This window comes from Ostrea edulis, chromosome 7 (genome assembly GCF_947568905.1).
Source record: "Ostrea edulis chromosome 7, xbOstEdul1.1, whole genome shotgun sequence".
Classification (NCBI taxonomy): Eukaryota; Metazoa; Mollusca; class Bivalvia; order Ostreida; family Ostreidae; genus Ostrea; species Ostrea edulis.
Window position 1 is genome coordinate 73,968,274 of NC_079170.1, and position 72,089 is coordinate 74,040,362.

At 35.2% G+C, this 72,089-nt stretch overlaps 3 protein-coding genes and 2 long non-coding RNA genes across 6 annotated transcripts in view; 1 reads left to right on the top strand and 4 right to left on the bottom strand.

Annotated features, from left to right (window-relative positions):
* Positions 1 to 500: 500 nt before the first annotated feature.
* LOC125653618 (succinate-semialdehyde dehydrogenase, mitochondrial-like) lies at positions 501 to 35,486 on the bottom strand. Of its 2 annotated transcripts, none has more exons than XM_048883189.2 (12): positions 35,459 to 35,486; positions 31,136 to 31,331; positions 28,125 to 28,246; positions 27,792 to 27,875; positions 27,323 to 27,493; positions 26,538 to 26,654; positions 24,973 to 25,116; positions 12,444 to 12,587; positions 6,566 to 6,724; positions 6,252 to 6,415; positions 4,581 to 4,639; positions 501 to 1,769 (listed from the first exon to the last, which is right to left on the bottom strand). In XM_048883189.2, exons 2-12 carry the CDS (start codon positions 31,248 to 31,250, stop codon positions 1,564 to 1,566), a joined length of 1,485 nt encoding a protein of 494 aa, XP_048739146.1. In that variant the 5' UTR covers positions 31,251 to 31,331; positions 35,459 to 35,486; the 3' UTR covers positions 501 to 1,563. The 2 variants fall into 2 exon arrangements, with proteins under 2 accessions (XP_048739146.1, XP_048739145.2); XM_048883188.2 differs by lacking the exon at positions 35,459 to 35,486 and adding an exon at positions 34,968 to 35,087.
* Positions 35,487 to 41,127: 5,641 nt separating this feature from the next.
* LOC125656294 (uncharacterized) lies at positions 41,128 to 45,993 on the bottom strand. Its single transcript, XM_056145338.1, has 2 exons — positions 45,824 to 45,993; positions 41,128 to 43,791 (listed from the first exon to the last, which is right to left on the bottom strand). The coding sequence occupies exon 2, from the start codon at positions 43,787 to 43,789 to the stop codon at positions 41,342 to 41,344; it is 2,448 nt and encodes an 815-aa protein (XP_056001313.1). The 5' UTR covers positions 43,790 to 43,791; positions 45,824 to 45,993; the 3' UTR covers positions 41,128 to 41,341.
* A 109-nt stretch (positions 45,994 to 46,102) lies between these two features.
* LOC125653621 (tripartite motif-containing protein 45-like) lies at positions 46,103 to 47,528 on the top strand. Its single transcript, XM_048883195.2, has one exon. It carries the CDS (start codon positions 46,120 to 46,122, stop codon positions 47,254 to 47,256), a length of 1,137 nt encoding a protein of 378 aa, XP_048739152.2. The 5' UTR covers positions 46,103 to 46,119; the 3' UTR covers positions 47,257 to 47,528.
* A 5,604-nt stretch (positions 47,529 to 53,132) lies between these two features.
* LOC130048495 (uncharacterized) lies at positions 53,133 to 54,219 on the bottom strand. The gene is made up of 2 exons (XR_008797288.1): positions 53,712 to 54,219; positions 53,133 to 53,360 (listed from the first exon to the last, which is right to left on the bottom strand). It is a non-coding gene; the product is annotated as an uncharacterized LOC130048495 (long non-coding RNA).
* A 17,246-nt stretch (positions 54,220 to 71,465) lies between these two features.
* LOC125653638 (uncharacterized) overlaps positions 71,466 to 72,089 on the bottom strand; it is a 3,300-nt gene continuing 2,676 nt past the window's right edge. Inside the window, exon 2 of the long non-coding RNA XR_007361994.2 lies at positions 71,466 to 72,089. This exon is cut by the window's right edge and continues 908 nt beyond it. This is a non-coding gene — a long non-coding RNA (uncharacterized LOC125653638).

The following is a 72,089-nucleotide window of genomic DNA, read 5'->3' on the forward strand; positions in this document are numbered from 1 at the left end:
ATATTACTCTAAATTTAGACTTCTTGTTTGCTCAAAAATGATTCATACGATTCTTGGTAAGAACCTACATGTAATTTACAGCGATTTTCGGACGGGGTAGTGTCTCAAATTATCCCTAGTGCCTGTATTATGTATAGCTGACGCACTTTACAAAGTATTTTCTTTAGTTAGATAAAGGGGTGACTTTATTGTAAGTTTGGGAAGGAAAGGCTTATTCACGTCTCATCCCTTTCTTACCCAAGATCATTCAGCTTATCAACAGTGACAGGAATTAACTGACAAATTCACCATTATACATTTAATTCAAAACAATGCATTTCTCGTGTCCCCTGCACTCTGTGAAATGTCCTGGGGGCTAACATACATTTTCTACCCTAATCCGATGATGATCTCTGTGAGATAAGGTAGTTTCTATCTTTATGCAACTGATTCGAAATTGATAATTAATTCCCAGGTTTTTTAATGTCTTTTACACTGTCAGTTAATAATAAACAAGAAAATGTTATATTTTCTTTATTTTTATATATACATGAATTTATAAAATATACATGTAGATCTTGGATATGTTACAATTTTTATTTGAAATTCACACAAAATCCAACAAGGACTGCATTTCAATCACACGATCTGACTCGGACCAAGCACCAAATTAGTATAATTACATGATAGCAGCATATAAACATATTTCAATTAGTTTACTGCCGTAAAATGGCTGAAATATTGCCTAAAAGACATAAAGCCCCAATCAATCAATCACACTCCAATTAAACCTGGAATCAGACATAGCGTAAAGCAATGGAGTGTAAACTATAGATATCATCCCATGACTTCGCAGATAAAAAGAAAACTGCAAAGATGGCTAAAATGCAGATATCATATGGAGAACAATAATCACACATGAATTTCGTCAACATTATCAAAGATAAAATTCTAATATCTTCTCAAAATATCACATCAAGCCTAAATTCAATGCTATTAAAACACTGTGTATCATCATGGGTATATCATGGTTTCGAAAAACGTGGCAGAATTTGAATCACTACTCGTCAAAATGTACAGTATTTTGTCCTTTAGTTTTCAAACAAAAAATATTCATTTAAATGCCTTTCAGAGGACTGATAAACATTTTGACAGTCTACATGTTTTATGTTTTCTATAAATCATTTTGTATAATAATATCAAATGCTTATATTCATAGGGAGAGAGCTGAAATAGGCTATGCCTGCTGCCGAATCCAATTCATGAATTAATGAATAACATATCCTTTAAATTAATCCAACACTTATACATCTAAACACTTTAAATAGGATCAATAAAAACAAAAAATACTAATATTCCAACAAAAATGTGGTAAAAAATGCAATTCTTTTCTTTATAACTTAATAATTAGGCAATATCATGCTTGAATTCTTAAAGATAAAAACAAATCCTTTCAATCAATTCTCTTTAGGACGAAAATAATCAATACTAGGTATTTCACCAGCAAAATTTATTCTTACACAAAAACCCTAATTTATAAACACCGACCAATCACGATTCAGATTGTTGTCGATCTTTACTTCACTAAAGACCTCCCATACAAACGTATTTTATCTCCAGATACTCCTCAATACCATAGCGACCACCCTCACGCCCCAAGCCCGACTCCTTCCATCCGCCGAATGGTACCTCTGGCATGGAGATCACCCCCTCATTTACACCCACGAGTCCCGACTCCAGACGTTCTGCCACCCTCCAAATCTGGCTGATGTCACGGGAGTAAAAGTACCCTAAATATTTAAAAGCAGTGCACAGAATATAAATGTTGATAGGGATATACAAAATAACTTACAATAGTCTGTATTGTGACCTTGGTAGATCCCTACTTTACATCAGAAGAAAATTGAGAATTTTTTAAATTCTGGCTGAAAATTAAAACCACGAATAACTGTACTTTAAAAGAATGTTACGAAAATATGATTGCACACAATGACAGCTGGATTGTTAATGTAATACATGACCTGTCTAGCATTGGTTTGGAATGTTTGTTTGAGGAATTGTGTATGAGTCAACTTATAGGTAGTAAGATAATTGAATTCAGAACAAAAACTTATGTCATCTCTTTCAAGTTCACCAAAGAGTGTTCTTTATCCATATCTAATAGATGACTTTTGTTTACAATCATATCTTAAAAGACCAATCAACTTAAATGGGGAAAAAGTATCACAAAATTCAGAACATCTGCACATTCCTTGAATATTGATAAAGGCAGACATAACAAAGTTATTGCAAAGTTAAAGGGTGTGAGGCTTTGGAAATCATGTGACCATAACGATATAGAAGATTTGTTTCATTTTATCCTGAAATGTCCCTTTCATATTGATTTGAGAAAAAAAATATATATTAGGGGTTTCTATTACAACAAGAGGCCCATGGGCCACATCGCTCACCTGAGTCACCTTGGCCCATATCTGAAGACTTTCCATATATATTTGCATGTAAAACCTTAGTCCCTATTATGGCCCAAACTAACCTTTGCAAACTTGAATCTACACTATGTCAGAAAGCTTTCATGTAAATGTCAACTTCTTTGGCCCAATGGTTCTTGAGAAGAAGATTTTTAAAGCTTTTTCCTATATTTGTATGTAAAACTTTGACCCCCCCCCCCCCCCCCCACCCACTTGTGGTCCCATCCTACCCCCCGGGGGCCATGGTTTGAACAAACTTGAATCTGCACTATGTCAGAAAGTTTTCTTGTAAATATCAGCTTTTCTGACTCAGTGGTTATTGAGAAAAAGATTTTAACTATATATTTGTATGTAAAACTTTGATCCCCCTTGTGGCCCCATCCTAACCCCGGGGGCCATGATTTGAACAAACTTGAATCTGCACTATGTCAGAAAGTTTTCATGTAAAAATCAGCTTTTCTCGCTCAGTGGTTCTTGAGAAGAATTTTCCTATATATTTGTATGTAAAACTTTGATCCCCTATTGTGGCCCCATCCAACCCCCGGAGTCCATGATTTGAACAAACTTGAATCTGCATTATGTCAGGAAGCTTTCATGTAAATCTCAGCTTTTCTGGCTTAGTGGTTCTTGAGAAGAAGATTTTTAAAGTTTTTCCCTATATATTTGTATGTAAAACTTTGATCCCCCCTTGTGGCCCCATCCTACCCCCAGGGGCCATGATTTGAACAAACTTGAATCTGCACTATGTCAGAAAGTTTTCATGTAAAACTCAGCTTTTCTGGCTCAGTGGTTCTTGAGAAGAAGATTTTAAAAGATTTTTCCTATATATTTGTATGTAAAACTTTGATCCCCTATTGTGGCCCCATCCAACCCCCGGGGCCCATGATTTGAACAAACTTGAATCTGCATTATGTCAGAAAGCTTTCATGTAAATCTCAGCTTTTCTGGCTCAGTGGTTCTTGAGAAGAAGATTTTTATAGTTTTTCCCTATATATTTGTGTGTAAAACTTTGATCCCCCCTTGGGGCCCCATCTTATCCCCGGGGGCCATGATTTGAACATACTTGAATCTGCACTATGTCAGAAAGTTTTCATGTAAACATCAGCTTTTCTGGCTCAGTGGTTCTTGAGAAGAAGATTTTTAAAGATTTTTCCTATATATTTGTATGTAAAACTTTGATCCCCTATTGTGGCCCCATCCAATCCTAGGGGCCCATGATTTGAACAAACTTGAATCTGCATTATGTCAGGAAGCTTTCGTGTAAATCTCAGCTTTCTGGCTTAGTGGTTCTTGAGAAGAAGATTTTTAAAGTTTTTCCCTATATATTTGTATGTAAAACTTTGATCCCCCTTTGTGGCCCCATCCTACCACCGGGGGCCATGATTTGAACAAACTTGAATCTGCAATATGTCAGGAAGCTTTCAGGTAAATTTCAGCTCTTCTGGCCCAGTGGTTCTTGAGAAGAAGATTTTTAAATGACCCCACCCTATTTTTGCATTTTTGTGATTATCTCCCCTTTGAAAGGGACATGGCCCTTCATTTGAACAAACTTTAAAGCCCTTCACCCAAGGATGCTTTTGGTCATGTTTGGTTGAAATTGGCCCAGTGGTTCTGGAGAAGAAGTCGAAAATGTGAAAAGTTTAACAGACAGACGGACAGACAGACAGACAGATAGACAGACGACGGACAAAAAGCGATCAGAAAAGCTCACTTGAGCTTTCAGGTCAGGTGAGCTAAAAAACTATGTGTTTTTAAACCAGTTAAGCTTCTTAGTGTAGACAATACTAAAGAACTCAATAAATTGGGAAAATTCTTAATAAAAATTAAGTAAAAATAATAAGTTTAGCATTGTAAGTCAAGATAGTAATTATAATAACTTCCTAATAACATGTGTATAAACCCATTATGTGATTATGAGTTGTGTAACTCAAGGACAATAAAGGTCAGAGGTAACTACCACACTTAAAATATCTAATTCTCGTGCATTCAGTTAGTAGCTGTTTGTCAATTATCATTTCATTTTTACAAAAATCATGCATTTAAAACAAAATTATTTCATTTTTACAAAAATCATGCATTTAAAACAGAATTATTTGAATGATATCATTGAAATTTCCTTTAATAAATTCTCACCTGATAATCCTGAAGTTGTAGCATTAGCTAAACCAACAACTTCATCCTCAGTCTTAAATCTGGAAACATAAGTTTCATATATATACATGTACACATGGTAAAAACAACTCTACTAAGGTTATTACAGGGAGCATAGAAACGGTGGGGCCATTATTCTGCAATATAGCAATTTCATCATCATAAGATTATCAGAACAATTTAATGAATCCGACACATATCAAACTTCCACAGGAAAAAAAATACATGAGTTTAAAATGTATTACTTATTGAGAGAGATCATGTCAGTTTTACATCTTTGACGTGATTAAACATTGCACTTGGCCTTATAAACAGCTGCTAAATATCTATTTTATGGCTGTTTTGCAATCCTACCTATTCTTTTTTTTTTTAAATATATATTTCTGTGCCTAGCTAATAAAACAGTAAATCAATAACTGAAAATTTTAGTTTATAATCATAAAAATCAATCAATAAAAGTTTCAGACAAAAACAAATTTATAAATGACTGAAGGATATTGGACATTCAACAAAAAATCAGCTGTAAGCATCCCAAGATCGATCCATGTAAACAAATGCACACACAAGTTGACCGTCTCCCAATTGGAAAGCGGTTCTTCAAAAGATCAGAGCAGGTCCAAATCATTAATAATCATCAGTCTGATCTACTGTTCACTCCGCATTATGTGATAGCTTTATCTATGACAGTGGAAATCCACCGTAGCCCTACCATGTTAAAAAAAATTTTCATCAGAAAACAATATGTATTACATTTTGGGACTGCTATGACAGTTCTTCCTCAGCACAATAATTGGGAAGCGACATAGAATAGAACCTCGGCCAATCAGAAGCAGCACGTCACAAAGTGACCTAATTTGTAGCTGTGAGGGGACACAATTATCTGCGTATTTCTCAACCATAGTAAAATAGATATAAAGTTCATGTTTTCGCTGATGGTGCAGGATATCTCCTCGATCTCAAAATATTCTTTGAAATATAAAACCTTGGCTAATGCCTCAGCTTTTATATTTCATAAAACATCTCCAAAGCTAGGAGGTTATCCTGCAACATTCATCAAAACATGAACTTTATTTCTTAAATAGATTGTATGCATTCCCCGAGAATCTGCAAATTTTAACACTTTTATTTATATTGGCACTTCACATTAATGAATTTATGTTATAAACAATCAAACATATTACAGTAAATAACATATTATTTGTCAGTTTGGATCTTTCCCAAGTCATAAACTCTTGGTGACTTTACATGAAACATAAAATTTTCTACTAATGGCAACCAGTTGCGGTAGCTCATTGGTAGAGCGTTCACTTCAAAACCAGGAGGTTGTGAGTTCAAGCCTCGCTCGTGCCATGGCTGCATCAAACCTAAGATGTTAACATAGGTAGTGATTACTCTTTTGCCAATATTACTCGGCATTCAGAAGTGAGAATCACTATTCTTTCAGATATGACCCTAAAGACCCTAAAAACGGGGGTCCCATGTTGCGGCAGGCATTGGAACGTTAAAGAACCCTCACTGCTATTGGCCTGAGCACTAAGCATAAGGTCTAAATTTGTGGTACTTCACCTACAGCTGGCGACACCTCAATATGTGTAAAAATTCTTAATGATACGTAAAACAAACAACCAATCAATCAATCTACTGATGGCCTACTTGATAATGCCAGCTATTGGCCCGAATATCTCCTCCTTGGCACATCTCATGTCGCCGGTGACTCCTGTCAGAATGGTGGGCTCGTAGAAGTTTCCTCCCATGCTCTTTCCACCGCACACAACCTTTGCCCCCTTACTGACGGCATCTTGTACATGGGCATCAATCTGCAAAAGAAAAATAATAATAATTCAGGTATGTGTGTTCTATTATTACTAAGTGTTAGATGCTGAGCTTTCTGGAGGTTTGAAAATGTGGAAATATTTACAAGCTTATCGCTGAGCATCCTATAACTGGTGTTCAGTAACCAGCTTTACCTTTTCCACGGCCTTTTTGTTGATGAGTGGGCCTTGCGTAGTCCCGGGAAGGATTCCGTCACCCACTTTTAAATCTTTCTCGACTACTGCTGCAAACTTGCGTACATATTCATCAAAAATGCTCTCGTGGACGTAAATTCTGTTGGCACACACACAGGTCTAAAATTCAAATATGATGCAAAACACTAGCATATTTAAATCTACAAAAATAATTTTAAAAAATTCCTAGATTATAAATCTTAAAAAATACTAAAAACTACAAAGCAAGGCCAAAAAAGAATAATATATAGTTTCTCAGGCCAAAAATGTCAAATTTTGATGAGGCAGGCAGGCAGGCATTTTGTTTGCTGTAGCATGAGTTATCTTTCCTCTTTATGCTTACTGTAGAATATGAGTTACCTTTTCTTTTTCATATACAGAATAAGCAATGGAATTTTTATTTGTATAAAACACATCTTCACATTATCTACCCAATACTAAATTACACTACTATTTTTAAACACTTGCACATACACTGTAAATGATACTTAACAATGTTATTAAAACCTTCTGAGATTCTTACATACATGTATGTATAACACACAAAGTTACAGATGTGGCGGGGCCTGAAAAACTATCAAATATTTTTTTTTTGCCTAATGAAGTTAATGTGGGCTCCATAGCTATGTCATTTGTTTCACTATAAATCTTATTGAGACATTGATCTCTGATGATCGCCCTTGGCTTGTCTTCGACGAGGATGACAAAACAATATCGTCTGTTCATTTTTTCATACTCGTAGTTTTCCTGTGATGCCAGACAATTCTAATGCTATGGCGAGACAAACCACTAATCTCAGAATAGACCCAATCAAGATTCATGAATGCATCCCTGAACATTTTCCCTGTCATCGGTAAAATTTAAAACTTACTTTTGAAAACAATAGTAAAACTCAAGGAAATAGAAATAATAACAATCACATATTCTAATTTCAGTAATAAAATTATATATTGCATGATATTCAAATCCTCTTGAGGACTTCCATATTGGAAACTGGAAAATGTGTTAAGTACTGGTTTGATAACTCTATTGGCCCACCTCGTTCTTGTGTTCACAAATCAAAAGAAAGATATGATGATGAATTTGATATGTTGTAAGTGTCAAATAAAAGTTTTCAACCCCTGCACCTTGGCCCTACTGTTCTTTTTAAAAGATTCTTACACCCCCACCCCCAAATCAAATTTCAAATTTTTACCCCATATTATGTTCCTAACCAAGTTCCAAGGGGTTAACATTTTATCAAACATGAATCCAGACAACATTGGGATATTTCAATATCAATATGACTAACATATAGCATTGGTGTTCTGGAGAAGGATTTTACAAAAAGATTTCAAGATTTTGCCCCTTACCTTCCAGTTTTATGTAAAATCTGATCCCTGATTTAAGCTTCAACTTAACAACATGCTGGGTCCATGATAAAAAGTTGAATTTACACAATATGGGTAAGTTTGCATATTGACAAGATCTAGAGTTTACTTTTGAAAAGATTTTTTTTTTATTTCCATAGAGAAGACTATTTTTAGCTCACCTGAACCGAAGGTTCAAGTGAGCTTTTCTGATCAAAATTTGCCCGTTGTCTGTTGTCGTTGTAAACTTTTCACAATTTTATCTTCCTCTTCAGAACTACTGGGCCAATTTCAACCAAACTTGGCCAAAAGCATCCTTGGGTGAAGGGCTTTTAAGTTTGTTCAAATGAAGGGCCATGTCCCTTTCAAAGGGGAGATAATCACAAAAATGCAAAAATAGGACAGGGTCATTTAAAAATCTTCTTCTCAGGGCTGTTCCATTAAAACATATGAGGTACCCGGGGACGGCAATTAAAAAAAAATCTATGGGTGCTTGTCATTGGTAGAAAATTGCATCTATGGTGGGTACCTACTGCCAGAAAACTGCATCTGTGGGTGGTTGTTTTGATAAAATCTTTATTTTTTTTTACCGAAACTGAGAGGAATGCAACAAGAGAAGGGAAGGGTTGAAAGTAGAATGTGAAACAAATGCCGTTTTCTGTCTTCATTTTATCTCGGTCGATGAGGTTCCGCGATCTGGTTATCGTTTCCGGTTTGACTCTAAAATTATAGCGACCGGAAATTAGGATTATCTCCCTTGTCCAAAATGGAAAACGAAACGTGCTCGTGGTCTATTGAAACGGGTTTTTTTTTTTTAAATTCTGCCGATTCTACCCAACATGTCAAATCGAAAATAAAAATAAAATGCATTTTCAATTTTACGAATAGAAAATCGTGAAACGCAAACGTATTGATTTGTATTTGGTAATCATTATTCGTTTTGTGAAATATCTTTATTCCGTATTTTTAAAAACCATGTAAACAGATATGGCCACACACGATGACAGTACCGATACCTATTCAAGGTATCACACCGGTAATTATTTTCACTATATATTACTATAGAGGGGAAAAAATCATTAAAAATCAGTTTACAAAATTGATGCCGAATAACGCAGTCAGACACGTTCGATGTTACATATTCGTCTGCCGACACCAGAAAAACAACACCCTACGCGACATTTTCGAAAAAAAATTGCCCGCAAACAAGACTACCCTCAAATCCACGTGTTTTTCACATGTGTGCAAACAGCCGGAGTGCACCTCAAGAAGTAGCCTCAGCTACCAACAGCGAATAGTTCCTTTGTATACACTTGATTATTTCTACAAATTACACAAAATTTCCTAATCAGGGGTACAAAAATTAAGAGAAAAGAAGAAGAGGAAATGAGAAAAATAGCGCAAGGAAAAAAAATATTTCTTTAAATATATGGAACTACAATTGACTAAGTTCATTTTGATTGGACAATTACCGGTGTGATACCTATATCATTCTTGGCGACGAAACAGATGCTGAGATGACATTTCATCACGAAAAAAAGGAATTGATAGAAATAAATATTTCTCATACAATTGGCGGTATTCTTGCTGCTAACATAACACAAATTAAATGCAGTGCTATTTGGGTGTTTAAAGATGAGAGGAAGGTACAGTTGTTAGCGACTTTACTTGATTGGATGTTCTATCGTTAGTGATAATGTCCTACGGACCCGGTTTGAGTGTGGTGAGGACCTGTACCGAGACACATTTAGATTATTCTAACTAGTGACTGTCATAATAAATGTATTTGAATACATGTACGTGCATCTCTGCCGTCAAAAATCCTAACAGGGAATAGTTCTAACAGTGTGAGAAATTGTTAGATGCTTTTGAAATTAATATGATGAACGCCTGTAAAAAATATGACCAGATAAAACTCAGAAAGGTATGCATATTTCTCGTAAATTAGTATACCTTGTGTAGCGGTGGAAAGAATTTTAGTATCAAATAAAAATGAAAAACAAGAAACTTTTCTTTCAAAAAGATGGTAAATAATTCCATGGGCATGTCTATGTGGGGAAAATGGGGTAAAAAATTATTTCATGGGGGTATAAACATTCTGAAACTAAAAGTGGAATTACTACATACAATTGTAATTTAGTGCTTATATTAATTTTTTTTTCTTTATGTTTACAATTTGTTAATGTAAAATCTTTATTGAGCATAATACAGCAAAATTACTGAACAACATTATATAAATACTGGATACATCAAAGAGATATGACCTTACACATTCTCGGCTTATGTTCTACCAAAGTGTAAATAGATACATGTATATAGTTATACACTGAATTTGAATTGCATTTTTTTCCCAAAATTCATATTAATGTACTAGTCACTCTAAAGAATTTTTTATCTAATATTTTTAAAATACATGTTTTGTTTATTTGTACTCACGAAATAATGTTAATGATTTATTGAAAATGAAACGATAGATATTAAAAATGCTTATTTTATTTTAATTTTTTTTTCTCCCAACCGACCCTAAATTTTATTTTTAAAATCCGTAAACCAATAAATTAAAAAACTGTGGCCTAATAGTTGTTTTTGAACATTTACAATACTAGGCTTTTTATGAACAGGTAGACTTATAAAATTGATTTAGTTCATCGTGTTTAAGAAAGACAGTCTTGATAAAATAAATTGATGGTTCTATGATCAAGCTTCATTGATGGCCAGTTATTTGAATGGTGATGAGACCCAAGATACTCTTCTCTTTACTATCATGCTTGGGAACATCTGAAAATAGACCTCTATTCAGAGGTTATAAATAGTCATTCATACATATTGAATTTAAAGAAAAAGTGTATTTCACATTTATTTCACTTCTATGGGTGGTGCCGCACTATCTCAAATTGCTTCTGTCAGTGGTCCCTCATTTTTATGCTTCTATGGGTGGTTACCCAAATTTTAAAGTGCCTTCCCCAGGTACCTCATATGTTTTAATGGAACAGCCCTCAAGAACAACTGGGCTAGAAGAGCTGAAATTTACCTGAAAGCTTCCTGACATATTGTAGATTCAAGTTTGTTCAAATCATGGCCCCCGGGGGTAGGATGGGGCCACAAGAGGGGATTAAAGTTTCAAATACAAATACATAGGGAAAAACTTTTAAAATCTTCTTCTCAAGAACCACTAAGCCAGAAAAGCTGAGATTTACATGAAAGCTTCCTGACATAATGCAGATTCAAGTTTGTTCAAATCATGGGCCCCAGGGGTTGGATGGGGTCACAATAGAGGATCAAAGTTTCACATACAAATATATAGGGAAAATCTTCTTCTCAAGAACCACTGAGCCAGAAAAGCTGATATTTACAAGAAAACTTTCTGACATAGTGCAGATTCAAGTTTGTTCAAATCATGGCCCCCGGGGGTAGGATGGGGGGCCACAAGGGGGATGAAAGTTTTACATATAAATATATAGTTAAAATCTTCTTCTCAATAACCACTGACTCAGAAAAGCTGATATTTACAAGAAAACTTTGACATAGTGCAGATTCAAGTTTGTTCAAATCATGGCCCCCCGGGGAGTGGATGGGTGGGGGTGGGGGTGGGGGGTAGGATGGGGCCACAAGTTGGGGGGGGGGGGGGGGGTCAAAGTTTTGCATACAAATATAGGGAAAATCTTTAAAAATCTTCTTTTCAAGAACCATTGGGCCAAAGAAGTTGACATTTACATGACGTAGTGTAGATTCAAGTTTGCAAAAATCATGGCTTCCAGGGGTAGTTGGGGCCATAATAGGGACTAAGGTTTTACATGCAAATATATATGGAAAAGTCTTCAGATATGGGCCAAGGTGACTCAGGTGAGTGATGTGGTCCATGGGCCTCTTGTTCATATACCTCTCCATTGATTCCCTACCTTAAGTCTGGGGACCATATGATTTGAACAAATTTGAATCGCCACTCATTAAAGTAAGGAAACTTTCACATAAGTTTTGTTTTTTGCGGGTCCATGTAGAGGTTCTTCAGAACATTTTCAAAAGATGCCACCATATCTAAAATATTTCTTGATTTAAATTATCTCCCCTTTGTGACCCTTCATTTGAATTATTTTAAAATCCCCTTTCTCGAAGGAAGCTTTATGGCAAGTTTCGATGAAATTAGCCCTGTAGTTCTTACGAAAATGGAACTGCTAAAAGTTTACGGATGGATTGACAGAGAGACATCATACAAAACGTGACCACAAAAGTTCAATTGCGTCTTCAGCTCAGAATAGCTTAAAAATAAAAGTATATATTCTACCTCTTACAGTTTCAAAGTTCTAGGAAGTTTCAGACCGACAGAAAAGTTATACCATTTCTCTGCTTCACAGGCAACATAAAAAGTATTAGATGTACATACAATGTATATATAAATGGACATACAGATTGATGGAAAAAGTGATTCACTGATTTTCCCTATAGGGACCTGAAATGTGATGTGTACATGTATTGCATGAAATAGGATGTACCTGTCCGGAACACCTGAACTTGGCTCCCATTGTGCCTTGGACGGCAGCATCAACATCTGCACTCTCAAACACGATGAATGGGGCATTTCCTCCTAGCTCCAGAGACACTTTCTTAACTGTGGAGGCACACTGCTGCAGTAATAGCTAGAAAAAGGAACACAGTTATACAAAACAGTCTGAAAATGTGAAAAATTAAAGACATCCATGTGTTGTGCATGCAGTACTCCAAATAGGGCAGTCAATCTGATTAATAATTGGATCCTTTGATTAGCTCACCTTCTACCCTAGTGTAGCGAACTACTACATGTATGTGAGCGGATCAAAGGATTTGGTGATTTTAATCAGATTGAGAGGTTAGCATGATTATTTCTATAAGGGCACATCTAGCATCTCATACATACTGGATACAAGAAAAGGGCATGTTTCAGCTTACTATATAGCCACACAAGTCATCGTGGTATAAAGTTTTAGAAAATGAAATACATATTGTACATTTAAAGGGGCATGGATGCGATTTCAGCTGAAAAAGGTCAATTTTTTTATTTTTCCATTTTTATTGTTCACAATGTTTAACTAAAGTATTTCTAATGGTCAACCAAAATTTGAATATCAGTTGTTGAGTTACAAGTGAGATACAACACTCACAATTCTTTGTTATGTAAACAAGGCTCATACCATGTTTTTGTTCATACATATAGATTGCTTAATAGGAAAAAAAAGCATGTTTAAAACAAAATGAGATGTGCCAAACACTAGAAACTATCTAAATGTGTTAAGAATTAACTTGTAAATTGAAACATCTGCTTAAAACAAACTTTTACTAGTATATTTAACCTATGTAAACAAAAACATGACACGAGCCTTGTTTACATAACAAAGAATTGTCAGCTCTATACCTTCCATGCACCTCAACAACTGAAATTCAACTTTTCGCTGACCATTAAAAATACCTTAATTAAGCATTGCAAACATTAAAAAATGGAAAAATAAAATTTAACAAGAGGCCCATGGGCCACATCGCTCACCTGAGTCACCTTGGCCCATATCTGAAGACTATCCATATATATTTGTATGTAAAACTTTAGTCCCAATTATGACCACAATCTACTCCTGGATGCCATGGTTTTTGAAAACTTGAATCTACACTACGTCAGAAAGCTTTCATGTAAATGTCAACTTCTTTGGCCCAATGGTTCTTGAGAAGAAGATTTTTAAAGTTTTTCCCTGTATATTTGTATGTAAAACTTTGATCCTCCCTTGCGGCCCCATCCTACCCCCGGGGGCCATAATTTGAATAAACTTGAATCTGTACTATGTCAAAAAGCTTTCATGTAAATATCAGCTTTTCTGGCTCAGTGGTTCTTGAGAAGACGATTTTTACAAGATTTTCCCTATATATTTGTATGTAAAACTTTGATCCCCCCTTGTGGACCCATCCTACCCCCGGGGGCCATGATTTGAACAAACTTGAATCTGCACTATGTCAAAAAGCTTTCATGTAAAAATCAGCTTTTCTTGTTCAATGGTTCTTGAGAAGAAGATTTTTAAAGATTTTCCCTATATATTTGTATGTAAAACTTTGATCCCCCTTGTGGCCCCATCCTACCCCCGGGGGCCAAGATTTGAACACACTTAAATCTGCACTATGTTAGGAAGCTTTCATGTAGATATCAGCTTTTCTGGCTCAGTGGTTTTTGAGATTTTTAAAGATTTCCCTATATATTTGTATGTAAAACTTTGATTCCCCCTTTTAGCCCCATCCTACCCTCCGGGGCCATGATTTGAACAAACTTGAATCTACACTATGTCAGAAAGCTTTCATGTAAATATCAGCTTTTCTGGCTTAGTGGTTCTTGAGAAGAAGATTTTTAAAGACTTTCCCTATATATTTATATGTAAAACTTTTATCCCCCCTTGTGGCCCCATCCAACACCCAGGGGCCATGTTTTTAACAAATTTGAATCTGCATTATGTCAGGAAACCTTCATGTAAATATCAGCTTTTCTGGCTCAGTGATTCCTTTTTTCTTTTCTTTTTTCAGTTTTAACAACATTTATTCAGGTATATAGTCAGGCTTTTACAAAACCCTTACAACCCAAGCTGACCAGGTGGTACAGGGTTTTAAGAATTCTAACTCTTTCGCTCACACATTCACATGGACAGACATTCATACTAAACGAAGGCTAGAAGTAAAGAAAGTAGAAAAAATTGACAATCTACTCTGGCTGAGTTCATAAATATCATACTATAATAATTAACAATCAGATATATGATGTAATACCAAGGTTGTTATTTAAACAAGAGGTCCATGGGCCACATCGCTAACCTGAGTCACCTTGGCCCATATCTGAAGACTTTCCATATATATTTGCATGTAAAACCTTTATAGTCCCTATTATGGCCCAAACTACCCTTTGCAAACTTGAATCTACACTATGTCAGAAAGTTTTCATGTAAATGTCAACTTCTTTGGCCCAATGGTTCTTGAGAAGAAGATTTTTAAAGCTTTTTCCTATATTTGTATGTAAAACTTTGACCCCTCCCCCCCCCAACTTGTGGCCCCATCCTACCCCCCACCTCCCCACCCCCCACCCACCCACCGGGGGGCCATGATTTGAACAAACTTGAATCTGCACTATGTCAGAAAGTTTTCTTGTAAATATCAGCTTTTCTGAGTCAGTGGTTATTGAGAAAAAGATTTTAACTATATATTTGTATGTAAAACTTTGATCCCCCTTGTGGCCCCCCATCCTACCCCCAGGGGCCATGATTTGAACAAACTTGAATCTGCACTATGTCAGAAAGTTTTCATGTAAAACTCAGCTTTTCTGGCTCAGTGGTTCTTGAGAAGAAGATTTTTCCTATATATTTGTATGTAAAACTTTGATCCCCTATTGTGGCCCCATCCAACCTCCGGGGCCCATGATTTGAACAAACTTGAATCTGCATTATGTCAGGAAGCTTTCATGTAAATCTCAGCTTTTCTGGCTTAGTGGTTCTTGAGAAGAAGATTTTTAAAGTTTTTCCCTATATATTTGTGTGCAAAACTTTGATCCCCCCTTGATGCCCCATCCTATCCCCGGGGGCCATGATTTGAACAAACTTGAACCTGCACTGTGTCAGAAAGTTTTCATGTAAAAATCAGCTTTTCTGACTCAGTGGTTCTTGAGAAGAAGATTTTTAAAGTTTTTCCCTATACATTGTATATTTGTGTGTAAAACTTTGATCCCCCCTTGGGGCCCCATCTTATCCCGGGGGCCATGATTTGAGCAAACTTGAATCTGCACTATGTCAGAAAGTTTTCTTGTAAAAATCAGCTTTTCTGGCTCAGTGGTTCTTGAGAAGAAGATTTTTAAGATTTTTCCTATATATTTATATGTAAAACTTTGATCCCCTATTGTGGCCCCATCCAACCCCCGGGGCCCATGATTTGAACAAACTTGAATCTGCATTATGTCAGGAAGCTTTCATGTAAATCTCAGCTTTTCTGGCTTAGTGGTTCTTGAGAAGAAGATTTTAAAAGTTTTTCCCTATGTATTTGTATGTAAAACTTTGACCCCCCCCCCCTTGTGGCCCCATCCTACCACCGGGGGCCATGATTTGAACAAACTTGAATCTGCAATATGTCAGGAAGCTTTCAGGTAAATTTCAGCTCTTCTGGCCCAGTGGTTCTTGAGAAGATTTTTAAATTACCCCACCCTATTTTTGCATTTTTGTGATTATCTCCTCTTTGAAAGGGACATGGCCCTTCATTTGAACAAACTTGAAAGCCCTTCACCCAAGGATGCTTTTGGCCATGTTTGGTTGAAATTGGCCCAGTGGTTCTGGAGAAGAAGTCGAAAATGTGAAAAGTTTAACAGACAGACAGACAGACAGACAGACAGACGACGGACAAAAAGCGATCAGAAAAGCTCACTTGAGCTTTCAGCTGAGGTGAGCTAAAAATACTACTTTAAACACACTTATTGATTGAATATACATTTACTTCACCTCGTACATGTACGAAGAAAAAGAAAAATGATAACAAATGTATACAAGAGGCCCAGGGTCCTTATAGGTCACCTGAGTATCATGTAACAACCTTCCAATGTTTGAATTAGGTTTGTGTTTAAATATAAGAATTTTACTTTTGGATGGAAGAAACATTGAATAGCTATGTCGTCAGCCCTGCCTTTACACCAGAACCCCTGACCCAGGGGCCATAAATTTCAGTTTTGAAAGAAGCATCCTTGATCATCATTATCATACTATTAGTTTGTCTACTTAATACCCAGCAGCAGAGGAGAAGATTTTCAAAGAAATAAAATGCATTTTCACTATATGATCAATAGGGTCCCACCCTAATACCAGAACCCCTGACCCAGGGGCCATGAATTTCACAATTTTTAACAAGAGGTACTGTGAGCAATGCTCACTAAGAATACCCCCCACTTACCCCAATCTCCCAAAAGGTGTTGGTAATAGGTATAAACTACCTCTTTTCTGAGTGTTGCTACTTCGATGTCCAGTGCGCATGACCTTTGACCTTTTGACCCCAAAATTGATAGGGAACATCTTCATCCCATGGGTAGTCCATATGTATGATATGGTGACTGTAGGTGGAAAGGATAACGCTTTAGAGCCCGGAAACCATATTGCTACTTCAATGTCCAGTGCGCTTGACCTTTGACCTTTTGACCCCAAAATCGATAGGGAACATCTTCATCCTATGGGTAGTCCATATGTATGATATGGTGACTGTAGGTGGAAAGGATAACACTTTAGAGCCCGGAAACCATATTGCTACTTCGATGACCAGTGTGCTTGACCTTTGAACCCCAAAATCGATAGGGAACATCTTCATCCCATGGGTAGTCCATATATATGATATGGTGACGGTAGGTGGAAAGGATAATGCTTTAGAGCCCGGAAACCATTGCATCTACAGACGGACAACCCGATTCCAGTATACCCCCCCCCCCCCCCCCCCCCCCCCCCCCACAACTTGTTGCGGGGGGTATAAAGAGGCATCCTTGCTCATCATTACCATGCTATTAGTTTGTCTACTTCATACCAAGAGACAGAGAAGAAGATTTTCAAAGAATTTCTACACTTTCACTATATGACCAATAGAGCCCCACCCTAACACAAGAACCCCTGCCCCAGGGGCCATGAATTTCACAATTTTGGTAGAGGGCTCAACACTCATTATAATTATGCCCACAGTTTGGCTTCTTGATGTCCAGGAGTAAAGAAGAAGATTTTTTAAAATTACACTCATTTTGATGGTTTTTGCCCTACCCCTCAGGCCCCAGGGGGGCAGGGACCACGAATTTCACAATTTTTGTTCCCCTCCACCCGCAGATGCTATATGCCAAAATTGGTTGAAATTGGTTCAGGGGTTTCAGAGAAGAAGCTGAAAATGTTCAAATGTTAACGCACGACGCACGTCGCACGACGACGGACAAAAACAGATAGCAATAGGTCACCTGAATGAATTCAGGTGACCTAATAATATTAAAAATGAAGCATTTTAGGATATTTTGGTTTTAACATAGTTTCCGTTATACTTGAGCTAATGTTTCAAATAATTTCCATTTCTTATCAAACTGATCTGTACAATTATATTTACTTGCAATTTGTTTTTCCACTCTGTATACATTAGTCCAAGTGGCTTTAAATTTACTCAATGACAAATAATCTCCTGTACATTTGGAACAGTATATATAATGTTTCAAATGGTAATTTACAAAGTTTACCATTTTAATTTTCGAACATCCAAGGATAAAAGTCTTCTTATCAGTTATAATATTGAATGAAAAGGTTTCAGTAAACCAACATTGCACATTTCTTAAAAAAAATACTGACTTTTTCACAATCATACATAATGTGTTCCAATGATTCTCTCTCCTCTAAACAAAAAGTACATAAATCGTTGTCTGATTTCCCAATCATTTTCAAACAAGAGGCCCAAGGGCCTAGAATCGCTCTTCTGATAAATTGTACAACCCCACCATTTCTATTCTTAGCCTCTTAGTATTCTAATTCTTTAGTTAAATCCTAAGAATTCAAAAAAAGTAGGTCAATGTGACCTACTTTTTGGTTTACACATTTTGAGAACCCAAGAAATATCAACTGACAAAGTTTGATGATTTTAAGCCAATTAGTATCTGAATATTGAAATATAGCTGTCAAATTCCAATCGTAGGTCATGGTGACCTACTTTTTGGTCATCGAACTCCGAACATGCAAGACCCATCAACTGACAAAGTTTGATGACTGTAGGTCAAATAGTATCTGAAATATATAAATATAGCCGTCAAATTCCAAAAGTAGGTCAAGGTGACCTACTTTTTGGTCAACACTCTTTGAACATGCAAGACGCATCAACTGACAAAGTTTGATGACTGTAGGTCAAATAGTATCTGAAATATATAAATATAGGTGTCCAATTCCAAAAGTAGGTCAAGTTGACCTACTTTTTGGTCGAAACCCTTCGAACATGCAAGACCCATCAACTGACAAAGTTTGATGACTGTAGGTCAAATAGTATCTGAATATATAAATATAGCCGTCAAATTCCAAAAGTAGGTCAAGGTGACCTACTTTTTGGTCGACACACTCCGTTGACTCAAGATGCATCAACTGTCAAAGTTTGATGATTGTAGGTCAAATAGTGTCTGAAATATAGTAATTTAGCTGTCAAATACCAAAAGTAGGTCACGGTGACCTACTTTTTGGTCGACACAAACCGAAGACGAAGACGCATCAACTGACAAAGTTTGATGATCCTAGGTTTTACAGTGCCCAAAATATGCATCTAAAATTGAAAATGTGAAATTTGAATATCTGCAAAATTCAAAAAGTAGGTCACTGTGACCTACTTTTTTATAAATATGTTTCAAGGCCTCAAGATGCATCAATTTACAAGATTTGATGATTCTAAACTTCTCGGTATTTGAAATAACAACTTAAAATATATCTATAAATGATAAGCCATAAAATTCAGAAAGTAGGTCACGGTGACCTATTTTTCAGTTGACGCATTTCAAGGTCCCATGATCCACCAACTGACAAGTTTTGATGATCATAGGCTTCAAAGTGTCCAAGATATGCATCAAAATTAATTTTAAAATAAATACCTGCAAAATTCAAAAAGTAGGTCACCGTGACCTACTTTTGAGACAACTTGACACAAGGTCCTAAGATGCATCAACTGTCAAAATTTGATGATCCTAGTCCTTATAATGGCTAAAATATCTAAGATTTAAGGAATTTAAAAAAATTTTAAATTTAGGTCAACTTTGAAGTGACCTTGAGACCACGTCCTTTGCCCCAGGGTAATGCCTTGAACAATTTTTAATCTACAACATATCCTCATCCTTATGTGTAAGTTTGGTGATAATCTGCCCTGTGGTTCTTGAGAAGAAGATGTTTTAGCAACCACTACTTTTGTTTGTATTTTCCTGATTATCTCCCCTTGTTAAAGGGTCACATCCCTTTATTTAGTATGTATGAAAGCCCTTGGGCCAATGATACCCTGTACCAAATTTGAAAGAAATTGGCCAAGGGGTTCTTGAGTTATAGCCCTTTTTCTAAAAAGTTTACGCACACCGCACAAATGGCCATAGCATTAGCTCTGAGCCTTTGGCTCAGAAGAGCTAAAGTGTTTGTAGTTAAAATTCTATGATTTACTCGATACTGTAGCCATTGTAATTTACTATCTTTTGTGTTCATAAAAACATCCTTATGAATTCCTCTCCATTCTTCACTAGATATTTCAAATTGTTTAACCCATATTTTTTGTCCAGTTGGTTTTTCTTTTCTAGAATTCAATATTTTGAAAAAATTTCTATTGTTGGTTTTATTATCTAGTAAAGGTAAAATGTGTAAGGGAATAGTTGGTTCTTGTTCTTAATCAGATGATCAATATTAAAATCTTTCATCATTTTCTTTACTGCTTGTGCTACTCCAAAAAATTCCAAAAAAATTAAGTTTTAATATCAAATATTGTTTTGAATTGAGCATAAGTCATTATATTCCCCTCCTCATCCAGCAACAAATTTATTAGGTAAATATTGTTTTTACTCCATTCCTTCAAAGACATTAATTTTTTATCTACCTTAAGTTTTTCATTGTACCAGAGAACAGTTTTACCCATTTTTTCTGGTGTCAATTCATTTTCAAAACAATTCTCCAGTTTTTTCCAAGAATTAAAAACATCTTGCCAAAATTTGTTTTTTGATTTTTCAATATTCTTTAATGCATATGTTGGGCCATATCTAATGACCTGACTAATATTGATATCTTCTCCTATGACAAATTGCCATTTTGCTGAACTCTGCAGCAATTTTTTAACCCAAGATATTTTCTCAGTGATTCTTGAAGATTTTTAAAGATTTTCCCAGTATATTTGTATGTAAAACTTTGATCCCCCATTGTGGCCTCATCCTACTCCCGGGGGCCATGATTTGAACAAACTTGAATCTACACTATGTTAGGAAGCTTTCATGTAAATATCAAATTTTCTGGCTTAGTGGTTCTTGAGAAGAAGATTTTTAAAGATTTTTCCTATATATTTGTATGTAAAACTTTGATCCCCTATTCTGGCCCCATCCAACCGCCGGGGGCCATGAATTGAACAAACTTGAATCTGCACTATGTCAGGAAGCTTTCATGTAAATTTCAGCTCTTCTGGCCCAGTGATTCTTGAGAAGAAGATTTCTAAATGACCCCACCCTATTTTTGCATTTTTGTGATTATCTCCTCTTTGAAAGGGACATGGCCCTTTATTTGAACAAACTTGAAAGCCCTTCACCCAAGGATGCTTTTGGCCAACTTTGGTTGAAATTGGCCCAGTGGTTCTGGAGAAGAAGTCAAAAATGTAAAAAGTTTACAGGACCCAGTTGCTCAAAACCTTGGTTAAATTTAACCACTGGTTAAGCTAACCACTGGTTAAATTTACTATCCACTGAGTAACTAACCACTGGTCAAAATTCTGTTGCTCAAAGTGAGTTTAGCCCTAGGGCTTAATAGCCATGCAACAGTTAAGTACATTTAACCATGGTTAGTATCCCATAATTCAACAATGGTCGTCTGGACATGTAAACAATAATGGCTGCTGCAAATTTTAATGAAGCGGACAGAGAACTGTTCACCTAATGAGACGATATTCTTAGTTGCACAAGTTATATTATGAAGTAAACCGTGGCCATTAACTCGAAAAGGAAAAAAAGGGGGGGGGGTAAACATTTGTGAATGTGAAAGACATGTACAGGACGACTTGTTCAAAAGCAAAAGAAGAAGAAACTGTATGTAGAAAACTCACTAAATATAGACTGGAGGGGATCCACCTCCTTTGTCACTCAACCCTGTCTCATAGAAAATTATTTAGATCCACCGGGAATCATTGAATTTAATTCATCGGAATTTCAGGAGGACTTGAGGATGGAGGCCTTGATATTCATGGTAAGCCTACATTATTGTATTATTTAAATTAAAACTGCACTTTTCCTAATACAAATACTGAGAATTGAAATACGTTTTAGTCAAAGGAAATACACAAGTTGAGTAGTTCGTTTGCAAACTGGCTTCTATTTTTTTCCCCTTTGTGTACACCTAACACGAAGTTGTAACTTAATTCAACGATATAATTTTTCAGTGAAGGCATCACATAAAGTAGGCATAATTAAAATAATCTGCACACATACATGATGATGTTGGAATATAGGCCTAGCTAAAAACAAGTTGAACTATTCTTAGACTTGTAAACTCACAATGTGAAGGTCACTGTAATCTATGAATTCGCTCCTGTAGAATTTGGGTCCTCATACAATTGATTCAATCTCAATTGATTGATTGTATTTTGTTTTAAGTCTCTCCATAGAATTTTTCACTCATATGGAGACGTCACCAAGACCGGTGAAGGGCTTCAAATATAGATCTTTACTCGGCGCTTACGACCATTGAGCAGTGAGGGTTCTTTAGCGTGCCACAACTACTGTGACACGGGACATCCGTTTTTGAGGTCATCTCCGAGGACCCTTGACATTCACACCTGATGCCGAGCGTTTGGCGATGGAACTGGCACATGTTTTAACGACTTATAGGTCTGTCACGGTCGGAATTCGAACCACTGCCTTCCGCATGCAGGGCGAACTTTCTAAACTCTAGGCAGTGATTCAATGTCGACAGTAGAAAAATAATTTGCTTGAATGTTAATAGACTGAATTCGATGTTTTAAAACTTCAATCCCATATAATCATTTCAACTTGACATATAACATAGATGCAGTAAATATTCTTCAAAGAAACTATTGCCCCAACCATTTAAAATTGACCCCATAGATAATTTTATCCACAAAATATATATGATAAACTAAAAATACTGTTGTACTGTATCCCCACCTCTTTGATCATCATTTAAAGAAATAACTACATGCACATGTATTTATCTAATATGTGTGTTATTTTATAACAAGTAGTTGGTTTGTTTTTTTATTTTTTGGGAGGGGGGGGGGGGGGGGGGGGGGGCCTTAATATGGGGTGGGGGGTTAATTTCAATTTATTTATTTATTGATTCACCAAGAAGTAAAAATTATCCCTGAGAATTGTGACAGGATTACATTCTTTCTCGTATTATTTCTTTAAGGTTTACTTTAACTGAGACAACGACTTGAAATTCTCAATTCCACCTATCAACATCGTGGTTTGTTTTTTTTTACACCTAATTAAGTGATCACAAGACTAGTGTATAACCTGTTTTTAATCTACTAAGACTACTTGTTTGCTTTCATTTAATTTTAACGTATAAATAAAGTCCGAATATCAATATTCAATTTTTTAAATACTAATGATAAATAAATGGAATAGATAAAATAATTAAATTTTATATTTATACACAACACAAAATATGTGTGTACATGATTGATAACTCAATTTAGCTTAAATTAATTTAATTATCAATTTATCAAAAATTGTGTAGTTTTTAAAGTTGTATTTGTTTTTTGAAAATAAATAAATAATAATATGATTTGAATAGTTTAATAAGATGAAAGAAATTGGTATATAAATAAGCAGGTGACTTTAGCGGGGGTGGTTGGGGGGGTTACAAACATATTGGCATGGTAGGAATTGGTGCACTGTGGTAGTAAACTTAGGGATAAAGAGACACAGTTTACCCCCCCCCCCCCTCCCTGTACCCCGTGACCCCCCTCCCCTACCTCGGTGACTTCACCTATTTTCCAGTTTATGAATTTGTTAAATCTTTAAATTTAAGAAAGAGATGGATTGAATTACATGATAATTATAAATTTTCTTAATGTTGTAGGAAACCAAACAATATCTTACAATGAAAACATGGTGAGACGGCACAGCAGGGGCTCTACGAGATCTGGGATGTACCTGCCTGATTCTTTAGAAAATTTTCAACTTCCTTTTTACTCTATTTCAGTGAAATCATGATTAAAATGTCTCCAAACTCTTGTGTTATGTGCTCATGTTTACATCAAAAAGCAAGCAAGCAATCATGTTTAACCACTGGTTAAATGACTTAACCCACCTCTGCAGTTTGGTTAACTTTGGTCAATATTTAACCATTGGCTAGGCAATTTAACCACTGGTTAACTTTTGAGCAACAGAATTTAACCATTGGCTACAAGTTAACTGGTGGACAAGGGATTTAACCACTGGTTAAGCTTAACCAAGGTTTTGAGCAACCCAGTCCAGACGGACGGACAGACAGACGGACAGACGACGGACAACAGGCGATCAGAATAGCTCACCTGAGCTGAAAGCTCAAGTGAGCTAAAAATGCTCAGCTCAAATCGTGTCCATGCCCCTTTAAAGTGAAGGCTGAAAATTTTAGGTTTTTTCACCAGCGATGCAAATGATTCTATATACTAAATGTAAATCATGATCACCAACATACAAAACCTCTCTTCATCAGACACTCTTACTGCTAGTATACTTACTGTATATAACAATACAAGTAGATTGAAAAGTGGGGGGTATCTGTACAAGTTGTAGTGACAGCCATTTCCTCATGAACACACGTGCAATGAATATTTTTTTTTTTTATGAATCTTGATAGACATAGGTATGTATATTTTAACAGCTGGGAATTCTGAAAGTCCATGTAGATTGTAAACATAAGAAATAATTTTCACTTTCGAAAAATAGATTGGGGTATGAACTGTGAAGCTTCACACCGACATACTTTTCATTGAGTGTTAATGCACTTTTTGAAGTATGCCTTCATGAATTTTCACTGGTTATAACCTCAGGTATTTTCAAATATGAAAATCATTCCTTGGGTACAAATAAATTTCAATATAAGTGGAGTAAGCTTTATTTAAATACACCCCTAGGCTATTTCCTGGCAGCATCCACAGATGTAATGGGGAACAGTTAATGTATCCAATGAATGTCGCATTGCATACCTACCTGCACCAATATTTTCCAGAATTTAATCATTTTGATAGCTGTGACGAGTTTCAGAGAAGAGTATTTTTAAATGCATCTGATTTACTACCCAAAGCAAAGACTGTTACCTTTCCCACAAACGTTGATCCAGTAAATGACATTTTCGTCACCAGAGGGCTCTCACATATCATCTTTCCAACTTGACTAGCATTGTCCCGGGAAGATGTCACCACATTTAGGACGCCGGCTGGTATTCCTGCTTCTTTTGCCAACTTATTAAAAACAATTAATCTGACAATGAAATTAGCACCAACATTATGATACTTGTATCTACATCCATGTGAGGGGAAGGAAAATATGACCCACTCTGATAGTTCCTTCACAACAAGAAACCAAGAGGCCCACAGGCCTTATCAGTCACCTGAGTACTAGTTCAAAGCACATGTATCACTATAGCCCTAAAGGCAATCTATTTATAATAATATTCCTATTCTTCAAATCTAACTAAAGCTAAATTATAATATTCAGCTGCAGTATAAAACAAGTTTTCTTAAAACACAAATGCCCCCTAAAGTACCTGTACTAATGAATCACTTTACATAATATAATATGTTATATTAACACAATATGACTATATTGGACCTGCCCTAGAATCAGAACCTTACCCCAAAGATCTTGAAATTTACTTTTTTAGTGGAGGCCTTCACGCTCTTCCTAAATATACATTCAGGTCTTATTTAACGTCAGTACAGGTAAAATACTCAAACATTAGGTACAGGACATACGATACATATTACACGATTATGGCCATTTAGGGCTTGCCCAAGAGTGAGAGCACTTGCCATAGGGTCAGGAAATTTTAAATTTTGGTAGAGACCTTTCACGTTTTGTTTATAAATGCATCCAGTATATATGCATTATCAGCACAAATATCAATATTACACTTTAAAACATTATATACAGTAAACTATCTGTATCTCGAAGTCCAAGTATCAACAAAACTTCAAGATAACCAGGAGTTTCAGATATCCGTGTTTGTTTTCTAATTTCATTTAAGTGACTTCCCCATGTTTGTTTGATCAATGCATATAACACCCTGATAATAAAACCCCTACTCCTGAGATCTTGAAATTTATAATTGTCCTAGAGGGCTACCTGCTCCTTCTAAATACCCATTTAATTTCAATTTATTATTATAGCATTAGCATGATTAAAGAAGATTTATTTAAATGTTTTACATATAAACACCACATATGCCAAGTTTGGCCACACCCTGAAATCAGAACCTCTACCCTGGGGATCACGAAATTCACAATTTTTGTCAAGGCCTTTCTGCTATGCATTTAATTTTTCAGAAATAAAAATTCTTAAGATTTTAAAATTTTTAAAGATTTCTATGTGGTTGTAGAGAACATTTTTTAAAATTGGTAAAAAAAAATTTTTTTTTTTTTTTACAGTTTTTGTCCTGCCCCCAAGACCCCGTGGGGTGCAGGAGTCCTGAAATTTAAAATTTATATCCCCCTTGTCCAAAAGATACTCAGTTCATGATAAACTTGAAAAGAATTGGATGTGTAGTTATCAAAAAGAAGTAAAAAATGTTCAGCTGTTAACATATGATGACGGATGCAGACGAATGGCAATAGCAATAAGTCACCATAGTGACCTAAACCTATTATATCTGCTATCCACTTACCTCACAGAGTGCAAGAGCGGAGTATGGTGTGTCCTCCGCAGGTTTAAGGACAACTGTACATCCAGCAGCAATGGCTGCTCCCGCCTTCCTTGTGATCATAGCATTAGGAAAATTCCACTGCAATGGAGACATGTTTTAGCTGTACATTGGTGAGAGTCTGAGTTAACTAAAGCATATTAAAATAATGTTGATAATTGGCTGTCCTGAAAGGAGTGGAATTGACAAACACACATGTATACATATCAATTTTAAAAATCATATTGTCACTATATCAAATACATATCCTACTTGAAAACCTTAATGCTCTGTCACTAAAGGCAAGATAAGGCCAACACATGTGTTTCCTATTTCACTCTCCCAAAAATCAGGTAAGATAGGGTATACAGGTAAGACATTTTATCTTATTGACACATTCTATTTGAAATTATCCTTGTTTTTTTTTTTTACACATTGAATACATGTCTATATACATTACAATTACTTTTCAAACATTTTGAAAATCAATAGTAGTCAAAATGTTAATTATGAGAAACTCGGACATGCAAAGAAATAAATCCCAGTTTGAACATTGCAGATTTTTATTTTATTTATATATATAATGTCAATAAAATCTTTAGGATTGCCAGCAAAAAAGTAAGTAAGGTCGGAAAACCGGAAAACACACTACATTATCTATATATTCTATTTTGGCCCAACATTGTAAGTGTTCATTTTAAAAAAACAAAACCGACTTAGAATACAACTATATAATCCTTGCGTTTAATAATAAGTAAATTGTTTATTACTGGAGTTATCATTCCTGACACTCCAATAGGCTGTTTCAAGACGAGGATTCTACGCGACTTCATGGGAGTCTGAATTATGTCCCCTTCCACACGTTTAGCCTCTTCAGCAAACAAATCCAAAAACCCTGCTCCATACATGATCTCGCCAGCAGATTCTGCCACAGGTTTCCCCTGCAGAGAGACAGTGCAACATGCAACTAACATCAGCAAGATAAATACAGCTAAACCTTGTTATCTCAAACTCGATGATGCAAAGAAATTTAAACTCCAAGATATCTGAGGGTTTGAGATATTGAGGTTAAAATACATAGAGAATAATGATAGATGGGTTTTCCATTTCACTTCAACATATCCATGGCATTCGAGATAGTGATATTTAAAATAACGAAGTTAACTGTTACCATAGTAACACCTTCGAATCTTCCCTACTTTTGCTTTATACATTTATTTTACATAATTCTAACAATACCATCTCCGATGTGAGAAGCTTGGCTAGCTCTTCCCTGTTCTGATTGACCAAATCTGCCCACTTTTTCAGCAAAACGCTTCGTTCCTATAGGACATAAAATATATTTAAAAATGCAAAAGCTGTAATAATTCATAAAATACTATTAATGTTCACTAAAATATCAGCTATGTTTGAAATGCTGGACACTGGAAATATGGTCAAATTTCTCATTAAAAAAAAATCATATTGTCCGTTAATCAGAATCTAAACATGTCAAGTACTCTATTAGAAATTTAATTTTGTTACAATGAGGACATTTCTACTTTTTTAATTCGTATTTAAATTCGGGATCACCTTTGCAGTGGTTTCTTTCCAACTCTGGAATGCCTTGTAGGCGACCTTAATGGCCATCTCCGTGTCCGATGCATCCATGTCCGGCACTGACCCGATGACCTTACCATTGGCAGGGTTCACGACTGAAAGGAAAAGTTCCTAATGCTTACAAAAATGAAAATATGAAGTACATAACTAATACTGTACATCCTACTGCAGAGAAAAATCTAGGCATTTCAGATACAACGAAATGTCACATATAACGAAACAACCTATAAGTCCTGGCTAAAATGCCTTTGATACAATGAAATCTGGTACAGTGTATCAGCACAGTTAATCACACATCGTAGATGATAAAGATAAGCCTCGAGTGACAGTGATTTAAAACCATTCAAACTGCACCAATCAAAATCTAATAGAGCTGTATCATTACAATGCATTTGTTTTTAACAATGTCCTTTTTCTTCATCATGTTCGTTCTGAGCTTTGGTTATGAAAAAGAGAAGGCCATTTTCTTGAACAAAAATGAAAATCATCAAATTGATCAACAATATTGATGAACAAATTCAATAATCAAAAATAGCAGTAGGGGACATAATGTGGTCTGTTAAATAGTGCCTAATATTCAAGAATTTGTAAAGGATATCAAATTAAACTGTCTACCTCAAATTCATATTCGGTACATATACAGTATTGAAATATACATATCCAGTCTTCACAAAAACTCAGTGATCCGAAGACCGAGGCCAGTGAATTTTACGGTTGGGTCAGTGAAAATAAAAAATTGGGAAGTCCGATAGACTTGTAGACTTTTTGTAAATCACATTAAATATGTAAGACTTCAAAGTGTGATGGGACTTCAAAGTGTGATGGTCATGCCAAACTCTGATGGTCTACACCAAACCTCGATGGTGTGACATGCCAAAGTGCGATGGTCCACACTCATGCGCCAAAGTGCGATGGTCTGACACACCAAAGTGCATTGGTTTGTAAACGACACAGTGTTGTGGTACAGACTGTACCAACCGTGTGTTGTTTCACTAAAATATCAGTGCAAAATCTATTCATAAACAAATAAGAAGTTCAACTTATTTCATTACCATCTAGTTGTCGTGTTATTAAACACAAAATTTTCAAACGCAAAATTGTATAGAATGTTTTGCATTATAGCATACCCCAGGATTTTATTACGTGTACAACAAAAGTAATAAATGATCATGAATTAAAGAATGTTTGGGCGAAGTAGATAGTTCGACAACAAATGTGCTTTGGCGTTCTCACTATCCTCAACCATGTATACCTTGCCATTGCTGTCGTCCGTGTTGCATTTCTTCGGTTTTATTTTGAATGACGTTAAGAATGACGGCACAATAACGTGACGTCACAAACGTTACTGAACTCCGCACCATCGGACATTGGCGTGACCATCGCACTTTGGCGTCCGTAACGTTAACAAACCATCGCACTTTGGCGTGAACATCGCACTTTGGAGCGACCACCGCACTTTAGAGTCTTACAAATATAATGTTGGATTTAGATATTCTAAACGTCTTATTTGCTTAAATTTACCATCAAAAAATAATAAATCAATAAACGAACAATTTGTTGAAACAATAAAAATCAATATATGCACCCAGGGGTGCATAAGCCAAGTTGCATGGGATACATTGTAAAGTCAGGAATGATGTGGCATATTTATAATTGTGAAGAACTAATTTCAGTTTTAAACTTTTCAAGTTACTGTCCAGAAACCATATTTGTCTGAAGTTTTCAATCTATCTTTGGTCACTGTGACCTTGACCTTTGACCTTTCTTCTCCAAAATCAATAGAAGCCCTGCTTTGCTGGTATCCAACAATATAACCAAGTTTCATTTGATTCAAATTAAAAATTTTCAAGTTATTCTCTGGAAACTAATTTTTTTAAAAATTTTAAATCTATTTTCGGTCACTGTGACCTTGACCTTTGACCCATTTTCTCCAAAATCAATAGGGGTCTTCCTTACCTGGTACATAACAATATCTTTAAGTATCATTTGATTTGGATTTAAACTTTCTGAGTTATCATCCGGAAACCAAATATTTCTGAAATTTTCATTCTATATTCGGTCACTGTGACCTTGACTTTTTTCTCCAAAATCAATAGGGGTCTTGCTTACCTGGTACCCAACAATATATCAAAGTTTCATTTGATTCGGATTTAAACTTTCTGAGTTATCATCCGGAAACCAAATTTTTCTGAAATTTTCATTTATTTTCGGTCACTGTGACCTTGACCTTTGACAATTTTTCTCCAAAATCAATAGGGGTCTTCCTTACCTGGTACCCAACAATATATCAAAGTTTCATTTGATTAGATTGTAAACTTTTCGAGTTATCATTTGGAAACCAATTGTTGACGCCCAACTGCCCGCATCACCAAACCAATAGCCGAGTTCAATTTCGTTGCAACTCGGCTAAAAATTGCCACGTTCTGTGTCGCACTACACACCAGTAGCAGTAATTGCTGCTTCATTGCATTGTCTGATTAAAATGAACTTCGTCAATTGCAGTTATCTCGATTTTTATGCAATTTCTATAGTTTATAGAATTAATCAATCGTTTACATTTGATGTTGGTAGAGAAGGCTACTTCCTAAAGTGCACTCGGGTTGTTTTCATGTTTGTGGAAAAAACGTGAATTTGTAGTCTTGTTGTTTGCGGGCGAAGAGAGAGAGGGGGGAAATACTATACGGTGTTGTTTTTCTGGTATCGACAGAAAGGATGTTTTAGGGTGGATATGAATAAACATGTTTGATAAAGTTTCAGTATATTAATTGTACAATATTTTTACAATGCATTCCATAATGCATGTGATAAACATGTACTATGAAAATTGGGGGGGGGGGGGGGGGGGGGGCAGTAAATTTCACTGTGGGCCATTAAATTCAGACTGTTCACTGGTCCGACTGGCCAGTAAGTTTTAAATGTTTTCATGAAGACTGCATATCAAGTCAAAAAGTGATTATAAATTCATACCCAACATTGTAACTTACCATCAAAGGTTTTGCCACTGCTGGCTGGTACCCATTCCCCATTAACAAAAGCCTTATCGTGTACAAACGAGCTGGCTGCTCTGGCTCCGGGCTTTGGTGGAGTCACGTTGTCCATTATAACTTTGTGAAGTGATGAAAATATTCGATGTCTTGGTGTTGAAAATGCTGAGATAATCCTTACTGTTGCCAGGGTTGGCTGAAAATAATTCAAGAATACAATCTTAAGGTAGTACTCTACATTGTCATAATGGCTGACTTCCTTTAAAAACATGGATGAAAAAATCAATATCAGCAATATTTGACTTTTCCTTTTACATTTAAATACCTAGCCGAGTAGCTCAGTAGGTTAAAATATCGACTGCTGAACTGTAGGTCGCAGGTTCGAGTCCAGCAGGGTTTTTTAATTTTTTCCAGATAAAACTGTATTTTTTGACAAAATAAAGTAAATTTGAAAATTTTCAACTTCAAAATATTGTTGTACATATCCTCCACTTTTCATCTACGTCAAATTTCTCTGGTGTAACATATACCTCCTTAAATATGACAATTAGCACTCTAAATAAAATTTATTGAGCTATTAAGTTGCAGCATCGAAGTTTTGTTTTTGTTTTTGTTCATTTCTTTCACAAGATTATGTGCTTGTGTTAAGACCTCACCAGCTGTAGGTAAAGTACCACATTTAATAAGTTCAAACATTTTTTTTATGTGATGGGCCATATCAGTGAGGGTTCTTTAACATACCACTCACAGTGCCTGCTGGGACACAGGATCTCGATCTGTTTTGAAGACTTGTGATTCTCACTTCAGCCATTCTCACATCTAAATGCTCAGCATTTGGTGAATGAGAAATAAGTATACCATTTTTTCAATGACTTAAGTTTGACGGTCCTATGGGGATCCGGGTTAAAATAGGTCCTCAGTACCCCTTAATTGCTTGTTGTTAGAGGCGACTAAATGGGGCGGTCCTTGGGATGACACCACAAAATCCGGGGTCCAATGTCACAGCAGGAGTGGCACAACAATGGCCGTAAACGTCGAGTATAGGCCTAAATTTTGCAGCCCTTCACCGGCAATGATGGCGTAAAATTACACACGTCAGGATGATAAACATATCCCAGCAGAATGTTTTACATACTTGTAATCAAACAACTTAAGTTTGACGCTGCCATAGCACAAATGGTTCTCAAACTGAAAAATTCCCAGTCAGGAAATGAGCAATCTTTGATCTAAAGTAACTCTGCACTGTTCATGCATGCAGAAATAGGAAAGATCTAAAATTTGTACACATCCACACCCCCCCCCCCCCCCCCAAAAAAAAACCCATTGTATTAGCTCTTAATGCTGAAAAAAAACAAAAAAACGTTTTACATGCAATCCTAAGGAATGAGGGACGTTTCGACCCAAAGGATATTTCGACTTAGGACGTTTTGACCTCAAGGACGTTTTGACCTAAGACGTTTCGACCGAAGATGTTTCGACTCTAGAATATATTGGGTCGAAACGTCTCACCTAATTTTTCATTGATAACTGGTATGTTTCGACCCAAAGTTTAATCTTAGACCTTCTCTCTCTATAAGGCATACCGTGTAAAATCCAGTGCAGAAAAGAGAAAGAAAAGTTGGTTTGTACATTATATAATGCTTAAGGCCGATCTATACAACATAAGGATTTATAAACATTGTACTTGATCACAAGAGTTCTAAATTTTATCAATAAGGCCACTGATAAAATGTGTTGTGTTTCCGCTAACCCGACCGACCCTAAATTATAGCCCCGACCCTAGAATTTTTTTTCGATATTTAAAACAAAAATCATCATTTTTCCGGAAAAATATATTCCCGGTTCTTGGTTTTCGTTTTAGTTAGACATTGAGATGAAGTCATTCAAATGCTTTAATGATATACAAAATTGCATGGTATTGTGTCAAGCGTTTAAACAACATTGATAATGTTTCTAACTAACAGCATGGATGATGGTTGACCCAGTGTCTAGTACCTCCATGCGTGCTCACGCAACGGTGATTTAACAATTGAAGTTAACAGACGGTCGAGAGACTCTGCCAAGTGTCATGTTTTCATAGAAGACTTTCTTTTGTTAGAATTGCCAACTCTTATGGTGTTTTTAGACGGTGGCTATTTATAGCCATGCACTGTCTTATGTTATCGCTTCAGTGGGCATTACTATATACACACGGGGACCCTAGTTTTATATGGAGGTCATGATGCAGAGTGACAGACATGAATGTCCAGTCTGTCAAATTTGTATGCACATCCTTGGTTTCTGCTGCAGTTTTAACTGAAAACACTATGAAAAAGGCCGCAAATAAAGCAGTGAGCGCATCCGAGTTGTTAATGGCTGGTGAGAGCCGAGAGGAAAAACAGATGTGCAGATTGTTTTTAAAATAAAAATTTATGTCTGGTAAAAAGTTTTAGCTGGAAGAGAGTTGGATCCCATTAGGATAAGTGGGATCTGCCCAGACTGTCTTCCTACCCTTGTTCCATTTAGATTGTGAAAATACATTCAGAAATGTATTAATAAACTTAAAATATGTTAATGATGTTGATATTTTGGTGATGATTTAATATATTTTTTCAAAACCATCACATTATTTTCCTGTCAAACATATCCAATAGAAGTATTCCTATGACAACCAATCTAAATTTAGAAACAATATATCTGGTACTTGTAGAGCATAGTGGCATAGAGGAGTTAACTTTTGTGTTTTATGCTAGATACGTTTCATCGAAAAATATAGTTTCTTATAAAACATCTGGAAATAATCCTCAGCCAATAACGGGTGAAATGTTATGATTGAAAGTTTACTTGCAATGCAATTTAAGCAAAATTTTATTTTGAAAGTATAAAATTCAATAGAACATTTAACTTGTGCAGTAATTAGGGCTATACGGACCGTGGATATCGGCCTGGATAGCTCAGTGGTTAGAGCACCTGACTAGAAATGCAGGGGTCCAGCCAAAGATTTTCTCCTTCCCATACTACATTTGGTGCCGTTGACCACACCTGGTGGTGCAGGTTGACCTGTCAGGGGCGAAAAGAACCTGGGTTGATATTGAAAGACAATTATAAAATTATAATTGATCTTACGGAGGGAGGAATGTAGTAATTAGGGCTTTACGGACTGGATATCGGCCGGGATAGCTCAGTGGTTAGAGCACCTGCCTAGTAATGCAGGGGTCCGGGTTCGATTCCCGGTCCAGCCAAAGATTTTCTCCTCCTTCCTATACTACACTTGTTAGAGTTTACAATGTTTTTGAAAAAATAAAATTTAAAAAAAAAAATAAAATTTATTTCCTACCTACCTACCCTATTTTTTTCTGGAACGTTAGCGGAAACTCAACAATTTTTATTGTTGGCCTAAGGCCAATAAAATCCACTTGATAGAAATGCAGTCATGAAATATGCATTCTGGTCAATCAAATGAATTAGCATAGGTCGTGGCTTGGCCGAATGGAGTGAATTTATTGGCTTTAATCATCACTGCCTAGTTGCCAAGACCAACAACAGCCACAATGGGTATGGGGGTGTTATTTAAAAAAAAAACAATAAGTGCAAAAAATAAAACAATGTGTAGGTAAACATATCGTTATGTCTTTATATCCATCCCAGGACAAGGTCAGCTTACAAGTACAATGTAATCTACAAAACTGCTATCATTTTGAAGTTTTGCAAGTCTGCTCTATAATAATCAGTTTTAATTGACTTGTTTCTTGATACAATTTCGAACTCCTTTGACATAATCAACTAGCAGCAATACGATATTCTGAAAGCAAACAAAAGACGTTCTATATAACATGTATAATCTATTTCGTACCATTTTCTTCAGATGGTCGTGGACATAGGCAAGATGTATAAACAAATGCCCATCCGGCTAACGGAACCAATTTTACCGTTATGTCCTCCGTATCTACTTTCACTTTGTGAGATCAAGAACGATAATCGGTAACTAGTGATTTTAACCCCTATATTTTTCATTGATTAACACCAATAATTAAAAAAAAAAATCATCGAAATTTCGGTAATTTGTTTTTCTAACATTTATTTGTGTTTTTTTTTTTTTTTTTTGAAGCGCTTTAAAAAGTTATATATTTGAAATGACCCCGTGTTACGCGTGTAGGCCTATTTTATAAACGTTTGAGGCCTGATTCATTTCGCATGCAAGTTAACTCACAAAACTCATCAAAACTTAAATTCAACGCTAATCCCTGCACCTTACCTTCCACGTGCCAGATGTACAGTGTAGGTAATTTGCTTTAGACAAGTATTTAGATAAGGTGACAGAGCTAGCAAAGTGGGTCAATTTACCTGACGTGTATCCTCGATAGTCAAGACTTATTTGAATTCACTGTCGGAGAGACTACATACATATATACCGTATGTTCTATATCTTACATAATTATGATGACTATTCAATTGTACGAAAGCCCATTGAGCTCATTTTCGCAGCTAAAAAAAATTTTTTTTTTCCGCGTTATATACATGTAGGCCTAACACGAAACAATCTGACTAAAGTACAGACCTATATTATTATATATATATACAATCTGACTAAAGTACATACCTATATTATTATATATATATATACTATTATAGGTCTGTACTTTAGTCAGATTATGAACGCGAAACATTCGCGAACAAACTCGTAACTTTCGTGTTATACGCGATACTTTAGCGAATAAAAGCTAGTTGTTTTCGCATTATATGATACGTAACTTTTTAAAAGATTTTGTCATTTATTTCTCCGAGAGTGGAATAAATTATTGCTTTTTTTTTTTTTATTGGTTACATTTTTTTTATACAAGAGTCGAAGAGACCACAATTTTACTTTAAAATTTGAAAATGTTAGGGGGGGGGGGGGGGCATTAAATCCGCCACTGATTACAATACTTTGTAATTTTGTATATGCATATTTCTTGATATAATTTGACTGCTTTATTTAAGAATATCATCTTATTAGCCTTTGATTCCTACGGAAGCCGATAGGTGCCAGAGTATAGAATTAATATTTGTTTAACTGGCGGCCGCCAGTTAATTTATATGGCGGGTGGCCGCCAGTTAATTTATGTGGCGGCCACCAGTTAATTTATATGGCGGCCGCCAGTTAATTTAACTGGCGGCCGCCATATAAATTAACTGACGGCCGCCAAATAAATTAACTGGCAGTTAATTTATATGGCGGCCGCCAGTTAATTTAACTGGCGGCAATTTATATGGCGGCCGCCTCTCAATTTAAATCATTTATATGGCTGTCACCAGTTATTCAACTCCTCTCTCTTTCTCTATCTCAAAATGAAAGGGGTGCAATCCCTCCCCAACGCTTAGTAATATGTATGTGATATATATATATATATGTGTGTGTGTGTGTATATATATATATATATATATATATAAGATAAGTAAGATAAGATATATATAATATATATATATATATATATATATATATATATATATACACACACACAATTAAGAGCATTCAATGATTGTTTTTCGATTGTACTGTTAAATACGTACAACCACGGGGCTGACCCTCCATTTTTTGACAACGTTCAATTTCTGCTATTTTCACATGCAAACTAAATCATGTTCACATGTAAAATAAGATTAATTGGCGGATTGGCCCCCACCCCACTCTTTTTGGTGGTATTAATGAATGGTAAAAATGTAATAATGAATGAACTGATGAATTGAAGGATGAACGGAGCCCTCTCCCTCCAATTTTGAAGTACGAAGTTTGGACAAAAGAGACATTTTAGGTTCCTTTTCTGCTTGTCAACAATTGTAGAAGACAATTCCCAACTGCCCCTATACACTTTGAAAAACGATGCTGCGTGTTTGCGTACTATTCAAATCTTTCCAAAATAATCACTCAACAATACGAATTACATTGTTTTTGCAATTGGCAGCCGCCATATATAAATTAAGTGGCGTCCGCCAGATAAAATAACTGGCGACCGCCAGTTAATTTATATGGTGGCCGCCAGATAATAAATGGCCGCCGCCATTTAATAACTGGCGGCCGCCAGATAGTAAGTGGCGGCCGCCAGTTAAATTAAGTGGTGGCCGCCACATAAATTAAGTGGCGGCCGCTAGTTAAATAAATATTAACTCTATACCTTGGCACCTATCGGCTTCCGTAGATTCCCTAGCTTGTACTTAAATTTTGAATATTTTTTGTTTTATTAATTGTCACCGTGGCATAAAAAAGGTATTTCTTGACAATAAAAAATGTATGTTCAAACCAAACCAAAAATACATTAAATGACTAAAGTTACAAAGGTCGCTGTGATAATTTCATTGGTTTTTCCCAAAGATGGCACCCAATGGACATAGCCTTTAATCTAGAGACATTCTCACAGGTTTTTCAGATTATCAAAATGAATCAAAAGAAAAAGGAATTAAGCATTGTTTGCTCATGCAATAGCATAACATAAATTTAGAGATTTAGTGGTTGATAATATATAGTTCTTATATATATATATATATATATATATATATATATATATATATATAAGCACTAAAGTTCCAACAACACCCGATACCTCAAAGTGTCGGATCCACAACATGGATACAAGGTCAAATACAAAAAATTATACAAAGCACTAAAATGACCAACGACACGAACAACGAGATTGTCAATCTCGTTGTTCGTGTCGTTGGTCATTTTAGTGCTTTGTATATATATATATATATATATATATATATATATATATATATATATATATATATTGCACGTAAAATGACTTTCAAGGTGGCTACATGTCTGCCTTAAGCCCACATGTAACCCCAATCCTCTCCCCGTGTTACAGATCACAGTATTTTGTCTTCTTGATTGTGATTCTGGATATCTTCTAGATCTGCTCGGAGATAAAACAGCAGCTTTGGGAATTGCTCATTATGGGAAAATCAGATAGTCAAGGATAACTTCATGTAATAGCTCGATGTAATGCACAGTAATTAGATATGGTCCTATGAACCCACGATTACAAATAAATATTATATTTTTAAGCTTTTAAAAAAATACACAGAATATATACTGAACAAAAAAGAAAAAAAAAAAAGAAACGCATATTCAGATTATACATGATAATTTAATTCTTCAGTTTACATCTTATTTTTATTTTTTTAAAGTTTAAATGCTGTAAACCGCCCTGTGATAAAAATCAAACATGTCTCATGTTGCTGTGTTGAACAGTTAAGAATAATATCACAGCTTCTCTCGGTCCATACAAGGTAACAATTTAATGACTGGATTACAGTGAGTTTTAATATCGCGTATGTCCTCCGTTTGCATCAATTCCAGCCTGAAAACGTCTTGCCATAGAGTTAATAAGCTTGTTGATGGTAACCTGAGGGATATTGTTCCATTCCTGCAACAAGGCCTGCTCTAAATCCTGGATGGTGGTTGGTGGATTGAGACGGCGTCTAACTCGTTTATCCAGCTCATCCCATAGATGTTCAATTGGATCAAGGTCTGGTGAGAACGCTGGCCATGGAAGAACATCCACATTGTTCGTCTGCAGAAAATCCGAGCACACCCTTGCCACATGCGGCCTTGCGTTGTCCTGTTGCAGAGTCAGATTGTGCTGATGGACAAATGGAACAGCCAAAGGAGCAAGGATTTCATCACGATATTTTAGTTTATTCATATTGCCATGAATTACGTGGAGTGATGTTCACCTTCCGTAAGCAATACCTCCCCACACCATAACGTTTCCACCACCAAAGCGATCTCTTTCAATTACACAACAGTCTGCAAAACGCTCATTCTTCCGGCGATACACACGTGGACGACCATCAGCTCTATACAAGTTGAATTTCGACTCATCTGTTAAGAGAGCTTGATGCCATTGTCGTCGCCTCCAAATTCTAGGGTCATGCTGTCTTAACCAGTCCATTCATCCCTGGCGACGTCTCGGCGTTAGTGGATTTCCAATGTATGGACGTCGTGCACGAATTCCAGCTCCTCGCAGTCTGTTACGAACAGTTTGAGCACTTATACGCTGATTTCCTCGTCCAGCAATTGTAGCAGTAGTCTCTACAGCAGTTTTGAATCGACTGTGCAGGTGCTGAAGGCGGATCTGACGGTCCTGCCTGGGAGTGGTAACCCGCAGACGGCCAGTTCTTTGTCTGTCATCTGTGCTTCCCAGCTGGTGGAGACGAACATTTAACCGCTGCACAGTCGATTGATGTACTCCAAATGCAGTTGCAACATCCTGTTGCGTAGCTCCGGCTAGTAGCATCGTTACAGCCCGGTTGCGTTCATCTTTGTTTAGGCGTGGCATTGCGGCATCAAACATGCCATAAAATCTTAAATATGGGTTTGATAGGAGTGTTTGTTGTTTCCCTAAATCCAAAATATTAATGACAATAGACCCCTGATTTACAAGAAATCGTGCAAAACACTTTTTATAAACATGATTAACCAAGCGAAACATTTCGACACTGTGGTTTGAAAGGGCCATGCTGTGTTTTGAATAGGCCACATGTATCCATTGATAGACGTGATAGTTACTCCTTGTACTGTTTCAAAATTTCTTTAATGAGTAAAAAATATGGGTTTCTTTTTTTCTTGAGTATATGTGTATATGATTTTATCGTGCGTAGGAAAACACGGGGGTGGGGTGCAATTCTTTGTTATTTCTTATATGGCTTGATCTGAAACCGAGAAATTCTTAGATTTTTTTTTCTTTATAGCTTTCTCCCAAAATATCGTCATTGAAATAAATGTGATACATTTTTTGACGACCAAGATTGAATTTAAATAGAACAATCGGTCACCTGCATATTAATTATAGATCGATGTAAGTATCTCTAGTCCCAAGGCCTATGGAATCTAGAGAAAAGAAATCCTGTTTTGAATACTCTATTCAACAAAAGTACATTTATACGTTTTAAGATGCCATCTTTCTTTCGATATACCTTCGAAAGTGGCTGTAGTGATGAAAAGCCTTGCATGATATAATGTACGTAATGATAACAACACAATATGACTAATTTAGACCATCCTAGAGTCAGTAACCTGGGGTTGTGAAATTCACAAGTTTGATACTTCTAAATATGCATTTAGTTTTACACTGTACCAATATAGCAGGAAACTTCAAGAAGAAAATATTTCGCTATAATAATTTTGGCTCTACCCTGGAATCAAACCCTCACCCCTAAGGATCATGCCATCATTTACAATTTTGGTAAAGGACTGCCAATACTCCTTATATTTAGTTTCAATTTAGTATCAATAGCGTTAATTACTATCTAAATGTTTAACACATATACACTGTATATACCAAGTTTGGCCCCGCGCTGACAAGTGTCAAAACCTCTACCCCGGGGATTACGAAATTTACATTTGGGTAGAAGCCTTCCTGATCTACATCACAATGCATTTAGGTTTTCTTACAAAAAAGAGAAAAGAAATGTTTTGAAAATCGGAAAACTTTTGCCCCGCCCCTAAGACCCAAGGGGTGCAGGGATTCATAAATTTACATTTGAGCTCCCTTGTACAGATGATGCTTCACACAAAATTTGATAAGAATTTGAATAGTAGCTATTATAAGAAGTTAAAACGTTCTATTGTTCGCATATTTGATAAATGACAATTTTGGCCCCATCTGATACTAAAACCCCTACCCCTAGGGTCATCAAGTTTACAATTTTGTTCAAGGACTACCCGCTCTTTCTAAATAAATATCCATTTAGCTTTTATTTAGTATCGATAGCACTAAATAAGATGTTATTGAAATATTTTACTCATAAACACTATGTGCCAAGTTTGGCCCCGCCTTGGGGTCAGAATCTCGACCCCGTGTACGTGGATCATGAAATTTACATTTTGATAAAAGTCTTCCTGCTCTATTTTACTATGCATTTAGTTATTATTACACATGTACGTAATAATTGATAATTACTTCAAACAATATTTAAGTTTACGTGAATTTTATTTTAAAAATGCTAATAGTAAAAAATAAGAATAATTGTTGATAATTTTGTGACTTCCAGTTTTATTTTTGAGGTGAGGCCAAACGTGGCTTTTTACAAACCTAGTCATTCGTTTCATACATGTAGTTATTTATACAATACACATACATGTATAGCTCAAGAACAGATCAAAATATCCCGATTTTTGTTCATATCAACATGTCACAAACGACTACCTCCTGACATTGTGCTGTTAGTTCCGCTACTCGCAAATTATGTACATATACCAGTCATTTTTGTATAAATATCTGCCACGTTTGCTGAATTTCTCCCACCTCTTATCACGCAAATCTTATTTCCTTCCTTTGAAAGTGATATCACTGTTGGAATTTCTCCAATATCAATTTTTTGAATGAAATTGCATTTTTTATCCAAAACCCATAAATAATTGGAACCTTTTTCACATACATATATGTCTTTATTTCCATCCATGATAAGTCCGGCTGCACCTTTCATATCATCATCATGGTACTGAAATAGATTGTCTCCATTCCCATGAATTCGATAGATATTGCATTCTTGTAATTCACTGTAAAATATGAGGTTAATGTTGCCCGCACAAACGTATCTGATATTTTCTCCATCCACAGTCCAATCTTTCTTTAATACAAAGTCACTGTCAAAAATGGCAATGTTTTCATCGCCTGCAGTAATGATCATTCCATTATCCATACCATAGACCCCATGGCAATGGAAATCAACATCTATATCATCAACCTCAGAGAAGTCGTTTACATCATACACTAGTATCTTCTCTTCTTGGGGAAAGCTTATGACGCATTCATTATCAGCAGTAACAGTTACGTCAAAAGGTTTGTGTTTCAAGCGAATCTTCTTGATAATTTTTTTGGTTAGTACATTACAAATGAAGGCCGTGTACCTTCGTTTCAAGTTTGCATCAACCACGAGAATTTCATTTTCAGATACCCAACTGCATCCAGTTATATGGGAGTTTCCTCGTTCGATATCTATCGTCGTTAACAGTGAGAACGTGTCTCCTCCGAATTCAAAAGACCTAGGATGGTCTTCAGAAAATCGTTGTCTTGAACTTAGATCCATTTCGCTCACCCATAACCTCGACTGTGCTGAAAAACTGTTAATTTTATATTTTTTACCGGATGTATCTGTAGTGGAGCTTTCCAACATCACATTATTCCAACTGCTACACGCAGCAGTAGAGCGAGTTACATGAGACGTTTCATTTTGTGTTCTACGGACTTCTGCTAAATCTTTGTCTGCAGTGCCATCCAACAATTGCACAACATTGTCTTTAGTTTCACCAACAGCAGCAATTTCACCGATGCTATTAATGTTTGGCTTTGCTGATTTTCCATGGTTTTCCTGTTTCGTTTCATTTGCATCGTCTGAGCTAGCGGAAGGTTCTGTTTTGCCTAATACACTCAGTCCATCTAAACCATCCAGGGCCTTGGATTTATCTGTGACACATGGAAACTCCTTTACATGTTTGACTTCATAAATGGAGCCGAAAGTTTCAACTGAACAAAGGTTTCTGAGAATGGCTAAAGCTTGAAAAGATATTGAAATATCTTTCTTGTTTTCTAGTAGCAGAGTTGGGATGGACTTTTGAACATTCAGAACGATGGTCTTCACCTTCTGTTTTTCAAGAAAAAATCGAATTTCTGATCCGTTTAGAGAGGCGGACAAAATATCAAGAGCATTTGTCAAAGACATTCTCTTCTGTTGTAGCAACGGCAAAATCGATTCAATATCTTGCAAATTAAAGTAGGCCATTTTGTATGATTCTGCGACCAGAATATCACATTTTTCTAATATTTTTCTTTTGAAGATTTGTTCCGTTTCCATGATAAGTTTGTGCTTCCGTTGAAAAAAGCAATCAATTTCGGACTCAAATGAGTCGGTGACATTCATGAATGTACATATTTCATCATTTAAGGTCCTTACGGATAATAGAAGCTTTGAGATGGCTGCATCAGCTACACTTGCGGCAACGTCATCAACATTATCATGTTTTCCAGAACAAGTGTCGATATGATCAACAGAAATGCATCTTTCACAACATACATTATTTTCGGCTCTACAGAAATGGGTCAAACGTAAACCATGTTTGGCACACACTTCTCTTGCCTTGGCTACTAAAGACATCTTTCCAGCTATTTCTTCTTTGGGGAAAACCTTGTGTTCGGCAAGACATGATAAAGAGTTGTGGAAAAGAAAGCATTCTTCACATAGGTAAGCAATGCAATCAAAACACCAATATGTTGCGTCAGTGTTTTTTTGGCGGTTTCTGCAGGGCTCACAATTCAGATTTGTTCCCGTTGAAATATCTGTAAGAGTTAATATAATACTGTTTTGTAGAAGAGATACGGCAGGTTCAATTTCGATATCTTTTTCTGAACTATCTTTCAGCGGAGTTATATATTGACATGATGGGCACTTTAGAAATTTTCTCCCACTGTCATTATCATCTTTGTCTTGAAGATGCGTTTTCTGGCGAAGTAAGCATTCTTTACAGAAAGAATGTAAGCAATTCAATGTCACCGGAGTGCAAAGGTTTTGTTTACATAGTGGGCATCTCAGGACAGTATTTGTGATTCGACTATCATTGCCCCCGTCATCTTCTTCGTCATTTGTCTGTGGGGTTGTTACTGGTGTCGTCGATGAGGTTTTGTTAGTTAACATATCTGTAGGAAAATGATAAAAACAAATCAGTTATGCTCGTATACACTTGTCATATAGTTCATGTTCTATCCATATATCCTATCCTCTTCGAAATTGAAAGTGAGAAATAAATTTGAATATGACAAATGTTCAACTGCAGACATCTAATGCAAAAATTTATATATATATATATATATATATATATATATATATATATATATATAGTTTGTAAATAAAGAATTCGGTATTTGATACAGTAAATACATCCAATAATAAAAGTCAAGAAACACAAAACTCGAATAACATTTCACTGTTAGCGCTTTCGGCTTTAATGTCTCTTCAGACAGTTATAAAATTTTATAACTGTTTGAAGAGGCATTAAAGCCGAAAGCGCTAACAGTGAAATGTTATTCGAGTTTTGTGTTTCTTGACTTTTATTATTGGATATATATATATATATATATATATATATATATATATATATATATATACTGTGCTGCAATCATTTGTTTTTAATTTGAACGTTTGTGAGTCAGATTACATTGTACAACGAAATTTGTTCAAGGAGTTAAGGCTGTAGTACAGTTACAAATCATACTGTATTTTGAATTATTACCATAGTACATCATAACATCATATTAAAGTAAATAATAATCTTTATGCAAGATTACTTTCTCCTCGTGATTTGTTTGCCCTTTGGTTTGGTGTTAAAAGAAAGATGCCCATGTTTAATATTTTCTGGTGTCTTAAATACATCCACTGACAACAAGGACAAATGGGGGAATAAAACAGAGTGAATATTTTTCTATATGCAATTTTTTTAATATATTGTTTACGCTATAAAATCTTTATAGAGATAAATGAAGCAATGCGTTCACCCCTTAAATATCCCCCAAAATACAGTACATATTCTTCACGGATCACTGGATGTGGGAGGAGCTCATCTTTGGTCATTGCTATTTACCTGGAATTTACCTGGCCAAGAAAGCAGGGTGTTGTGTATAGTTTTGATATACACAGGACATGTCTCAGGGTGTTGTGTATAGTTTTGATATACACAGGATATGTCTCAGGGTGTTGTGTATAGTTTTGATATACACAGGATATGTCTCAGGGTGTTGTGTATAGTTTTGATATACACAGGACATGTCTCAGGGTGTTGTGTATAGTTTTGATATACACAGGATATTTCTCAGGGCTATCTGTAGGGTTTCTGTGGTCATAGTGATTGTATAATGGTTGTATTGCTAACAGTAGCTGACTGTACACAGTCTACACCCACCCACCCTCCCCTCCCACCTCTCTCTCTCTCTCTCTCTCTCTCTCTCTCTCTCTCTCTCTCTCTCTCTCTCTTTTACTCTCAATCATGGACTAAATGAATAATTTCTTTTATGAATATTGAGGTATCATAAATTGATAATATAAATCATTTTCATAAGTTACAAATTTTAGAAATCAATGTGCAAATTATTGTTTGATTTCTGATTGTGTAATTTATAATACATGTATATAGAGGGGAAAATACAATTAAATCAAAATTGCATTTATCAATTATGTTAATAGCCAGATGTCGAGTTCCAATTTGTTTACACTTGAATCTACCGTTAAAAATACATACAAAGCACACCTTTCCTTAATGTTTTATCATATATTTAGTGATCCATGCAGTTGTCGATAATAACGTCTGGGTGTTAAGGAATTTGACTATGACACATCAATGCTATCTTATCATCTTTCTTAATTTTTATGTTGTACAATCTTGAAATTGTGGGAAGCATTAGAAACGTCCGAGACCAATGAGTGTTACAAAAATAGCTGTGCACTTGATCTTTATTTTTGATGCACGGGGCTATGTTTATGTAAATATACAGATTGACTGATCCCCGTACGTAAATCAAAACATACCACACACCTACAGGTAGGGTGTGTTCATGTCCAGGTATACACTGTTATTGTATATCTCAGCAATGCCAAAAAAAAAAAAAAACCCCAAAAAACCAACAACAAATAAATTGGAATACATGTGCGCTACAATGAGTTCAATATGTTAGTTACCTGTAATCTGTACTGTTAGTCAAAAGGCCTATGTATCAATATTGTACCTCTGACGCTCTGACGTGGCAGAGTAAACAAGGAATTATAGTAATAAAAACTTTATAGAGAACACGATTTTCCCAGATTAGCAGTGTTCAATATTTCGGCTGTATTTTCTTTTCATAAAATTAATAATGACAATGACCATACATATGATTATTTCAGAATTATTTGATAGTTTTATGACAAAGCAGAAAATACACAGCAAAGTAAAACTAACCGAAAATACCCAATTTGGTTTTGAATATTATGACACAATGTCATCTTCCCATTCAGCAAATCGACCTTTAATCATGAGTTACGAAGAATTGATAACTTGTCCCATATGTCTGGAATATTTTACGAAACCTCGCTACCTCCCTTGTCTACATACATACTGTGAAGACTGCCTTTCGGATTACATTTCCACAGCCTACAAACAGGATGAGGAAGGATTTTCATGTCCAACGTGTCGTCTGTTCAATCGTATTCCGATTAATGAAAATAAATCCCCAAAACTGGCGGCAGCGGGTTTTCCGGTTAACCATTTAATTATGACACTGCTTGATCAAAAGAACATAGAGCAGAAAGAAGTTGTTTGCCAATCTTGCTTTAAAAGAGGTCAGGATGCACCTGGGAAATTTTGGTGCTATTCATGCAGTGCTGCCCTTTGCGAGATATGTGGGGACTTCCATAGATCCTTGCCTATTCTTGCCGATCACAGAATTGCTCCCATTGATGATTCTGAAGACACCCCTTCCGTTGTGTCCAGCGCCCATGATGTTTGTGAAGTCCATCCCGGAAAGAAACTTGAAATGTTCTGTCAAGATCATGACGTCCCTTGTTGCGTCACCTGCACCATGGTGAACCATAGAAAATGTGAAACCGTTCTTACACTTCAGGATGCTGCAAAGGGTTCAAAGGATACGAAAGAGAGCGATAAGATTGCCAGTACCATAAAGGTGCTAATTGAAGATATTGACAGTAAAATTAATATGTTTACAAAAGACTACGAAACACTTGAAAAAGCCAGTGAATGTCGCAGAAAGGAAATACAGAAATTTAGTGACAAAGTAATAAAACATGTTGAAACATTGAACACAGAGTTCGACAGAAAACTAATAACAGAACGAGCTACACAAATGAATGAAATTCAGGAGCGTAAGCGAGATCTTCTTAACATGCAAAATATGCTAGCTAACTGTGAACGTGTTCTTCAAGCTGCTGAAAATAAGTGTTCAAAGGTACAGTTGTTAACACTTATACCAAAGCTATCAAAACTTCGAGATGAAAGCAGAAGCAAGCTGGAAGATATGAAAAAGAAACCTACCAAACTGCATACGGAAATCATCATTGATGAAACCATTAAAGCATGTACAAATATTGCCTCTCTGGGGGAACTGAAACAAATCTAGAATTTTGTAAATGTTTCCATTTCGGCAAAACTCTTTCGATAACAATTTGAAAGAAATCCATTAGTGAAGAAAAACATGTGCAAGTATTTGTAACTACAAAACTACACCCAAGTACACCGATGTAATATAGGTTTTCTTATTACAGATGTTTTCTTGTCTTTCAAATACTATCATCATGTAGATAAGTGTTGAAAATGGCATGTCCGAAGGTATACATACATGTAACAGGCTGATTTTTACTTTGATCATTAATAAATACATAGATATAACAATTTGCTTTGAGGTCAGTACTGATAATTCAAAAATATATGATCATTTTTGTTAATAGGTCTATTTCCGTCGTCGTCTGTAAACAATTTTACATCTTTAACTCCTTGAAAACTACAAGGTCAATCATTACCATTTTTGATTTCAAACAGCTCTAGTATAAGAGAAAATTAAGGTTTGAAATTTATTACAATACAATAGGGGGGGGGGGGGGGGCTCATGTCCTGGGCAAACTATGCAAAATACCAATTTTTCAAAAATCGTCTTGATATTCATGAAGCCTATACCTAAATTATGAATCCGTGGCTCCTGGATCAGAGGTTAGGGCCCTAAGGTGTGGCTAATATGGCAATGTTATGAAAATGTATTAAATTTTAAAACACCTTCCCTACTTTTATATTTATTTGAGAAAATAAAATTGCATTATAATTATAATGTAATCGAAGCTCTCTACATAATTTTCAAATCCATGGGTTCAGGGCTCAGGGTAGGGCCAATATGGACATACAATCTTAAGATTAAGTCTATCATTACTCCTCCGTCATTGTGAATCAGCTCTTTGGACGAATAGGACATATCAAAACTCGCTCCGCATTCAACATTGATTGCCAAGCCTAAAACCAAATATATGTAGTCTGTGATGCAAATACGTTTGTAGATTTAGTGTAGCTTTAGTGCTAGATGTATTTCTTGTTTTGTCATTCTCTGTTACTATTAGCCATATCATGTAAACCTTTTCGTTTGTCCTAAGAAGGGATGAGTCGTCCTGAAAATTTGACAATCTGGTTAATCGTGTCCTTGGTCATTATAGTGCTTTGTATAATTATTTTTTTTTATTGAAAGTAGATATTAACGGCAAACTAACAACTTTTAGGACAAACAGGGTCATTTTAGCTTCTGCATCATTATCTTCCCATATTTATCCAACAATATTACATTATCACATGCATATGGTGTCTATATCTCTGAACTGATTCGCTACTCAAGTGCTTGTTCTGCGTATAGTCAGTTTTTAAATCGAAGTAGGCTACTGAGAAAAAATGATTGTGCAGGGGTTTCAACAGACATTAGTCTCGTTTTAAAATCAGCATTTCTATGGTCGTTATAACAATTTAGTCTGCCAATACAACCTATTATAGGATCAACTGCTGTGTGACACGTTTCACATCTATTGTTAGGCCGTTCTTGGCACAATGATTTTTTACATGATCAAGATGTAGGGCTCACGACTGGTGTGACCGGTCGACAGGGGATGATAACTCCTCCTAGACACCTGATCTCACCTCTGCTATATCCAGGAGTCCGTGTTTGCCCAACTCTCTATTTTTCGTATTGCTTATGGGAGTTATGAGATTGATCACTGGTCGTTATCTTCATCCTCTTATATATATATATATATATATATATATATATATATATATATATACACTGACAAAGTTTTTCAGTTTTATTAGGTCACCTTAGTAAATTCAGGTGACCTAAGTACTGCGTCCATCATGCATTACCAGTTCCTGATAAGTTCCATTCCAATTCTTTTCAAATTTGGTATGAAGCATCCTTGGGATAAAAGGGGCATCAATTGTAATTTTCAGGACTCCTACACCCCTGGGGCCTTAGGACAGGGCAAAAACTGTCAAAAATTCACCAATTTTCAAAAATGGTCTTCTCTGGAACCACACACGTGTAATAAAAACTAAATCCATCGTGATGTAGAGCAGGAAGGACTCTACCAAAATTGTAAATTTCATTATCTCCGGGATCGAGGTTCTCACCTTAGGGAAGGACCAAACTTGGTATATAATGTTTATGTATAAAACACTTAAGGAGGTACTCTACATCGTCATAATGACTGACTTCCTTTTAAAACATGGATGAAAATATGAGTATTAGCAATATTTGTCTATTAATTTCAAGAATTCTCGCCTAGCTGAGTAGCTCAGTAGGTTAGCATGTCAACTGCTGAACTGTAGATCGCGTGTTCGAATCCAGAAGGGGTTTTAAATTTTTCTCGGATTGCTTTCAACTAAAACTGCATTTTTTGACTAAATATAGTAAATTTGAAAGTTTTCAATTTCAAAATATTGTTGTACATATCGTCCACTTTTCATCCATGTCAAATTTCACTGGTGTAGCACACCTCCTTAAATAACAAGTTCTTTAGTGCTATTGATACTAGATTGAAACTAAATGAATGCCTAGAAAGAAAAGGTAATCCTTCACTAAAATTGTACATTTGATGATCTCAGCGGTAGGGGTTTTGGTGTCAGGGTTGAGACTAAATGGTCAGTTATTAAATGTGTAAAAAATAGAACTGTTTAGACTTCTTAATAACTACTATTCCAACTCCTTTCAAATTTGGTATGAAACATCTTCGGGACAAGGCAGACGTAAATTGTAAAGTTCAGAACTCCTGCACCCCTGGGGCCTTAGGACGGGACAAAAACTGCCAAAAGTCCACTAATTCCTCAAAATCTTCTATACATCGGAACAGCTTTGAAGAAAAACTAAATGCATAGTGATATAGAGCAGGAATGTCTCAACCAAAATTGCAAACATGATTCTAGGTGGTAAGGCTTTGGTTTTATGGTGGAGCCAAAATTACCATAGTGATTATTGTCCTTATCATTTGAAGGACTTCTTTCAGTTTACTGATGCAGTATAAAAACTGATTGCATATTTAGGACAAGAGGCCCATGGGCCACATCGCTCACTTGAGTCACCTTGGTCCATATCAGAAGACTTTCTATATATATTTGCATGTAAAACCGTAGTCCTTATTATGACCCCAACCTACCTCTGGGGGCCATAGTTTTTGCAAACTTGAATCTACACTATGTCAGAAAGCTTTCATGTAAATGTGAACTTCTTTGGCCCAATAGTTCACGAGAAGAAGATATTTGAAGATTTGTCCTATATATTTGTATGTAAAACTTTGATCCCCCCTTGTGGCCCCATCCTACCCCCAGGGGCCATGATTTGAACAAACTTGAATCTCACTATATCAGAAAGCTTTCATATAAATCTCAGCTTTTCTGGCTCAGTGGTTCTTGAGAAGAAGATTTAAAAAAAAAAATTCCTATACATGTATATTTGTATGTAAAACTTTGATCCCCTATTGTGGCCCCATCCTAAAACAGGGGGCCATGATTTGAACAAACTTAACTCTGCACTATGTTAGAAAGCTGTTCATGTGAATATCAGCTTTTCTGGCTCAGTGGTTCTTGAGAAGAAGATTCTTAAAGAATGTCCCTATATATTTGTATATAAAACTTTGATCCCCCCTTGTAGCCCCATCCAACCCCCAGGGGGCATGATTTGAACAAACTGGAATCTGCACCATGTCAAAAAGCTTTCATGTAAATATCAGCTTTTCTGGCTTAGTGGTTCTTGAGAAGATTTTTAAAGAATTTTCCTATATATTTGTATGTAAAATTTTGATTTTGATCCCCTATTGTGGCCCCATCCGACCCCCAGGGCCAAGGATTTTAACAATTTAGAATCTGTACTATATCAGGAAGCTTTCATATAAATCTCAGCTTTTCTGGCACAATGGTTCTTAAAAGAAGAAGATTTTTAAAGATTTTTCCTATATATTTGTATGTAAAACTTTGATCCCCTATTGTGGCCCCATCCGACCCCCGGGGGCCATGATTTTAACAATTTGGAATCTGCACTATATCAGGAAGCTTTCATATAAATCTCAGCTTTTCTGGCTCAGTGGTTCTTGAGAAGAAGATTTTTAAAGATTTTTCCTATATATTTGTATGCAGAACTTTGATCCCCTATTGTGGCCCCATCCGACCCCCGGGGGCCATGATTTTAACAATTTAGAATCTGCACTACTTAATAAAGCTTATCTATAAATTTCCTCTTTTCTAGCCCAGTGGTTCTTGAGAAGAAGATTTTTTAATGACCCTACCCTATTTTTACCTTTTCTTGATTATCTCCCCTTGGAAGGTGGCCTGGCCCTTTATTTTAAGAATTTAGAATTCCCTTTACCTAAGGATGCTCTGTGCCAACTTTGGTTGAAATTGGCCCAGTGGTTTTTGAGAAGAAGTGAAAAATGTTAAAAGTTGACAGACGGACGGACGCCGGAATACGGGCGATCAGAAAAGCTCACTTGAGCTTTTAGCTCAGGTGAGCTAAAAAGCAGAAAAGAATGCACCAGTCATGGTGAACTTTCAAAAGTTATTCCAAGGATCATCCGAGACAGAATATTGTGTGTTTATTGAAAGTCACTTGTACATTGACATAAATCACGACACCCATACTGATAAAGCTTGCTGTAAGTGTGCAAGAAAAGTCAATAACGTGAATGAAAGTGTTTTGAAACTTATGACAAACTATGAGCGAACAATAGGAAGTCTGTTGGAATCCTATGGACATCGACCATCTAAAAGATTAGTTTCTGGTTAAATTTTAAGTCGCTTATAGACAGCTGATTTAATCCATATGATATGGCTTTAGAATATTAGATAATAGTATTTCCATGTTAATTTTAATTCATAGAAGCCTTGATTGTTCAACATTTTAACATTTTGGAAATACCCATAGCCATCATCACCTGTCAACTTATCAGGGATTCTGCAGCACCACACTGCAGTGTTGTAATATGATCCCTTTACCGACCGTATTCTGGTCGGTGATTTTGCAGGGTTTACAAGTCTCTATGTTTGGCATTATTAAAATGTGTTAAAGAGAACAATGGTTAATAAACATAGATACTTGAACAAGTCTAAGAAATCCTGCTTGGGAAATATATCAATCACTCTGGTGCTCTTATAATTGGTTAACGTTTGCGAAAAAATGACCCCAAAATATTGTGATGCCCGAAACTTTTGATAAAAATGAACGATTCTAGGAATGTTTATGACATTTCCTTAAAAAAAAAAAATCAAAAAACAAAAAAAAAAAAAAAAAAAAAAAAACAACAACAACAAAAAACAAAAAAAACAAAAAAAAACAAACAAAAAAACATTCACGCAAATCTGACTACACATTACCTCTCTAGTTACTATATATTCTAAACTTATGTGATCTTTGGTTTACGCTGAAACGATTCATCTGGTAACGTGACTGGTACAGTCAATTAAAATTAAATGGGGGTGGTCCTCTCTGACATATGACAATTCCTAAATTAATTTAACTGATGAATATATACGTAGGAATATAGATTCCCGGGACATATGAACAGATTTGTGAAGTCTTATTTTACTAATTTCACATCCTCCGGGTAATGTGTAGATATAACTCAACTGAAACGTTTCATTGAAACAATACAGAAAGTAAGAATATCTGGTCACGTGACCGGTACAGTCATGTGACAATAAACAGGGGTGGTCCTCTCTGGTATATATAAAAATCCTAAATTCTTTTAACTGATGAACATATACGTAGGAATATAGATTCCCGGGACATATCACCCTATTTGTGAAGTGTTTACTTACTTTATATGATTCGGGCAACCTTAAAATGTGTAGATATAACTCAATTTGTCAATCAGTATAGGCATCCAAAGGGTATACATTTCAATAAAAATCGGCAAGATGCCGGTATTTTATTTTAAGGTAACTCCATACTCGCATTGTTAAGTAATAAAAGTTTGAAACGTTTATTTATGTCAGTTTATTAGAGTTAATAAGTAAATCATCAAAGAAAATATATCGGTCATCACACTTTTTAAGATGCGAGACAGATCTAAAATTCTGCCTTTTTGCAGATGTTGACCACACTATAATCAGCATGGGTTTTTTCTCTCGATGTAGTTTATTACTGTTCTTTAGCACAATAATATGCTAGTGCATACTGTGTACGCTGTACTGCATTGTGGTAAATAACTGAAAATACACAAAATCAAAAAATATTCTCAATATGCTCAATTAGTGATACAAAGACACTCCGATTTAGACAACAACATGAACATTGCATCGCCAATGATATAATTCAAATGAATAATAAAAATATTCTAGATATAATCCCCGATTTACTTTTATATAAGGCATCTTAAGTATGATCAACTTGGGTTTGAAATCTGATAAACAATGTATAGGAAAGTTAATTTTACTGACATGATATAAATATTTAGCCTTGAGCAAAGTAATAAACTTTGCACTAACATATATATTGCTAAAGGACTTCATACCTTACAATATCATGAAAAATGTTTGCTGAGTAAAAATGCAACTTACACATACTGCATGGGGTATCAATTCATAAATTTGTTAAATGTGCTTGGAGCAAGCAAATCTCGTGCGCAGGAACTACGCACTATGAATTACAGAACCAATAACGGTCAAACGGATCGCCTCGATTATTAACATGGTTTAAGAGAGATAACTCCATTCCGATGTGAATACATAACACTCCCCGCCTAATATGAAGTTTTCAACATTTACATGAATCATGTGAAGGCATAGAGTAAAACATTACAACAAAATACGTAAAGTAACGAATACATCTAGTCTGTGTAAAGTGAAAATAGTGGAATCACTTGAGTTATTGGTCGGACATAAGTATGTTTAATTCCATCTTTACGATCTAGGTCATCCCTACTAGGGAACACACGGTTAACGCGATTTAGAGGTCAAAGGTTTCTATGCTGTCCATTGTCCTTTAGAATGACGACATCACCAACTTGAACATTTGGTTTGACCTCCTTCCATTTGTTGCGCGACTGTAGACTGTAAATGCTGTTTGCACCAACGTTCCCAAAATCTGTCAGCAAGGATTTGGACAATCTTTCATTGGGAATTATCTAAATCGCGCAATTAAGTTTCATAGGGGCATTGGACACGTCCCCAATCTTCTGTGTTAATAAAACATTTGGAGTAAGTACGAACAGTAAATCGGAAAGGATTCACTGAATACCGGTGCGATAGGTCTACTGTTGATAATATTAACAACTTCAGTAAAAAATGTACAAAGCACGTCATGTGTTAACGTGTCGTGTTTTACTTTAAGTAAAATGACGTATAATATGCGACGTGTGACGAGAAGTTGCCATGTTCCTCCCACATGTGAAGAGTAGGGGGTATTAAACTTCCACACAGTGTTTCTTTTTGTTAACATGTTCTGGATAGGGGGATCCTCCACATTTACTGAGCAGATTCCGAGTTCACGGACGGCTTCAATGAAATTTGTTCTAAAATTGTAACCATTCTACAGGTCAACAAAGCCACGAGTTACAGACAACTTTGTCAGAGGTAGGCGTAGTATCGTGATCAGCAGGATTTTGATTAGTCGCAATGAAGTTCCAATGATCTGCTGAGGTATAGTTGAGGATGTGCTGAATCCTGTTACTCACATAAGTAAGAAATCTCTTAGTGTGGTTGTGGATGTATCCTAATACTATTTTACTGTCGATAAAGAACTTGAAATGATCGGCGCTAATGTCCGATTGATCACGGATAAAACAAGCAATCGCGACTCCTAATACTGCGACATAATTGCAGACGTGGCACAGAAGAAGCTAGTCTTGGAGCAACTTTAGATTTTCCCATGGTGAATCCTATGGAGTTATCTGTATTATCATATAGGTAAGCTACAGCAGATATAGCTAATTCCGATGCATCAGAGAATATCAAAACTTGTTTGTTCCTAAGTTCCGAAAACCTAATGGGTAAGTATTTCCGGGGAACCTTCAAATCCTCAATAATGCACAGTGAGTGTGTCCATGAAAGGCGAAGATAACGAACTGTGAACAATCTCATAACTCCTATAAGCAATACAAAATAGATAGTTGGGCAAACACGGACTTCTGGACACACCAGAGGTGGTATCAGGTGCCTAGGAGTAGTAAGCATCCCCTGTTGACCATGTAAGCCATGTCGAAAGATATTCTTCGGGTAAATCAGCATTTACACATGCTGATTGCATAATCTCTCTTAAAAGTATTTTCTCTTGAATAGTAATCGAAGCGATAAAACCAAGAGGGTCATAACGACTGTTTACACATGAAAGTACGTCTCTGGGATTATATGGCCTTTCTTCCAAATTCACTCTGAATCTGAATGAGTCAGTTTGCAGATCCCATACTAAACCTAAGTTCCTTTGCACAGGTAGCTCCTCCTTGGTAAAATCTAGATCTATGAGATACCTTGCTAAGTCTTTAGTACGCGGGTATTTTAAGGCAGGTCATGCTCAATTTGTTAAAATCTGTCCTACACAGAGATATGGGGCTACTAACTTCTTAAAACTATTTTGGTTGTTTACATGAGAACATTTTGTATCATAACAAGATTGCAAACATGCATTTCCTTATGACGTCATTGCGTGACTGTAATAAATAGATTACGGATGTACCTTAATAAGAAATGGAAAAGTAGCACACTACCCCAGGATTTAAATATTGGTCTAACTGGCGATAATGACGGTAAACACCCATAGTTTATCAGAATTACTGATATAATCCTACCACTTTCAGTAAGAAATAATTATTAAACATTTAAACATTAAACCATCTTTTACATTTTGCACTGATGTTATGCAGTTTTCTTTAAAAGTTTTCTCAACAGACGATTATATTAGTAATAGTCATGTACATTAGTTTATGACCTTTCCCAGTGTGTATAAACAGTTTATAAAAGTATGCGGAGTATTGTGCTACTTTTGCAGTTTTATATATGTGTGTGGAAGAGGAAAATCAGATCGAAATGCTAATTGGAATGTGTCCCCCGTTAAACAAAGTTGTCAATGAATGAAATCAACATATCTTCATAATATCAATACATTCTCAGCGTTTCACATATACATCCCATATATCCCATGTCATATATTTCAAATATTCCACATTTTGTTGACATTTACACTGCACACTTTAATAAATTCTTCACATGTGTCAACGTCACTCGATATCTAGTTATGACGTCATCAGTTTACTTTCATATTGATCAGACAGAAATTACACGACGGCAGTATGACATTCGATATTTCTCTTGGATCTTAGTAACTGCACGGTTTATTTCATGCATAAATAAAACTTAATTAGAAATGAAATAGGGATTTGATATATATACTTAGTGATATACTTATTTCAATTATGACGTCACATCGTTTCGCGGATTGTATCCCAGTAAAGATTTTGATAACCTGCCTTAACGTACCCACACAGGAAAATGTTTCATCAACATAGGATTACTTGATGTAATTTTGTGCAATCTAAGTCCTCCATGGGTACTCAATGCTTGTTGTGTGCGTTGTTATTTATCCACTGCTTCATGTGTACTTCGTAATGAAACAAGAGCATCATGTATGAATTCATAAACATCCCTTCCAAATTCCAGTCCTGCAGTGATAACTGCCTGTCGGAGGCCGAAGGTGGCAACAGCTGGGGAAGATGTATTGCCAAATACATGGACACATATTCGGTATTCTGTAGAGGGTTTAACTGTGTCATTGTCCGTATATCAGTAAAAACGAAGGTAATTTCGCTGGTGCGTTGATACGGCAAAACAATGAAACGTGTTCAATATCTGCGGTCATTGCAATGCAATCCATGCGAAATCTCATTGATACTCCTATGAGACTGTTGGTCATATTTGGTTCAGATAGAAACACTGTATTCAATGACAAGTCTTGATATTTCGCAGACGATTCGAAAACCATACAAATTTTTCCGGGTTTCTTAGGGTGATAAATATCAAATATTGGCAAAAACCAATGTTCTTCATCTGGTTGTAGAGGGGTGCAATCTCCGCACGTCCCTTCTTAAATATATTGTTCATAAATTATATAGCATAGTCCTTCTTTGACGGGTTGGTCTGAAATGACTTGTCCAATATCACGGCCCTTCGATAGACTTGCGCACAGTTGCTAGGTAATACAGGTCTATCGGGTCGAAATGGTAAGGGGCGGTCCATTTGCCATCTGGTCCTATATGCAGTTCCTTGTTCATGATATCGAGAAAGACACGGTCGTCTGTAGACAGTCCTGGTGTTTCATCAAATGGAGTCGTTGCAAATACATCTTGATGAAATGATATTTTCTCTGTAATGGTGAATTGAAAGTCACATGGATCCAACATGGAATTACGGCCATCGTGAATTGCTGTTTTTCTTACGTTGACCGACTTCGGAATATAAAATGTTCCCAAACACACTTTGGCAATAAGTGTCCATCCTAGAATAAGCCTCTGTGTAAATGGTTCGTTTGAAGCACCAATTCTCTGTGACAGAAATTGATGAACTTGAGTCATATCTCTTCCTATCAACAATGACATTTCCGTAGAATTGTCAAATTTGGGTATGAGTGATGAATATCTCGAAGGTAAGAGTAAGCCTCAGCTATATCAGGTGTAGGTATCTCCGACTTATTATTTGGAATTTCGTCACATTCTATAATTCTATGTGACTTAAGTCTTTGATTTCCCGATACAGGTTCTATAACAAATCCTTCTGCTGTCGTTCTGATAAGGGTTATGATTCCATTATATAATGATAGTGTGTACATACATGTTTGTCCTTCCAAGTCGAACGAATCAAAGAATTTAGGAGTTGCAATTGTCTTATTACTTGGATCATGAATAATAGCATATATTCTTTTCGCTCTTTCAGGTTTTGACATTGGGGGCATTTTCCCACAGGATCTACCTCCTTCGATTTTTCCACAAAGTTGTGTGGAACGATATTGCATGGTTTGATTTATAGCCATCGAAGTAGTCTCCCCGCCACGATCCTGATAATATACTTTTGGTTTTCGCTCACTCTCGTAGTGCATAATTGTCATATGAAAACGACTGCCACATTTTTCACATTTCACATTCAATTTGCATTTATTTGCTTTGTGTTTACCTTTGAAACATCGAACGATAACTGAAAATACACAAAATGAAAATTTTTTCACAGTATATTCAATTAGTGATACAAAGACACTCCAATTTAGACAATAACGTGAACGTTGCATCGCCAAAGATATAATTCAAATAAACAATAAAAATATTCCAGATATAATCCTTGATTTACATTTACATTTACTTGAGTTCGAAATCAGGTAAGGAATATACAGGAAAAGTTAATTTTACTGACATGAAACAAATATTTAGCCTTGAGCATAATAAACCACTTTGCACCAAATTATATACACTCCTAACATACTTCATACAGAATGTACCTTACAATATCATGTAAAATGTTTGCTGAGAAAAAACTTACACATACTACAGGGAGGTATCAATTCATACTTTTTTAAATGTGCTTTGAGCAAGCAAATCTCGTGCGTCGGAACTACGAACTATAAATTATAGAACCAAAAACAGTCAAACGGAGATAGATCGCCTCGATTACTAAAATGGTCTAAGAAAGTTAACTCTAATTTATATATGAATACATAACACCTATACAAAATCCTGTATCAATGTCAGAAAATGACAAGTTTGTCTTCAACAACATTAAAAATTCACAAAACTGATTGAAACAATAGAGTAGTACCTGTAATAATTTCACGAAACTGTTTCGTTACAACCCTATTCAAAATTGCTGGAAAAAAATCTAGAAAATCTATTGCATAACGAACGTGGTAAGGATTAATTAAAAACAGTTATTTTCTTTGGATTTAATATTTTGAAAGATATTGTTGATTATTCATATGTAAGTTAGACTTTTGAAATGCTTCATATTCAACATTTTTTTTTATAATAACCATTGGAATAAGCTCCAACAAAATCTATGTTTCTGTCGTGTATAAATTTAAATAAATAATTGATTTTACAAAATTTTATAACGTCACAAGAGGGTGGAGCCACGTTAATGTTACTATTAGGTATAGCATAAAATACGTTAGATTACGCATATTTCCGATGTAAATTTACGTTTTCGACAATTAGTAAATACCGCACAAGCGTAAATGTAATTCATGTGTGAATTGACGTCAATAGTTACGAAATATACCTCGATTTACGACCTTAAGTCTAGGAGTTATATATTGGCTGCACAAATTATTCATATTATGCATGCATTCACATTAAATATAGGTACGGCTATTTATGATTATAATATAAATACTGTCATTTAATGGTGTTTTGCAACGAAATATTAGCCTTTTGAAAATAATAAAAGTGTTTTGAAATATCTTCTCATCAGCCTCGGCGTCACATGGATGGTTGAACATTGATAGGCAAGGTATGGGTGTTAATTATACAATGCTCTGAAAGCAAATATTTGAGGCAGGTTGCAATTATCAATAATTGCATTACAAACCACACTCTCAATTCCGTTGTTTATAAATGCAATGAAAATAACACTAGATCTCTCCACCCACTTAATTTATTTCCTAGTATTTACCACAGCTATCACTAAATGCCATTATATAGTGTACGTATGTGACTATTGTAATGTTTATTCACTTGATATGCTATAGATATTTTCTCTTTGCTTACCTTTGGGGTACAGTTAATGTTTCCTTTCTTTATGTGCACTTTTGCACCACCCAATTAACAATTTTGTCACTGATACTTTCATAATTAACTCTACTTACTGACTACAATAAGGACCAATCATTATGTAATCCAACGACGTTAGGAAAAAGCTAGTTATTCTCTCGCTCTTTTGTCCCCTTTGTCTTGATAATTGATTGATGCAATAAAGACAGCATACTGACTTCTTGATTTGAACCGTTTCGATGCATGGGGTGGAAAGATTTACCTCATTTGATATTGAATCGAAACTACATGTATTCTTTTCCATTATTATATCTGTAAAATCAATACTGTTGTTTACTCGACCACAAGGATATTTAAAAGCTCTTTAAAGAAACCCGAATGTAATGATGTTATCTTAACAACGTCCAATTAAATTTGAAACAGGGAAAGAGAAAGAGAGAGAATGCAACGATGTAACTAATATTCTTCAGTTGATAGCCCTGCGAACTTCTGTCCTTTTACAAAAAAAACCCACAACTCTTATGCGTATTTTCCTCACGCAGAGTGAAACCTCTAAGGCATTGTGTACATGTATTTCATACATCCGTTCTATTTATGTATCAGCAACAGCTAGGTATTACTTTATCTGTGTGTATGTCAGCCCGTATCTCTCGACATCCATTCATCTGTCTGTCTGTTCGGAGAATTGTGATGTGGTATCACATTGTATCATATTATGAAATAAATCAAAGAGACTACAAAGCATCTGTTTTATTCAGGAGAATTAAATGTTTTCGCACTATCTGATACCGGCATGTTACTTGAATGCAGCGATAATTGTATTGATATTGAGCGAAATTCACATTCCAGAGATTCACCATAATATTTTTTATTAAAGAATAAAATAAACTGTTTAAATGCATGCATTATGGTGGGGCTTATTGCTCTCAATAAATGCACCAAACATTTACGCCTTCACCGATTGCACTCATATTTTTCACATCCAATGAAAAATTACTGGCGTTTTCATAGAGTTATCACTTTTAATAAGAAATTCATCAAAATTTTGTAGGGAAAATAATATTTTTATTTCCATTTCAAATATGTTACTGAATACAGTAACCCCTTAAAAAGAATATAATAAAAATGTACAATTTAATCATGGAATGAGAGTATAACTATATACAAAGGATACACAAGGCTAAATCTTTAGTGTAGGAATCCCACATATATCCCAAGCAGAGTTGTGCATTTTTAAATTTGAACATCATCAGATGTAAAACTTATACGGTACCAATTTTGATGCACCAGATGCGCATTTCGACAAATAATGTCTCTTCAGTGATGCTCAACCGAAATGTTTGAAATCCGAAATAACTATGAAGTTTTAGAGCTAAATATAGACAAAAACAGCGTGCCAAAAAGTGGAGTCAAATTTGTCTAAGTATAAGAGCTATGCATGAGGGAGATAATCCTTAATTTTGAAATGAATTTCTAAATTTTATAACAGCAATTAAATATACATCCGTAAACGTTCATTGTTTGTTGAAAAATTTCTCACATCTTAGAAATTCATTTCAAAATTAAGGATTATCTCCCTCATGCATAGCTCTTATCCTTGGACGAATTTGGCTCCACTTTTTTGGCACGCTGTTTTTGGCTATATTTAGCTCTAAAACTTCATAGTTATTTCGGATTTCAAACATTTTGGTTGAGCATCACTGAAGAGACATTATTTGTCGAAATGCGCATCTGGTGCATCAAAATTGGTACCGTATACGTTTTACATTATGACCCCTGGGTTGAGGCCTCTGCTGGTGGACTGTTAGTCCCTGAGGGTCTCTACAGCCTAGTAGCTAAGTACTTCGTTACTAGTTTGAAAATACGGATGTATATTTAATTGCTGTTATAAAATTTAGAAATTCATTTCAAAATTAAGTTTTATCTCCCTCATGCATAGCTCTTATCCTTGGACGAATTTGGCTCCACTTTTTTGGCACGCTGTTTTTGGCTATATTTAGCTCTAAAACTTCATAGTTATTTCGGATTTCAAACATTTCGGTTGAGCATCACTGAAGATACATTATTTGTCGAAATGCGCATCTGGTGCATCAAAATTGGTACCGTATAAGTTTTACATTATCACAGCACCAAAATAATTTGATTTCATTAACGACAAGTTAAATTATTTCTACTCGTACTTTTCTCCTTCATCCTGCTGTCATTGAATATATGAAAGGTGAAAATAACGAACAGTGATCAATCTCATAACTCCTATCAGCAATACAAAATAGATAGTTGGGCAAACACGGACCCCTGGACACGCCAGGGGTGGGATCAGGTGCCTAGAGGGAGTAAGCATCCACTGTCGACCGGTCACACCTGCCGTGATCCCTATATCCTATTTAGGTAAACGGATTTATCCGTAGTCAAAATCAGTATGCCAAGAACGGCCTAACAATCGGTATGAAACACGTCAGACAGCATTTGACCCAATGATAGGTTGTATTGACGAACTAGATCGTTATAACGACCATATAATTTGCGAAATGCTGACTTCAATCGAGACAGTTGAAACCCCATTACCATCAACTTGTTTGTCAGTAGCTTACCTCGATTTAAAAACTGACTATACCCAGAACAAGCTTTTGCATATCGAATCAATTGAGATATAAAAACACCATATGCAGGTGATAATGGAATATTGCTACATAAATGTGGGAAGTTGACGATGGAGAAGCTGAAATCATCCCGTTTGTCATACAGTTGAGTTGTCAGTTTGCCGTTAATGTCTACTTTCAATAAAATATCTAAGTATGAAGCAGAAGTGGACGACTCTGTTATGTCCTTTATTTCGAGCTCACAGGGATATATCAAATCGACATATGAATGAAATCTCCCCTGATTGAAAACACCCTGTTTGGCACGGGTGAAGTGTGTCGCAGTCTGTATAATGGAATGACAACGTGTTGTAAAGTTCTAACGAGATACAAATGGAGTTTATCATTTTGTTTCGTGGATTTATCAGAATAAAGAGAATCTAATATTTTCGGTAAGTGCACATCTCCGATATCTGTTGAATAGACGCCCGTATTTGATACTTTTTTGGCGATTATACCTTATGCATTGCATATTATGTTTATGGCATGCACCTTTATTTCGCAAGAATTTATATAAATAATATATTTTATGCTCTTTGCCTATTCCATTCTATCAGCATGTAATTGGCAAATGATTTATCCGCATTTATTTTATTAGAAAATGCAAATACTTGCATGCACTTGCAAGTATGCAAGAAAAGTTGTTGTTGTTTTTTTTTTTTTGTATTTTTGTCTAACTTATCTAAACTTCCAGAATTAATGTTGCATTAGTATACAATCAAAATAAGTGTTCTGAATTCCCTTCCCTTCAGCCTCGGAGTCACATTGATTGTTGAATATTGATAGGTAAGGTGTGGGTGTTAAATATCATACATTGCTTTAAAAGCAAGTGTTTGAGGAACGTTGCTTTTATCATTCATTAATTGCATCACAAACTGCACTCTCAATTCGTTTGTTTATAAATGCAATGAAAATTAACATTAGATTTGTCCACCCACTTAATTTGTTTCCTAGCAATTGTCACATTTATCACTAAGTGCCACCGAGTATTGTTCACAGGTGACTATCGTAATTTTTATGTTCTTAAGATGCTGTAAACATTTTCTGTTTGCTTCCGTTTGGAGTATATGAAAATAACTGTTTGTTTTCTTTAATTCCTTGCTGTTGCACTCCCCATTTGACACCCCCCCCAAATATTTTCATAAATACCTCTACTTACTGATAGCAATAGGGACCAATTATTATTTTTTTTATTTATTAATTTCTTATTTCACAAATATTGACATAAGACAGAAGAACATTTGCCATTTTTTTCTAACCACTTTCACACACTTTCATACTCACACTCATACATTTGTTGGTAAATGCTTGCATTTTTAATATAATTGTAAGAGAAAAATGATAACAATACAGAGCTCGAGTAAATAGATAAAAGTACATGTGGCTTCAAAAGTAGGGAAAAAAACATTGCTTGAAATAGCAAAATTATGATTTTTTTATGTTGTCAAAAAGTGTTTTCCATACATGCCAGGTATTTTCAAATTTTTGTATTTCTAAATTCTGATACGCAATACATTTTTCAACCTTGTATTTGTTGTATAGATAGAACAATAATTCCAAGAATCTTGGCAATTTGATTTTTTTTCAAACAAGAAAAAATATATTGTTTTGCATAAAGGATAAGGAAGTTTACAATTCTGTTGCCTTTCGACAATGGGAGTTCACCTAATAAAATATTAAGTACATTAAAACCTATTCTTTTGGAAGTTGTTTTATAAATGTGCATGCTCAGATTGCTCCATAATATAGATACTTTTTCACAGCCAATGAAAACGTGTTGAATTGTCTCAACTTCATCATTACAAAAGGTACAACAATCAAAAGATACAACATTGATTTTTTTAAGATAATAATTGACAGGCAGAATTCTATGAAGTAATATATATTGTAACCATTGGATAGTAGAGTCCTTGGTAGTCTTAAAACATACAGTAAAAGCATCCTTAACACATATTTCTATTCCATAAGCTACCAGATCTACATTCCACTTTGAAACAGAAGTCGGTATATCATGGTTTACATTTAACTGTTTGTAAACAGATTTAGTACATTTAGTTTGCAAAATCAAAGGTTTATAATATAATGGAATATAAGGTGTAAAAGATCTATTGAATAAACCTTTGTTTTCAAACAATTTCAGATGAGTTGATATAGCACTCAATACACTGTTATATTGTAATATACAAACTTGGATATCAAATTTATGTTGAAAAAGGTTATGTGATAAAAGATTCCCTTTGTCATCTAGGAAATCGTCTATGAGTTTTACACCTTTTTTATACCAGCTTTTGATAAACAGTGTTTTCATACCCATTCTAATATTTGAATTATACCACACAGGAATGCTGGGATAGGATTCCTTGTAGAAAGTTTTGTCAAAGGATTTTATTACATGGAGCATAGAATTAAAAACATCTTGCCAAAAAACATTATTTTCTGGAATAATGCATTCAGAGATAAATGCATCTCCAAAATCAAGTAATTTGTGAACAAAATGATGACCATTAATTGCTTCAAAAATATCTACCCAAGATTTATTTCCCATCAATAACCTTTTCAACCATGAACATTTTAAAGACATGATAAAATTGTTGATGTCCACCATTTTTAGACCTCCATGATGGTGGTCTTGAGTTACAATAGAACGTTTTACTTTGTCACATTTTCCATTCCAAATAAATTCAAAAATATCTTTACTCAATGAATTAATTATCTCCTTTTTCGGTGTTGGTAGTGATAGAAATAAATGGTTTATTTTCGGAATAATTAATGTTTTAACCACTGTAACCCGACCAATTGGTGTTAGAACTCGCCTTTTCCAATGTTGTAGCATACTCTTTATTTTAGGAATCTGTATGTTGTAGTTTAAATCTGTAATTAGTTGTTATTCTACTGAAAAGTTAATACCTAATAAATTGAAAGTTGTTGAACCCCAGTCAAGTTTCCATCTAGTGTGATGAAAGACCTGATTTGAAAACTTTTTAGATCCGATCCAAACAATTTTAGTTTTTGAGTTGTTTACCTTTAAACCAGAAAGTTTATAGAAAAAATCTAAGGTATCTAATGCTGTAAAAAGTGACTTAGGTGTCCCATCAAGAGCAAGTGATGTATCATCTGTATATTGACTTATTTTGTGTTCCTTATCACATATCACAATACCTTTTATATCCTTATTTTGTTTAATTAAAATTGCAAGAATTTCTGCACAAAGGAGGAACAAATAAGGTGCAACAGGGTCGCCTTGTCTACAGCCCCTCTCAATATTGAATTGAGTAGATAAAAACCCACTCTGTAACACTGCAGCCCTAAAATTTGTATTAAGAATCTTCACCCATTCAATAATGTATTCACCAAAACCGAAATATCTTAATACTTTATATATAAATGACCATGAAATGGAGTCAAAAGCTTTTTCAAAATCAATTAAAACCAATAGTTCTGGTATATTTTTACTTTCTGTATAATGCATAAGATCATAGATAAATCTGTTATTTTCTCCAATGTATCTTCCCTTTATAAATCCAGACTGGGTGTCTGAAATAAGATGATCTAAAGTAGACTTGATTCTGTTACTAAGACTACCTGAAATAAGTTTATATAAGACATTTAACAATGTAATAGGTCGCCAGTTTTTTTAAAAATTGTCTAGATTTATCACCTTTAGGCAAACATGAAATAATCCCCAATTGCTGAGAGATGGGAAGCTCTTTTTTTGGAGTAAATACAGTTAACAGATTTTAATATGAGTTCTTTCAGATCTGTCCAAAAAAATTTGAAACATTCTACACTATATCCATCACTACCTGGAGATTTGTTGTTTTTCATAGTTTTGAATACTTCAGACACTTCTTTTTCAGATATTGTTCTTTCCAAAGACTCTGAAATATTTTTGTCCAACTTTGGAACACAATTTTGAATAATTTTGTTAAGATCTAAATCTAAAATTTCTGAATCTTTATTTGTATATAGAGTTTGGTAAAAACATTTAACTTCATTAAGTATATTTTCTCCTGTTCATAGATCATACCATTTCCTTCAACTTCTAATTTTTTAATACTTTTATTCAAATAATTGCGTTTTTCCAGATTGCAGAAATACCTTGTGGGGTTTTCCCCTTCCTCTATCCATCTAGCTTTAGATCTTATGATATGACCTTCCATTTTTTCTTTTCTGAAGTTTTCTAAACTCAACCTCTTTTCTTCAATAAGATGCAAGTCTATTTTTTCCTCAGTTTCTAAGTAACCTATTTCTTCAAGTAGAGATATTTCTTGCTTTTCCCTTTGTTTTTTCTTGTAGGAAGAGTATGAAATAGTAACACTCCTTATTTCCATAAGTAAAACCTCCAATAGTATACTATCATCAATAGATCTTGTGTTATCCGTGTCACTTTTAATATATTGTCTACAGACTTTATGAGTAGTTTCTTTGACTTTCTGTACATATTCTTTATCTGAAAGAAGACTATTATTGAATTTCCAAAGTCCACATCCCCTTTTAAAAGAGTTAAATTTTAATTCTACAACAACTATGGAGTGATCTGATCTATAACCAGGTTTAATTAAGTATGTTTCCACAGAATTGGACAAACTTTCAGAGATTAAAATGTAATCTAGACGACCCTGTTTTAAGGGTGTCTTTTTATGCCATGTATAAACCCGTCTATCAGGATTCAAAATTCTAAAATAATCTAGAAGTTGTAAGTCATCCATAATTTCTAATAATATCTTCCTTGCTTTTGGGTTATTTATTGAAGTATAATTATTTGTATCAATATCTGGGCTTAGTGCAAGTTTAAAATCTCCTAAAAGTATATAATACTCATTATCCAGTTCTAAAAATACCTCACGAACATATTCATAAAACTCAGGACTATCAATGTTTGTACCATAAATGTTAATAAGAGTGACCCTATTATCCTCTATTGTTAAGTCTAGGGCAATTAAATTTCCCTCTTTGTCCCTCTTTTCTTGGTGTACCTTGAATTCAAAATTATTGTTAAAAAATAAGGCTACCCCTCTTGCATTTGATTTATAAGAGTTGAAGAAACATTTGTAGCCCCACATGGCTTCAATATATGGTTCTGCTTCAGGAGTGAAGTGGGTATCTTGAGAACATATTATAGAATAATCTTTCGATCTATAAAAATTTAACACATCTTGACGTTTTGATAATGTAGCCAAGCCCTGGCAATTCTCAGTAGCAATTTTTATGGAATCAACCATTTTCTAAGGTAAAAAGACTAATATATAACATAAAGCATTGCATAATTGCTAATGGATATTGTAAGCAGACATTTACCGACATATACATATAAAAAAAAAATCAACATCTTTATTTTTAAACAAAAAATACTCTCGACCCCTTTCACACATCTTCCACACTTGTAAACAAAACCTTAACATTGATCCCGAATGTATTTAGTTTGAGTCCCGATCCCGATGACAAAATACAGGCGCGGATTTTAGGGTTGTCTCCGGGAACAATTATTATATATAATTCAATATGCTAACAACATAATAGATATTTTCTAACTCTGTGATTCCCTCGGTTTGCTCTTGCTAATTAGTTGATGAGATAAAGATAATATTCAGCAGATGTCTAATAAATATTTCATGATTGAAATAGTTTCATGCGTGGGATGGAAAGATTTATTTGGCCTATACACCTCAATACTATTGTTCGATATTCAAAAGTTTCTTAACAAACACCGTCTGAAATAATGAAAAAGAGAACATAATGATGTAACTAATATTCTAGAGCTGATAAACCCGCGAACTACTGTCCTTTTACGAATACTTTGGTGCATTTTCTTATGCTTAGATTTTGTTTAGTTTCCTTGTTGTCACGCAGGGTTCATGCAATATGGGTGAGACATTTAAGTTATTAGATAATTCATACAGCCTGTTTATCTCTGCATCAGAGACAGCTAGGCATTGCTTTACCTTTCGGTATGTCAGTCATTAACTCTCTACATCCTTTCATCTGTTTACCATGTGTTCTTGCCGGGAACAATTGTTCCAATAGCTTGATAAACCAAACGCAGCAATAAATGTTACCTAACGTATTTGACGTAATTTTTGTCTAATCATCAAAATGAACAACAATTTCAAATCAAATTAAACTATTGAAACTAACGAATGGATACAATTTCATTCTTATTGATTCATTTGGCAGACTCTCTCTCTCTCTCTCTCTCTCTCTCTCTCTCTCTCTCTCTCTGACAATCTGGTTGTTCGTGTCATTTTAGTGCTTGTATATATACATACATACATACATACATCATTGTACTTTAAACAGAAATGAATACCACCGACAGGAAAAAAGATCAGATTTAAGCCTGAGGATGATCTACGGCTCTTATGGGAAGTTGTTGGGAGTAATCCCCTAAGAAACATATATATGTCATATATATAGCTGTTTTTGGCTATATTTAGCTCTAAAACTTCATAGTTATTTCGGATTTCAAAGATTTTGGTTGAGCATCACTGAAGAGACATTATTTGTCGAAATGCGCATCTGGTGCATCAACATTGGTACCGTATAAGTTTTACATATATATAACTACATACAAGATATTAATTTTAAACAAATGAATGTATAAGACATATACGCATACATATAGATACACATTCATGTACATAAATACGATATTCATAATACTATATCAAATATATACAAATATAATAGAGATATTTTTCAATCAGTCATACTGCCTGTGGGGAACAACCTTAGGCACACGATGTCCATATCCCCCCCCCCCCCCCCCCCCCCCCCCCCCCCAGGCAGCGCTATTGAAGGATATACCCCTTCAGATAGTCTGATTATTTTTACTTATAATCAATACAAAACCATTGAAATATCATAAAACCATTTATAATTGAAGTTGAAATTCAGTGTTTTATAATTCTCATATGTGTACATTAAGTTTGTTTTTACAAAATAGGAAATGTCATTAATATCTTATTCCTTATTTTCATATCTTAATCTTCATCTTTATTTTATATATGTAAAAAAAACTGTATATGATAATAAATGATTTATTGAAATGTTAGTTTTAATTTTTTCATGAAAAAATCCTAATGCAACATGTTTTCATTTTATATTAAATTTCAAATGAATTTCGAATTTCTTCCATATCAATTGTACGTTTCTACATCTAAAGATTGAATGTTTTGTGTTTTCGAGTGTTTGGCAAGACGGGCATTGATTAGATACATTCTTGTTCCATTTGTGAAGAGATTTATTATTATCAAAGGCCATAGGATACGATTTTCAAAACAAAAATGTTTTGCACGAAAATGTGTTCTTCCTTAATTACTCAACATGTGTAAATAAGTTATTCAGAAAACATCGTAAGGTAACAGATGCTACAAACCGTCGAATGCTGCTGTGGTGTGAAGTACCAAAAATAGTAAGATGACTTATCTCCCTTGTTTGATGACGTCCAAAGAGAGCAGCCTGACGCAAATGTGTATTTGTTTGTACTAACAACTGTGGGTTTTAGCCGTCAAAATGTTCAATGTGCTTACATTCAACTGTAATGTTAGGTATTTCTATATACTTTTGTCTAAATGATCTAACGTTAAAAAAAGATTGGACTGTGAAATGTTCACCGAGAACACAAAACTTCAAGTGGTTTGAAAATCAGTGTAATATGTGATTACGGGGGTTGATGAGGATCAGTTTCGTTATCGTATACACTCTACTTTGGCAAAAACTGAAGGGTTTATGGAATTAAATCTTCAACCAGATGCAGTTTTAACTATTTTCGACTACAGACGAACTGCAAGCACGGCTAAGAGGAGAAAATTCTACAAAATGTTGACTGTATCATGGCGGTAGTACACATATTCATAATTTAGCATAAACATGATCTGATTTGTTTAGAAATGAAAGGACTAAGACCATGTTTAGCTATATTGGCCCTGTGGTGTGTTAAAAAATAAAGCAGAATGAATTGAAATAAAATTGTTTACATTTGATAATATAATCTTTATACCATCGCGACGTGCCAAGATTTCCCCGCCAAAACGTCAGCTTGTGGAATTCTATACAAGACAAAACCGGTATCGGTCTGGTTTTCTGCAGAAATCTCCACTTTTTTCAAATTTAGTCATATAATTCATATAAAACACCAACCTTCGATCCAGAAACTGACTGCAGTCTATCAAAATCTATCAATACAAATAAATTTTGCACGAACGATTTTTTGGATCGAAAGGTGTGCTGTTGATGAATATCAACTTTGAATTAAATTGAGAGCAATCCGGAATTATTTATTTTTGTGAGAGTTGTGGGTATTTTATTAATTATGTTGCTTTGAAAAATTAAAACAATATACTTATGTGGAGTCCACATCACTTCCATGCAGAATACACACCTATGTGGTGTTTTTATCACAAGTTTGTGCAGGAATTCTAAAAGCTATAGAATTTTAATGCGTAAACAAACGAAACTGCTGTCCGACAAATCGGACCTTCAATGCTATAGAAAGTGTTTATTTAGACGACGCCAACAGAATTACTAAGATCAAAATGAAAAGAATTTATAGAACATGCATTGCTATACCTAAAACTATTGCCGATATATCGAAAGTATAACGTTAACTAGGGAAAGTAAATGTATGAAAGATTTTTGAGCGAGTGACGTCATAGACGTCTTGGCTTAGTGGTAGAGAGCCCGTCCTTCAATCGGGAGATCCGGGTTCAATTCCTACCCGTGTCGATATTTTTTTTAAATCATAATGTTAACTACATTTTTCTTGGCGTTAATGAAAAATTAATTTCTTTCAAGACACTGAAGATGAAATTATACCTGAATACAAATAAAAATCAATAGGCCTATGCAATCACAGAACACCAAGAAAATATGCAAGGATTACAGATTACATTTTTTTTAAATTCATTGAAAAAAAAACAACACCAAAATACTTTATTTTCGGACATAATTTTATTTCAAAGTATGAACCAGCAAAAGATAATGGAAAGGAAAGTTTTTTTTCCAATACATCTAATGTACAGAAGAAAAGTCAGAAAAAATGTGAATCCATTAGCTATTCGTCATTTCCTGCAGAGTAAGAACTTTCTTGTTGAAACCACCACATGATATATTGTGTAGCAAATGTAGACATGTGTGTCAGTAAATTCACATCCAACAAAACTGTCACAATCAATCTCGGCCACTTCCTGAGACAAAGTCTCTACAGACAATTTCAATACCTCTCGACAGAACCAGGCCTGGGTAATGGTAATTAAATGACAGCCAGTTTCAATATAATGGGGGTGTAATGGACCATTTTTGCATTACAAGTAATGGTAATGTAATGCATACTGTACTGCACATTATTTTCCATTACATTTACACTACTTCAAATATTTGATGATATTTTGAAGATTTAGAATAATTCATTATATAAGTGATTGACTGAAGCATTTGAAACATTGATGACAATCAAATGCAATGAATAGCTTAATAGATATGTTTCCTAACATTGCTGAATATTTTGTGTAATTAAATTAAAAATCATTATACAGAAATAATTTTTCTGCCATTTC

Bases quoted from the DNA above. Each gene is read 5' to 3' on its own strand.
- LOC125653618 (XM_048883188.2), bottom strand. The intron at 27,876-28,124 runs GTGATCCCGAAT...TATGTCCTATAG, and splicing joins GGAAAGAAACCACTGCAAAG to GAACGAAGCGTTTTGCTGAA. The intron at 27,494-27,791 runs GTATTGTTAGAA...GTCTCTCTGCAG, and splicing joins AGCTTCTCACATCGGAGATG to GGGAAACCTGTGGCAGAATC.
- LOC125656294 (XM_056145338.1), bottom strand. From the start codon at position 43,789: ATGTTAACTAACAAAACCTCATCGACGACACCAGTAACAACCCCACAG.
- LOC125653621 (XM_048883195.2), top strand. From the start codon at position 46,120: ATGTCATCTTCCCATTCAGCAAATCGACCTTTAATCATGAGTTACGAA.